The sequence below is a fragment of the Lepisma saccharinum genome, unplaced genomic scaffold (genome assembly GCF_977018435.1).
Source record: "Lepisma saccharinum unplaced genomic scaffold, izLepSacc3.1 HAP1_SCAFFOLD_126, whole genome shotgun sequence".
Classification (NCBI taxonomy): Eukaryota; Metazoa; Arthropoda; class Insecta; order Zygentoma; family Lepismatidae; genus Lepisma; species Lepisma saccharinum.
In genome coordinates, this window is record NW_028142942.1 from 785,612 (window position 1) to 857,700 (window position 72,089).

General features: G+C 37.3%; 1 protein-coding gene across 1 annotated transcript; it reads right to left on the reverse strand.

Moving 5' to 3' along the window:
* Positions 1-41,334: 41,334 nt before the first annotated feature.
* On the reverse strand, positions 41,335-44,172 carry LOC145982330 (cytochrome P450 9e2-like). Its single transcript, XM_083115891.1, has 2 exons — positions 44,046-44,172; positions 41,335-42,265 (listed from the first exon to the last, which is right to left on the reverse strand). The coding sequence occupies exon 2, from the start codon at positions 42,232-42,234 to the stop codon at positions 41,335-41,337; it is 900 nt and encodes a 299-aa protein (XP_082972017.1). The 5' UTR covers positions 42,235-42,265; positions 44,046-44,172.
* Between the last annotated feature and the right edge of the window lie 27,917 nt (positions 44,173-72,089).

The following is a 72,089-nucleotide window of genomic DNA, read 5'->3' on the forward strand; positions in this document are numbered from 1 at the left end:
GCTAATTGGGACTTGACCTACAGTTTAGAGTGGAATCCGTACTACTGTACAATGTCTCTCCACTGGGTATCAAACCCGGGACACCTTGATTACAAAGCAGAGCGCATTAGAAATCATGTTCAAAACACTACCTTACAGTGCACGTGCTTTGCTCAAATCAAGGAATCCTGATGTAAGTATTGGATATTCAACTTTTTCTCCTTAGTGACGAATAGATATGAATTCAAGCTGTAATCTTGCAACGTGACATATAACAAAGCAATACTGTTGATTTTGTCATGAACTGATACAATTAGCGATTATGTTGGCCTATTTAGCAGAAGTCATTGAACACCTCGATACAAGAGGTTTGTTACTGCGAGGATATAGAGTCAAACTGTCAAGCTAATGGCTCGGCAATCGCTTGTTGATGTCCCCCCAAAACACTGCGTTTAAGGTACTAACCTGACCAGATGAAATAATCAAAACGAAACATGTTTGAGGCCCATAACCATCGGGATTGAGAATGGCAGACACAAGGGAAGATGGAACTTACCCTGTTCGGGCACGCAAAGTCTCGAACCCTGCCCCACTCCTCCCGTCTCTCTCTCAAGACTTCCAGCTCTACTTTCAATTAGATCTGACACCTTTCCGATCTCTGCCGCCTCTTTCTGTGCTGTGCGTAATTCACAATTGCACCACGTTCACCCCGGCAGTGACCGGACATTTACCCGCGAGAGTCCTTTCTCATCATCTTTGAGTTGCGAGAGGCTACCTGCACTGACCGACATTCTACGCTGTGATTGTCAAAGTAGTGCACGCGATATTGAATCTTCAGTCATCATCTGCTACAAAATGCATTTCAATTTCAAATAATTCACCAGTCGCTTTCCTGCTGTAAACAAGATGAAGAAAGGAAATGTGGACACCATGTGTTGCACAAGTGTGTGCAGTGAAAAGATCTGATATTAGTATAGTTTACGTTAAGAAACAGTTCGAATGTAACTTCATAGATATCAAGAAAATGGTGTAGGCACCATTCAAGTGAATGATATAATTCAAAGATTCCCTGATTACCGTCGAATTATGGTATTTCCATTCTCAGTTAAATAAAATTAATATCAAGAGTTTGCCAGGTAACCAAAATCCATGTTACTATGTCACAAACCTGATTGCCTGTCACATACATGACCGGCACAATTTTACTATATTAAAAAACTGTAAATAGAAATATGTTAATTTTGCAAAGTGATATTATTATTTTTAGTCCTTACGAAATTTGTAATACATTCAAAATGCATATTGTTTTGTATAATTCGCAGAATTTTGATGAAGGAGGAATGTATGTGAAATATAACTTATATTTTTTCTCACATACATGACCATTATAAAAAAGCAATTTAAACTGTCAAACATTCAATGTATTATTTTATCTGATATTATTTACTGTTAATGACATTCTAATGTATTGTAGACGGTAGGGTGCAAGCGACGAACGAACCTTGCTTAATGCCCACATAGGCTCAACGTCAAATGTCCAGAGCGACAGGGATGTCATACACTTACCTCCTATATAAGCACAGGAGCAATTACGTGGAGCTCTCTTTTGTCTCCGTTATCATCGAAGTGTAAGCCTAAGCTATTGGGCTGGTAATCCTAGGATACGCTGTGTTCAAGGAAGCGTCGCCGGATTAGGCAAGGTGAGTGAGTGAGTGTGCCTTCCGTTTACAATCCCTACCTCCAATCACATCAATAAACCTAATGTGGAGAGAGTATTGGTCATCGCAATTTTCAGTCTGCCTTATCCCGGTACGTTCGTTCTCTACTCTCTCGAAGGATACACGGTTAGTAGAGCTGTGGGATGCGACGATCCAGTGTCGTCTTGTCCTATACCGGATGCCATTCCCTTGGAGAGAGCAGAGGCTAAACTATAGAATAAAATAGGTTTCGTCTCAATACTTCATTTGTGAGCCAGATTAAAATTATTCGTGTCGGTATTCGAAGGTGTGTATGTCACATACGTGATTCTGGAATGAGCCTTATATGATCTTGATTGTGTTGGGCAGTGTTATATCTTTGAGTTTCCGTTTCATATACACAAACACTTAAACAAAACGATAAGATATTAGGCGAACATCAAACCTCAAAAACAGTAATCGGGTACTGATTTCGTAACAGTAACCACGGAACGATTTTATATGTGCTAAACGTGTTAGATATGTAAATAATTTAGTTATTCTCACGAAAATATGGAATTAAATACGGACTTAAAACTGTGATAATGGTATTGTCATGAAGCAAATGGTTCACCTAGCTAAGTGAAATGTGTCCTCCTCCGTAGCCGAGCGGGTTAAGGCGTTCACTCGTCTTGAGATCGTTCGCTGCGGGACGGCGTAGGTTCGAATCTGGCTCTGGTCGGAATTTATTCGGCCTACGTATAGGGCCGGTGGCAACCCACCATCGTGAGGAAATTGGGGAGCTCCGAGTGAGTGAGCGTAATCCGGTCGAGAAGACCTACTATAACGGCTGGGGATACGTCGGGCTGGCCCCCCGACTATTCCAATACTGGTTGAAGATCTCCATGCTTAGAGGTGACGAAGGAAAGTGTGGGAGGGAGACCGGCAGTCGGTAGGTATGCCTAGGCCCTTCATGGGCTGTTGCGCAACGGATTATTATTATTATTATTAAGTGAAATGTATTAGGCTTACATGACATCAACTCTAATGCGAAATTCAAATTTAAAATATTCTTTATTTTTTGTTTCCAAAGCAATGAATTACCAAACTTTGTTTTAAGTGCTCCTGTCGTATGGAAAGACATTTACATTGACAGAAACTGTATTCAATATTACATGAAATAATGAAAGCATATTTAAAATTCTACAATGGATTTCACCGTGATAGCTTGGGCATACTTTCTTTATTGTTGACAAGAATCTTAGAATGACAAATTGCCAGTGTCTATTGTGTAGTTTTTAAATAAATAGAGAGTACACAATGGTCAGAATATAGACAATGGAAAACTTTTGGTATTTAAGAAAGAATGGAAATGCAGTTTGGAGATTGCTTACTAAACGTAAACATTTTAAGGAGAACAGTCCCACCAGAACAGGGTGAGGCAAACGTTACGATCGAAATACTATTTAAATTTCAAGAACGTATTATTGTCAAGTGAAATTGACGTAAAAAGTGGGTTGAGAGGTATGCTTATCCTCCTCACATTGTGTGGTTGTACTTCGTCTGTTTTCCAATAGAGGTCAGTCAATACCAATACTGTAGCTATGAGTCAGGTTTTCCGATTGAGGTCCAGAATTCACATGAATTAGCGTACTAGTGGAATTCACATGAATTTCGTTGAGGAGTTAAGAATTTACCCGTCTCTTCAAATTAATAACTCACTACCGAAATGCTGCAGAGGCCCGCCAACGTACATGGTGGTGAATCCAGTTGTGCAGCGGTAATGATGGTTAACATGCAGAGAAATGTGAGCACTGAGAGCTGCACTGATATTATAGCCCAGTAAATAAAGGGTTCTGATCTCAAATAATTTATATAAAGCTAAAAATTTCAGGATTTGTTTCTCAAGTTATTTGGAATAACTTACTAAAAGTCGCGGAGAATCGCATGTGTACGTCATCCTCAAAATGGCGGACAAAGGTGGCGGCCAGTCGATATGAGTACAGTTCGGAATTTTGGTCATAGTTCGGAAATGATATGTCGTAGTTCACTTGTGTAAAATTATTTGAACTCTAAAAACACCTACCTAACTTTAACTCGTGTAACAGTTTTGGATCCAACCAGTTTTAAAGAATTTACATCCATTTAAACCTGAAAAATGTAGGAATTTTGGCCCTTACTCTGGCAGTTTATGCAAAAATCTCCTTATTAATTAAGAAATAGACTGTAAAGGCTGTAATATTTTTAATGAGCTAATCATTACCTACAATTTTTAAAAAGCTTGTTCAGATCGAATAAAAATTATCTCTGATATTTAATTTTGAAACAGACAGGCTTGTCCAGACTCGAAATCAAAAAAATCTCATCTCTCTCCACCAGATGGGACACTAATTTCTGGACTCAGACTGGCAGAGTTCTCAAGCAACATTTGGATAGCCATGCATCTTGTGAAAGGTACACCACAACCATTGTGGAGTGGTGCCATGCACGCTATGTACAAGGATAAAGACTCTCCCTTTCATATAAGCAGTGTAGTTCCTTTGCCTTTCTTCAATAATGTAACGTCAGATATCAATACTATCTACTCTACTCTGCTGTATGCAGTGAAAGAGTGCAAGAAAATTGGGCAGAGCACCTGTGTTGCTACATGCGACCAGCCTTTATACTGGAAAGCTGTTGAAATTGTATCTGCAGCTGAAGAAACTTCTGAATTGTCCAAAGTTGTAGTGCGCTTAGGAGGTTTCCATTTACTTATGTCATTTCTGGGCAGATCGGGTACATTATGTCGGGAAGTGGTATAGAGAAACTTTGGGGTATGCTGTACGTCAAGACAACAGTAGTTAAAATGCTGAATGGCCATGCCTACTCAAGATCATTGAGAGCTCCCTTCTTGACCCTCTTCGCCCTATACCAGCAGTTGCATAGACATTTTCAACCCTTTGACGATATCACAAAATCTGAGATCCGCGATCTTTTTCAACAATGTCTGGATGGAGAAAACAATATCCAATATTTGCCGGAAAATGAAACTATTCGACATGTGACAAACGATACCGAGGAAATCGAAGAAGGTGACTTTTCCCGAACTGAGATTTCATTGATGATTTAGTTTATTTTACTTTGCGCATTTACTTGGCTAATTTGCGAAGATGAGGATGAGTGATGGAATGATGAAATTGATGAATGGACATTCACAATCAACTAAGCCCGAGCGGGATTTGAACACAGGGCCCTTGGCGTCACAGCGCGATGTGCTAGCCACTCGGCCACAGTGTCCGACTGAACTGGGAAACTCTTTATACAGTACATTGAGCAGGTCAGTATCGTACTGCTGTTCATTCATGCAGATCGGACAGGAGATTGCAAACTTCATTTGCATGCTATTAAATCAATGCTTCCGTATTATCACGCAGCTGGCCATCATTTCTATGCAAAATGTTCCCATCACTATATTCAGCAGATGGAAGCTTTAGAGGCAACTATGACACCAGAGGATTACAATAAATTAACAACCCAAGGATACTTCACAATTCGCAGAAAATAAACTTTCTGGAGCGGAGTTCCAACTGATCTGGTTATCGAACAATCTTTAATGAAACCCATGAAAATTTCTGGGGGGTTAACTCAAGGCCGTGGATAAACAGACTCTACATTAGCGAGATGGATTCTGTCATTCCCAATCAATGTTAAGGTAACAGAAGTTCTAGAGGACTTTTGTGGGAAACAGTTCGTGTCATCTGAACAGCACGTCAAGCTAAGCCCCTCCTGTTCATCTCGAGACGATAGAGACTTGGAGAAATTCTCAGAATGGTTGTCCGTTCATGACCCATTTGAAAACACAACTCAAAAGAAATTACTCAAGAACATTGCCACAGGACTAGTTGCAGACAATAAAACAAATTGTGATCAAGCGAGGAGTGTTGGGAAACATTAGTTCAGAGAATGATTGGAGGCTTCTACGGTTCAGTAAAATTTGAAAGAAATAAGATAGTCATCGCTATCTCGGCCAACTACAGCACCGTCAAAATCAAAGAAGAACAGATTGTTATCAACCCATTGCAGCTCTTCGGCAGAATCGCAGCTGTAATTAAGCGAGGTGAAAATCTTCGTGAGTATCTGAAGTATGAATTAGCTCCAATGCCACCTTCCCTGTATGATGTCACCTCCATGCTAAAGAATGCCAAATCAACTATGGTAACTATTGTTGAGTGTCTCCTGCCTTGTGTTAAAACACCAGAAGACATTACGTATGTTGTGGATGGAGGATTCCTTCTTCACGCAATGGTGTGGACTAAAAATGACACTTACCAACAAATCTGCATTAAGTATGTGAGTTATATCAAGCGACAGTTTTCACCTTGTAGTGTTGTTGTATTTGATGGATACAAATTACAATCAGACACAAAGAATGCTGAAAGACAGGGAAGAGCTTTGGGGAAAATGTCTGCAACGATCGCATTTGACTCTGCCGTGGAAGCAACGACAGATCAAGCACAGTTCTTGAGAACCTCAGAGAACAAATCTAGACTGATTCTAATGATGAAAACATACTTCGAAGCAGCCAGGATAACCATATACCAAGCAGAATACATTAATCTGTTTAACAGCAAAGAAGAAATTACGAACAGCAAATCTGTAGCTGCTGTTGGATCTGATTCTGACCTTTTAACAATCTTAACAGCTAGAATACTTCCTGAGCAGTCGCTCTTTCTGTTAAGGCCCCAGACAAGCAAAACTGAGGGAAAATGCTACGATATCGCTAAAATTAAAGAAACTCTTGGGCCACTCAAACACTGCTTCCGCTTCTTTCATGCTGCTACAGGCTGTGACACCACCTCGGCTATATTCAGAAGAGGAAAGTCGACAGTGTTCAAGATGCTCCAAAAGAATAAAGAATTGTGCAAGTTAGTCTTCAACCAACCAAACCTCAACTGTGACCGAGTGATCAAAATTGGAGAAACGTTTCATATTCGCCTCTATGGAGGAGGAGACGTGACTCCCTGGACAGCCTGAGACATATCAGGTATAGCAAGGAAGTCGTTAAAAAGCTGTCCTCACATTTCAACTTGGCCAATTTGCCCCCTACCAGCGCGGCAGCCGCTCTGCACTCACTTCGAGTGTATCTCCAAGTTCAGGAGTGGAACGGACGAAGCATGAACCCAATCGAATGGGGTTGGTGTGTAAAAGAGGGTATGCTGAATCCAGTACCCACAGAGCTACCACCAGCTCCAGCCGAAATACTAAACTCACTTGCAAAGTGACTGCGAGAAAGGATTGTGAACGAGCAACATGTGAGTGTAAGAAAGCTGATCTCAAGTGTTCAAAGTTCTGTGCATTCTGCCAACGAAGTTCCTGTACAAACGTTCAACTGGAAGATGAATCTGATTTAAATTATGATGAACAACAGCCCTAGAAAATCCATATGTCAATCACAATGCCAATGGCCTATTTGCTGATGCATTCCGTAAGGTAACTGGTGAACCCTTAGAATTTCATCTTTACTAATCTGTTTCAAAATTAAATATCTGAGATAAATTTTATCTGATCTAAACGAACTTTTTTTTAAATGTAGGTAATGATTAGCTCATTAAAAATATTACAACCTTTACCGTCTATTTCTTAATCGATAAAGAGATATTTGCCAGAGTAAGGGCTAAAATTCCTACATTTTTCAGGTTTAAATGGATGTAAATTCTTTAAAACTGGTTGGATCCAAAACTGTTACACGAGTTAAAGTTAGGTAGGTGTTTTTAGAGTTCAAATAATTTTACACAAGTGAACTACAACTTATCATTTCCGAACTATGACCAAAATTCCGAACTGTACTCATATCAACTGACCGCCATCTTTGTCCGCCATTTTGAGGATGACGCACACATGCGATTCTCCACGACTTTTAGTAAGTTATTCCAAATAACTTGAAAAAGAAATCCTGAAATTTTTAGCTTTATATAAATTATTTGAGCTCCACCTTATTTATAGCCCTTTATTTACTGGGCTATTATCTTACAAATGTTATTGTCCTATTTCAGTTCTCAATGTACGTATCGTATTCAGTTCAATACATTGATTAAACCATTTTTATAAAAATATTATATCAATATCCGATTGTGACACATTGCTCACCCTATATAATAACTAACAACAAAATTACATTGCCCTTTGATCTAATTATTCAATTATACATATATACGATGTAAGCAGAAAGAAATTCTTTTCATGGTAATCTCCAGCGATGGATATATGCACGACAACAATATGAAATGTTCACAAACTATGATCAATTGAAATTATTGTTCATTTTGCCTCCATTTCTTCATCCAATACTCCTTAAAAGTGAGGGATCAAATTTAGACGTGAAGCACCTCGGTGAAACTCCTCAATTCAAATAAAAAACCTTAAGAATGTATGACGAATACAATCTCCATACATATGACAAAAGGTTAGAATCTATCAGAGTGCACAGTACACACAACAACAAGGCAAAAGATAATACACAGACCCATCTTTTCTATAGCTCTTTGCGCCAGAACCTAGTTAGACTAGAAAACGCTGTTTGTCGAGTGTGTAAGCGCAAGTTTCATAACAGGGCTTTTGCTGAGAAGAGGAGAACTGAAAATCAAAGGAAATATAATGACACACACTTGTCTTATCCTCGGTGCGTGTGATTCAATTAAAAGTCATTACCTTCCCCCTGACTATTTTAGTATTATTATATATATAGTTTTAAATAAATGTCTGTGACCTACTTATTGACTTACCTATGTACTTCTATGGCGAATTGATGAAAGAATAAACTTCTAGGGAAGTAAAACAAATATATCTCTTCCAGGGCCGGGCTGGAACTGCCAATAGGGGGTTGGCAATTTTCTTTAAAAGGGCGCTCCCAAATATCGTTGATTGTAATGGCCTAGCATTACAGTAATGGCTGAATTGAGGTTCACATTTGAAGGGCTCGGTGCAATAAGGAGCTAACCCTCACTTCTGTCAAAATTGAGATTCACCGTGCAGTACGTGCGGCATGAACGTCTGCTGCATTCACCAAGAGGTGGTGCTGGTGCTGTGTCACATTCGCACGCAATCACATGGTACCCTTCTTCGAAAGGAACGTACGAACGGAAAGTTCTGTGCAACAAGGTGTCAAGCCACAGAAAATGTCGGATAACGAGGGAGGTCTGCAGAGCACCTCCTCATATATTTGTGATTCTGATGAGGAAAATGGCCCTCTGTGCGGTGACAACAGCTTTGGTGACCCAGACTATGTATGTGGAGTGTCGAGCAGTGAAAGCACCGACTCTGAGGTAAGAAAGAAGTTTTTATTTTTGGTATTTTTTGAAAATGTTGGTTAACATCTTATTGTCTCAGACTTGGGCACGGTGAAAACGGTTGGTAAGTGTGCATCGTGACGTGCATGTTAATGCGCAAATTAGCTCACTATGCATTCATTAGGCCTCTTACAAGTTGGTACAGTAAAATCATGAACTTATTCTGATGACAACTGCTGCTAACATAATGAATGTAGGTTAGCACCATATTGCTGAAATGATTAATCACAAAGAAATTGACATGACACACGTACATGGTTCCCTAATAATGACAAATTCTGACAATGTACCATCAAGGACATTGCGATAAATCGTATAGAATAGGAAAGGTGGCCTCCCGGATGGCGCAGTGGTAGCGTCGTCGCCTTGTAATCAAGGGGTCCCGGGTGCAATTCCTGGTGGAGGCACATAGTGGTTCGGATTCCACTTTAAACTGTAGGTCCAGTCCCAATTAGCCTTACTGTGCATAAACTAGACTTAAAACAACAAATCAATCAGTCAATCAACAGGAAAGGTATTGTAGAAATAATGTAAAGATAAATAATCAGAATTGTTTTGTCATTTGCAAAAATGATGTTTCGAAAATTTCTGTTTGTCGAGTGGATTGGACTGTTATTGCTTAGTGCTAGTTTACATTTTCAAATACATTTGTTACTCTGATCCATTTCAGAATGACCTTCACATCACAAGGACGACAGAGCGATCTTCTGTGAAACATCCTCCAACCAGAAAGAGACGATGCGAGCAAGATAACTGGGAGAGAGTGAAACGTAAGAGAAGAAGAAATAAAGGGAGCAGTACATATCTGGGCACACAAAGGATGTTGTTCCAGCTAGGAAGATAGGTGAGCCATGTACTTGTCCAAAGAAATGCTGGAACAAAATTAAGGGGGATGCAGAGTTCATTTTTCACACTTTCTAGGACTTGGCTGATTATGCAACACAGAACACATACCTCATGCAAAATATTAGAATTCAGAATACGAAACGTTCCTACACAAAGGGACAATCTTCCAGGAGGTCATTCACATTTTCCTATAATATACAATATACAACAGATAAATGGGCATATGTGATTAGCAGTGCAAACAGAAAGAAGAAATTTCATGTAACACGCATGCAGCAAACCGACTTCAAGGATCTCACACCACTTGTGGTATCAATTACCAAGAAAACCACCACAGATGGTAAGGAGCCGCTCAAGTTTAAAGAGGCTGCGGTGTTCATGATGGAATCCGCTACTCGCCATATTCTGCATGAGAGTTATTCATACCAGAAAGAAGCGCCAGTATGGACTAGGTGCACCCTAAAGAAAAGAGGCCGTCCACTGCCAGAGGTACCCCTAAGTGATTTGCCATGCAAGTACAAGGAACAGATTTCCATAGATGTCCGGAAATATTCAGACATAATGTCCCTGTTGGAATGGATCCCTCCAATATACCATAATTTTTATCTCAGCCTTGTTCCGACAGAAGTAGCTGCCGAGGAGAGTGCAGAAATTCTGGATGGACTGATACAATAGGAGGGCCTGGATCAGTTGAATTCAGAATAGTTTGTGCGACCTGCATTCATATGCCACTATTTGGTGTCAGTGCTGAGAATATTTCGGCTGACACTGCATATGAATTAAACTTGTATGTCATTTTTTTCCTCCCTACAAAATTAACTTTGACTTTTCATTCTTATGCATATTTTTTTGTTCACAATATAATGGTCATGCATTCCTGTTTGTTGTTATTCCACAGAACTGACACCGAAGATTGTGATGCAATAAGGATCTAACCAACAATGGGAAACAATGAACTGAAAAAAAAAAAAACTAATTGAATCATCTTTGCAATAATTGTACCACATTTGAATGTGTTCATGTAAACTTGAAACTTCAGACATGCTTTTGAAATCAACTATACAATAATACAAACAAAATTCAGATTTATGGATTTTTTCAAACTTTCAAATGCTAATATCTCGAAAACAACTTTTTGAGGGTTAGCTCCTTCTTGCACCGAGCCCTTGATTTTTTATGTAGGGTCTATTAAAGTAGCCGAAAGAAATTCAATAGATTGTTATCATACCAACAGATGACAAAGGAACAAACGTCAGATTGTTTCACTTCAATGCACTTCAATTTAATGCCAATAATAAAATTTAAATATTGAGTGGAGTCTTTTTAATTTGAACTTGTATTATTCTAATTATTCGGTAATTCGAATACATGATTATTCCCCTTGAAATAACCTTTAATGACACACGTGTTTGTTAATTCAAATTTTCGAAATTTCAATTTTTTCTCGTATCCCCTTGGAATTCGGATTAAAAATAATTCACTATATAGTAATATCGTGATGCATAAAAGTACTGTGCAAAATTCATAACGTGCATTATCACATAAAAAGTAATTTTATGGGATCATCTTTTATCTTAAAATAAATTACACTATTGTTAAGTACAGTTTTTTTTCTATTAAAACGAACCAGGAGTAAAATGATATTTTACAGGGAAAGAAAGCGTTTTTCATTTCAGAACTTTCACAACAAAATCTGCTGAAAATATTGTCATCATCAATAGCAATGAGAATGTCTTTTTCACACAGCATGAGAAAGAGTGCTTCGAGATTATCACTGAATAGATCATTAGCTAAGCTCATGTCATACCCATGAAAGGGGCCATGGGGGCCATGCACCCCTCGAACGATGAAATATTTAAATGTGAACCTATAAGAAGCGACGAAAATAACATTGACGAATATTCAAATTTGTAAAAATTTTAATTTTGCCCTTGCATAAATGAATGTGTTTGTAATGTAGAGAGGAAGGCTCCAGACATTTTCATGCGCCCCTCGAACGATGAAATATTTAAATGTGAACCTATAAGAAGTGATGAAAATAACATTGACGAACATTCAAATTTGTAAAAATTTCAATTTTGCCCTTGCATAAATGAATGTGTTTGTAATGTAGAGAGGCAGGCTCCAGACATTTTCAGTACACAATATTGGGTAGTTTTAGTTTTATAACTGTTGATGCAAGTTTACTAGCAGCATCGGCGATTAGGGACTTGGGGGCAGTTGACCCCGCCCCCCAATTTTCTCTCACTTTTGCCCCTGCACTAGGCCTGTTAAAGCTAAGCCTTGTCTACCTTGACCCAGTGGAGGCACATTGTGGTTTGGTTCCCACTTTCAACTGTAGTTCCAGTCTCGATTAGCCTATCTGTGCATAAAGGGGACTTAAAACAAAAACTCAAACTTTTCTGGCAAGAGAAAGTAGATTGTCCTCCCCCACCAACAGTTTTGGCACCCAAAAGGTACAACCCTCCACTCCTTCTTTTAGTTTTGTACGAGAGAGGGAAGAATGTTTCTTGCAATATATTTTAGATGCTCTAAGACATTGGCATTGTTATGCTATTTTTTATTCACATAAAATATTTATACATCTCTTGAAAAGCATTTTTTTTTTTTAGAGTGGCGAACTTTGGGTGACCTACCTTATACATATAAACATATTCGGGTCTGGTTCCTCCCTAAAAAAAATCCTGGGTACGTCTGTCTTGTTTTTATTATATTTAATTTGGAAAGAAAGCTCTCTTGCAGCATTTTTGCATAGTGGAATTATAAGGATATAGTTATGCACTTTATATAATTCCATGCACTGCAGGTAATACACATTGTATACTTACGAATAACACTGTATGCATGTTGAATCCTTTATTTGCACACTTCCTCTCTCCTTCAGTTATAACTTTTATCTGATCGATTTATTCAAATTTCTTCTCAATTTCCATAATTGTCTCGAAAGCTGTGAACTCGTTCAGAACTGCTGTGGCATCATTTCGCTCTTTTTTTGTTGAATTTATTCTAATGGTCAATGAGAAAAAGCATTGTAACCAGTTGACAGAACACAAGTTCGTGTATCCTCTCTCGATTTTGGTGATCTTTAGTCTAGCAAGTAATGCAGACGACCAAATATTTTTATTGTGGCATCACTTTGCTTTTTGTTGTGGTTTATCTTGCTGCAAGTCTAACGCTGGGATTCTGCAGCAAGTAAACTTCCAGGAGTTTGCGAGACTCAGAAACACTAGAGTTTCGTGCAACAAGCCTACATTCAGGTACTGTAAGCACTAAATTGAGTACATGAGCAAATCATTATGTGTGACTGTGTTCTGGAATAATTTAAGTAAGTTTTTAAATTCACGAAAAATAATATTTGCTTTTTCGTACTTATAGGCAGGGTAGGGTGGTATTTGTATGGGGGAATTCCTCCTTCTCATTACTACATCCCCCTCATATGTTGTAAATCTTTGCTCCTTAGGGCTGCTATGTGTCGTGTATTGATTCAAAGAAATTATTCAATGAAACACTTGGGTTCGAACATTTTTATATTAACTTCAATACACATGTATATAAAATCAACAACAAGTAACCATAACAACAATATATATTATCATTTGCAATTTATGGCTGTTTCAGCCCATGGCTTCATAACTTAACTTCCACTAATATATAACAATATTCCCCTTGGTTGCAAAATGAAACATAATAACAACAACAATCATAACCATTCTAAACTGGTTCATATCTGCAAGGTGGTTTATGTATCCTTGCAGACCTTCGTGGAAATGCTGCTGCTGCAGTGGACTCTTGTTTCGAACATCCTGGCTTCTCCAGGCCGTGCATATCTCCTTGTCTCTGCTGCTCCATTTCTTCATTGTGAGCCACAGGAGGTAATTCCATATAGTCCAAGTTATCAAATTGATTATGCTCACCACCAAACTCTTCTGTACATCGTTTCGAGCGTTCACCATTTCCATATCTGTCACTCTCGTTCCTTCTGGAAAACTCTGGCTTCAAAAACGAAAAATGAACATTTCTTGTGTAATTGTCCCTCTTAACTTTGAAAATTGAGTGTGATAATTGTCCTACTATCTCGCCTTTTACATACTGCTTTTTTTCTGGACAATAATAATATACTCCAGATCCTTTCTTATAATGTTCTGCCTCATAAATAACTCTTGTTCTATCATTATGAATGAATTTATTGGCGTTTACTTTGTATGAAAATAAAATTTCATTTGGTGATTTCCCCATAATTACATTTACTGTATTGTTGTGATAGAACAACATTCTTTTTAAGAATTTCTCCACATAAGCATTGCAAGTGTTGACGTTGCCTTTTGGTATCTCTCCTGTTAAAGTCATGTACCTTTTGATGATTTGTACGTGCCTTTCAACTTCTCCATTTGCACATGGTCTATACGGTGGACTGTGAATTAATTTTATTGCATGATTGTTACGAAATCCCTGCTGGCAAATGGAGGGCCACCATCAGAACATATGGTATTTGGTATACCAAATATGGAAAAATGATTTGTCAACTTCTCAACAGTTTCTTCAGCCGTTAAATGAACAACTTGCCAAACATTTACGTATTTACTAAATGCATCCACTAAAATAAGAAATTTATATCCATGAAAGAAAAAATGATCTATGTGTACTCTGTGAAATGGTTCATTTTCAGGCTTCCATGAAACACTCTTGTTTATTTGGTGCTCTTGAATGTCTTCTGCACACATCACACGACAGAACATAATTCTCTATATCCTGGTTCATGCTTGGCCACCAAAAGTACTTTCTTGCAACATGTTTAGACTTCACAACTCCAGAATGAAATTTGTGCAAGTCTTGTAGAACCTTATTTCTCAATAATTTTGGCACTACAATTCGCTCACCATGGCATAACATTCCATTATTGCAATTTAAGACATTTTTATTCTGAGAATAATTTTTCAATTCTCCATCAGCTATATTCCTCCAATCCTTCACTGTGTATTCATATGCTAGTAACAATGTTTCATCCTGTTTCATTGCTTCAATTACTTCCTCAACTCTTAAAGGATCTTCACTCATCAATGTCTCATTATCCAAAAAATAAATACGTAAATCCTCCTCTTCATTCACTAAACATGACACAGGTAATCTGGACAGGACATCAGCCATCCCTACATTCTTCATGTAATGAATGGAATAATCATAATTTGCTAGAAGTAACCTCCATCTTTGCCATCTCATAGATACTGTAGGAGAAATTGCTTTGTCTGGATCTAATATCGATTTACCTGTTGAAGAATCTGTTAGAATTTTAAATTTGTTACCTGCCAAATATATATGAAAATGTTTTATACCTTCCACCAATGCCAAACTTTCCTTGTCCTTTATTTCGTTCTTGTATCTACAAACATTTGAAAAATGATTTATCTTGCCACAGAATCTGCAAGCTTTTCCCATAGCTGGACAACCTTCAGCTCCGTGTTTTTGTTTCGAACCACATCTATAGCAAATCCAGTTAACATTCCTCGTACTGTCATGTTGCAATTGTCCTTTATAACATTTCTTTACCTCTAATTTGCCCTTGTACATATTTCTTGGAGTGTACATGTTAACTTTGAGGATGTTTGCGTCTTGCTGAATATGGCTACCAAATCTGTTTAGTACTTCATGATTCCTAATGTAGTCACAAACATCTTTGTAAGTCTTTGGAGTCTCCATAATTAACTTCCTTTTTAATGTACCTTCTTCAAGTCCAAAAATGGTTTGCTGCTTTAATTCTTCATCAAAATCTTCTGGCTTAAACCCACATGTTAACGACAACTTTTTAATTTGTGCTATATTATCATCCATTGATTCACCATGCTCTTTTTTTTAGCATTTTTAAATTTATATATCTCAAGCAACTTGTTTGTTTTAGGTTCATAAATATCAACGAGTTCTGTCAGCAAAACCTCGACAGGAAAACTACTAGGATCATTTGGAGCTAATTTAATATACAATGCCTCATACGCATTATTTCCATTCACTGATAACAATAAATGAACCTTTTTTTTTTCGAACATTTTTATATTAACTTCAATACACATGTATATAAAATCAACAAGTAACCATAACAACAATACAGGGTGTTTCTAAAGGTCGTTTACAACGCTTGGGAGGTGATTCCTCACACGAAAACAAGCAAAAAGTCTAAGTTCCATTTTTACGACTGAGGCTTCGTTTCCGAGATAGGAGCCTCGCAAAAGGTGACAAAGTGAACGTCACACCTAACTGGGACGAATACTATCACAGATAGAGAGGCGGTTCCAAGGGAATCATAAAGGAATCGTATGTGCTCAGTCCGGAAGTCACTATGAAAAGTTCACTGCACGCATGCGCAATGGAGTCCTCAAAGGAATTGGGGATTTCCAGCAACAACAATGCATGGAAAAGGTATGTAACGCAGCAAGAAGGACCGTGACAATGAGAAATGCGTTCAAGACAACACATCCCGACCTCAAACATCAAAACATGACCACCGAACACAAAATCCGAAAAGTTGAGCACGGTTGCATACCCCAGTTACACGCGAGGAATGAACGAATCATGTCATGTGGCATACGAGAGACAGGAGGAGGGAAAGAAAAACACAATATCAGATGATTGCGACAACGTGTATTTTTACACGCGACAACTGCGTAATATCCCCCCCCACACACACACACAACAAACAACAAATGCTACAATATCTTACGCACAGACAGTCCGTGTCACTGTACACCAACTGAAGATGTCACTTTCACCACACAAAGGGGGTGGGGAGCAATACCAAGAGTGTTCTCACTGAGATTTGCCGAGGGCAATAATCACAGACGGTTTTCAAAATGTCTGCCGTATACTTCTACGCAGAGATGACAGCGACGAATCAAGGATTGTCGAGTACGAGCAAACAAGCCAGGTGTATCTGCTACCGTCGCGGCGGCGACGTTGATGCGAGCAACGAGGTCCTCAGCTGATGTGACAGGTGTGTCGTATACGAGGGTTTTCATTTCTCCCCAGAAGAAAAAATCGAGAGGGTTGAGATCTGGCGACCTCGGTGGCCAAGGCACAGGCTCATCCCTACCAATGAACCTATTGCGAAACACGTCATGCAGGAAATGTCGTACATTACGATCGAAATGAGCTGGTGCACCATCGTGTTGGTACCACATTTCTTGCCGCAGTGCCAAAGGTACGGTCTCCAACAGTTCAGGCAGAACCTCACTAAGAAATGCATGATACGTGCGACCATTCAGGCGAACAGGGAGAATGTATGGTCCAATTAAATGATCATGTACTATCCCGCACCACACATTCACTGAAAACCTGTGCTGGTGATGGGCCACAAAAAGTGCATGTGGGTTGTCAAAGTCCCATACATGACTGTTTCTACTATTGAAGACATCCATCCTGGTGAAAATGGCTTCATCTGTCCACAATACGTTTGCCCCGAAGTGAGGGTTTGTGTCCAGCTGATGCAACAACCATTGGCAAAACTCCATACGAGGGCGAAAGTCACGAGGTAACAGTTCTTGTACATTCTGCAGTTTAAAAGGGTGCATTCCTTCATCTGACAACACTAGCCAAACATTCACATGAGACGTGTTTCGTGCCCGAGCGAGCACTCGCGTACTGGTGCCAGGATGTTCTGCGACCGCTGTTAACACATCTTCTGCAAACTGATGTGTGCGTACACTTCGGGGTCTTCCAACTTCTTGTCGCGGTGGTAACACTGACCCTGTTTCACGCAGTCGACTGTCCACTACCTGAAAGAAGGTGTGAGACGGTAAACGTCTATGTGGAAAGCGTTCTCCATAAAGACGCCTTGCCTCGCGGCTATTACCACGTGCCTCCCCATACATGAGATGCATGTCTGCTAGCTGCTGGGTCGTATACGCAGCCATCTGTGTAATAGGGAGCTGGAACTGCAAAGTATTGTTTTTGTTTAACACTGGCACACTGCACAAATTGGCCGTATCACCGTACGAACACCACAGACCAATTGTTGCGATACTTGACTTGCCCACTCCACCACGTCAACTTCTTTCAATGCAACATACTAGTACTCTTCAATGCGTATGACAACCTAGAGCGAACTGCTGATCATATCCCAGCACCTGCAACACGATTGGGACGACTGCCGGAGAGAACCAACCCTTCGAGCTCCTCTCGCGGGAACAGCAGTCATGAAGGTCAAACGTAGACTACGAGAGCCAGACTTGCCTGTGCAGCGCTTCCAAAACTGGTCTCTTTTACGTCACAATGATCGCGTGCGAACACTTTTGGTATTGCTCCCCACCCCCTTTGTGTGGTGAAAGTGACATCTTCAGTTGGTGTACAGTGACACGGACTGTCTGTGCGTAAGATATTGTAGCATTTGTTGTTTGTTGTGTGTGTGTGTGGGGGGGGGGGGATATTACGTAGTTGTCGCGTGTAAGAATACACGTTGTCGCAATCATCTGATATTGTGTTTTTCTTTCCCTCCTCCTGTCTCTCGTATGCCACATGACATGATTCGTTCATTCCTCGCGTGTAACTGGGGTATGCAACCGTGCTCAACTTTTCGGATTTTGTGTTCGGTGGTCATGTTTTGATGTTTGAGGTCGGGATGTGTTGTCTTGAACGCATTTCTCATTGTCACGGTCCTTCTTGCTGCGTTACATACCTTTTCCATGCATTGTTGTTGCTGGAAATCCCCAATTCCTTTGAGGACTCCATTGCGCATGCGTGCAGTGAACTTTTCATAGTGACTTCCGGACTGAGCACATACGATTCCTTTATGATTCCCTTGGAACCGCCTCTCTATCTGTGATAGTATTCGTCCCAGTTAGGTGTGACGTTCACTTTGTCACCTTTTGCGAGGCTCCTATCTCGGAAACGAAGCCTCAGTCGTAAAAATGGAACTTAGACTTTTTGCTTGTTTTCGTGTGAGGAATCACCTCCCAAGCGTTGTAAACGACCTTTAGAAACACCCTGTATATATTGTCATTTGAAATTTATGGCTGTTTCAGTCCATGGCTTCATAACTTAACTTCCACTAATATATAACACTATGTAACTATTATATTCAATAACTTATATAACACCTGAATGCTGCAATTCTCATACACTGCAAATTCTTCAAATACCACACTGCTTATAGGAAGTGTTTTGCCGCTGTTAGCATTTTTAGAAAGTAGTGAAATATAATAAAATAAAAAAATATTCACACGAATAATAATTCCACATACAAAGTGAATATTATATTCTCGACCTTAGCTTATTTGCAGCCTGCGAAAAGGTAAACCAATGACGGCACCAGAGGAAGAGCATAAAGAGGATGCTTTTGGTTCAATTTCGGAAATTTTCTCGCTCCAAACTTTTTTTTCGCTCCCTCGCTGAGGCAAATCTTGTCTTGTTGACTGTTCAAGGTGTCTTTTGTCGTGTGAAGGAGACACACTCACCTAGTGAAATCATGATGATGCCAGTTTAGTCTTAATGTTGCGAGCTGACAGAGCAATATTTTTTTTTTCATTTTCAACATCACACGAAGGTATTTTCTAACAGTGTGAGATACAAAATTAAATAACGTTGATTATAATTTTCATAAGCAGAATGGAATTGACAACTAGAGTGATTCCTCCATTCGCCTGACACACTGCCAACAAATAAAGTAAACAGAGCACACAGCACCAACTCCGGTAAGTAGGATCATAAGGGGCGCCAACTTCACATAAATATTGAGGGGTCAAGATTAACAATAACTTTTTTATACTTCTTGAAGAATTGGAGGGGGGGAGGCAGAAAATGCCTTGCCTCCCTAAAGTTGACACCTATGAAGTGGTGGCGAGTAAAAATGAAATAAAAACATCAGTGCTTAAGACAGCAATAAAGAAAAGGTTTATTCAGCACTGCTATGTCTGCGAGATTGTAAGCAGTAGATAAAAAAGGCACCGAGACGAGAGGGCGCACAGGGATTTTGTCCAGTGTCCCGATGGGCCAGGCCAACCCTGAGCTCTTCTATTGTGCCAATTTTATTCTAAACTAAGCAGCAAATACAATACATCATGCATCATTTTGATATTTTTCACAAAGGAATGCAAATTTGTAAGAGCATTTAGCATCTGCTAATGTTGTCTCTAGATTTATGGCTCCACAGTTTTGGACAGTTGTATTTTCTGGTTGTAAAGGATACCAATTATTGTACATAAAACGGAGGTCATCACCTGCAAATTATATCACATATTAAATTCCATCAACATGTAAAAAATGTGTACAGCACACACACTGAATTGAAGTAAATAAATTATCGTACTTGTTCTTTGAGAAGCGTTATTTTTCATATATAATCAAATGGATGGCGATTTTCTGTTGAGCAAGATATAATGTTTATTGTAAACAGAAGACGATAATAGAATTATACAATTTTACAATATGACAGTGTCTCATTGAGCGAGAAATATGGTAAGAAGTTAAATTTTTATAAAACTTTTTGGTAAATTAACCCAATTAGTATATGTTACTTTTTATTTATAATTTTTTAAAACATTTCAATAATAGGGTTTACAAATAGGAATAATGGCACTATTAGAACAGTCAGCAATTGGGAGAATTTGGGTCTCGAGGTCTAAATTGTGTTGAATTCTAAAATTGAAAATATACACAAGTCCCTGTTTCAAATTTAAGTTTACATTAACTTCCATGGCAAGGTTATTGTCTTATTATATGTAAGTTATGGTAGTATATTATAACTGCATTTACTAACTGTCATGGTAAATTAGCTCAACATCCATCACTAACAAAATACTTCTTGAAACGGACATTGAAATTAAGTTACACCACGGACACTACCATCTAATAATACATAATTACCAAGAACTGTTTCAGACATTCCTTCAGTGTTTAACTAACTAACTAACTCTCTAGCCTTCTTAAACCCGAAGGTTCATGGCTGCAGCAACATAGGCCTTCCATCTGTCCCTATCTTGAGCAAGATCTATATAATCTTTTCCATCCCTACAGATTTCCTTTAGGTCCATCTCAACGTTGTCCGTCCATCTTCATCTTGGCCTTCCTACAGGTCTCTTACCATCAGGTTTCCCAACAATAATCCTGTAAACTCCTCTTTCCTCTCCCATTTGTGCCACATGGCCTGCCCACCTAAGTCTTCTTGATTTAATCATTCTAATAATATCTGGACATGAATACAAATTATGTAGTTCTAAATTATGTAACCTTCTCCACTCACCTGACTCCTCATCCCTTTTAGGTCCAAATATTTTCCTAAGGATCTTATTTTCAAATAATCTCAATTTATGTTCCTCTTTCAATGTAAGGGACCAAGTTTCACATCCATATAATACTGCAGGCAAAATTACTGTTTTGTATATTTTAACTTTTAGTTTCTTAGATATTAAACGAGAAGACAAAAGTTTATGAAGAGAGAAGTAACATGCATTTCCTGAATTAAGCCTACTTTTTATTTCCTCTTTAATATAATTTTCATTTGTTAATATTACTCCTAAGTATTTGAATTTGGAAACTGGTTCAAACGAGTTATCAATAATTAGATTTTGATTATTACCTAACACTTGGTTTCTGCCTGTAAGCATATATTTAGTTTTCTCTTTGTTAACTTCCAAACCTCTCTCTTTAGCAGTTTTGTAAAATATTTTAGCATTATTCTTAATTGTATTTATATCATCCCCTAATAAGTCTACATCATCTGCATATTCTAACAACTGAGTCATACCATTTAATTTTAGTCCTTCTTTAGTTTCTTTTACCTTCCTAACAGCATATTCTAAGGCAAAATTAAAGAGCAATGGAGATAATGCATCTCCTTGTTTTAACCCATCATGAATTGTAAATTTGTCAGACACCTTAATACCCACATGAATTTTATTCTCTGTTGCACTGGTGCATACTTTTATCATATTAGCAAGTTTCTTAGGTATTCCAAACTCTACTAATATATTATATAATTTATCTCTTTTGACCGAATCATATGCTTTTTTGAAATCAATGAATAGCTGATGGACATTTTGATTATATTCCCACTTTTTTTCAAGTGTCTGTCTGATGTGAAAAATTTGATCTGTAGTTGGTCTGTTACATTTAAATCCACATTGATAATCACCTATAATTTCATTAGCATATGGGGTTAGTCTTGTTAAAAGAATGTTAGATAATATTTTATATGTTGTTGAGAGTAGAGAAATTCCACGGTAATTATTGCAGTTCATTTTATCACTTTTTTTAAACACAGGAACAATTATGGATTCTTTCCACTGTTGAGGGATTTCTTCTTTATTCCATATTAAACAAATTAATTTATGAATTTGACATATTAACGAATTCCAACCATATTTAATTAACTCAGCTGGTATTAAATCAATGCCAGGTGCTTTGTTATTCTTTAGCCTTTTATAGCATCTTTAACTTCAGTCAAGTTAGGTTCTGAAACTAAAGGCCTTCATTTACTTCTGATTTATCTCCTACATGAACATTTAAAAGGTCATTAAAGTAGTTCTTCCATCTATTTAGAATATTGCTTGGGTCAGCTAAAAAATCACCGTATTTATCTTTTATCAAGTTTACATTAGCTTGCCACCCCTTTCTAAATTCATTTACACCTTTATATAAATCTCTGATATTTTTGTTTTTGCTGTTTGTTTCAATTTCGTTAATTTTGCTTTTCAAGTAATCTATTTTTTTTTTTACTTCTAAACGTGCGGTTAACTTCTCGCTTTATTATACCTAGGTATTATAATTGCTTTGATTTGTATCATCAGAGTTATTTAACCACCTAAGTCTAGCCTGATTTCTTATTTCTATTAGATTATGACATTCATTATCAAACCATGGCTTACTTTTTCTTGGTTTATGGTATCCTATACTTTCTTTAGCTGCTGATTCTATTGCATTACGTATGTGCTCCCAATTCTTATAATTACGTCTGTTTCATTTATATTTTCATCATCATTTAAATCCTGCAAAACATCAAATCTATTTGACAGTTTAATTTGGTAATCTTTCTTAATTCTTTCATCAGCAAATTTTCCTGTATTAAATTTTAGAACTTTTTGATTTTGTTGCTTATGATTTATCACTGCAAGTCTTTCTCTTAATTTAGCAATTACTAAATAATGGTCACTGGCACAGTCAGCACCTCTATGTGTACAAACGCCAATTATACTAGTATGCCTTCTCTTATCAATGAGAATATGATCTATCTGATTATGAGTTTTACCATCTGGAGAAGACCAGGTATATTTATGGATATCTTTATGTTTAAAAGTGGTACTTTTCACAATTAAATTCTTTGAGGTTGCAAAAGTAATCAATTTTATACCATTATCATTACTTAATTCATGAAGACTTTCCTTACCAATCGTGGGTTTAAATGTCTCTTCTTTGCCAATCTGTGCATTACAGTCACCTAACAGAATTTTCATATCATACTGAGAAAATTTATCAAAGACCTGTTCTAACTCTGCATAAAAATCATCTTTAGTATTATCATCTTTATCTTCCGTTGGTGCATGTATGTTTATTAAAATAATTTTACACCACCTACCCTGTAAAACTGTATATGATATCCTATCATTAATAAATTCTACTGTTTTAAGAGCCGAGATAATTCTATTATTTATGAAAAAGCCTGTTCCAAAATTATGATTTTCAGTGCCACCATAGAAAAAAGTTTAATTTTTAGTTTTACAATTCCCTTCTCCTGGCCACCTAACTTCCTGGACAGCTACTACATCTAATTTATACTTAACTATCTCATTAACTGTACACTGAAATGCCCCAGGCCAGTAAAGGCTCAGAACATTCCAGGTGCCTAATTTAATATCCTTATTCCTAATGTAGATCTTATCCTTAGTCCAGGGACCTCCCAAAGTAGTCCCTACCCGGAGATCGGAATGGGGGACTATTTTACCTCCGGAATATTTTACCTTGGGAATATCCATGGCCTCTTATTGCTGTTTCTTGACACATCTTTTTACAGTGCAGAGTTGTCAGCTCTACGCCTAACCCCCAATATGAATGGAGGTCAGCGGATCCCTCGCATCTAGCTGGGAGGATCACATTGTAGTCCACCAACCGTACCCCACTTCTGCTGATTGTGGGACGCTCATAGAGCCATGACAGGACAGCTCTGTAAATCCCAACAGAGCAAAATGTTGATCATTTCACTCTGTTGGTTGACTAACTTCAGTGAACAAGTCACTAGGCGATGAGGTCGTCACATCCCTATGATCTTTTAACTTAACCTAATTTAAATCTAACACAACTCCGGATCCGATTGGCATTCCATTTTAAAGAATTGTACTGTTACTCAGCTAAAAGGTTAATGCATACAATATCAAAACATCAGAACAAGATACTCAGTGGCTAATGTCTATAGCGTAAAAGACTCAAGCAAGTTCCTCAGTACTGTGTATCAAAGATTTACGTCTACACAAAATTTAAGTAGATTTATGTCTAAACAAAATTTAAGTAGCATGGAAGCATTTAACAAAAGCAGTCACACACGTTTAAAGAGTCTTATTTATTATTTCATCTTAAATAATTTCTCTAATCTATTACACAAGCGACATCTTACCTAAAAAAATGTGGAATTAAGGACCTACGTTAAATAATTAACTATGGAGTACACAGTACATAAAATGTAAATGATTACTTATGTTCACTACATATAATAATAATTCAAACCAACAAAACTGAAATCAAAATAATAATAATAATAATAATAATAATAATAGAGGCGCATCAAGTGCCGACTTTCGATCTCCCCACCGAATTTCCTGGGTTCTTATCCCAGCCTAGGCATGAGTGTTATTAAAATGAGGGTCCATTCATCAATTTCACCTTATCGTCACGCCTAACCAAAAGTGGTACGAAAAGCGACACTAAATAACAAAGATACAAATACGAACTCAGCGAGTTAGTTTTGAGCATTTATTTTGCCCTCAAAGTTTTCTTCAGTGTTTCTGTCATGAAATCCAATATGGATGTGGTTTTTATAGGTGGCATTTTCTCCAGGTTCGTAGGTATTTACAATGACTTTAATCTCTTCTTCCTCTTCCTTGGTATCCATTACAGCAAGATGAGCGCCCTGCAATAAGCATATCACTGCTGCTTCGTCCCATGTCTTTGGATTACTGAGGTATACATATCGGTTAATCTTATATCTAGGGTCATACTCGATTTCTCTATCATCTGTTCCTGTAAAATGTGGAATTAATAAAATTTAGATCTACGTACATAATATTAAGTAATATCCTCTACGAATTTAAGAACTCATTACATGTTTCAAGCTGTAGAAAGGGTATGCAGTTTCATTAAAAATTTCTTGTGCAGTTTTAATTGTCAATAATTCCTATGATTTAAGACATAAATAAATAAGGAGAACTGTAATCGAGCACTAACTATCTTGTGTTAGGAATATCCATTCTTTTATTTGTATTTCTTTCATCGGTTTCCTTCCATTTTGAGTACTCATGCTGATGAGGATGAAGTGACACACACAAAATACATATGGCCAGGACTCGTACCCAGAACTTAACTCGTTAATAAAAATGTTAAACTACCCTATGCATAGTACATTAATATGAGAGCTCAGAGTAAATTTGAGGCCTCCCGTGAAATTTAAAAAGGCATTCTGGGTTCGATGCCTGGTAGAGGTACATATTAGTTTTGATCCTAGTTTAAGCAATAGGTCCTGTGCTGATTATCTTATCTGTACATAAAGTGTACCTTCAACACTCAAACTCAGTAAGTGTGCCTGCATCTCAGTCATAGTGAAGATGAAGGTGATGTGATCAGAACCACGCTTCGGCCAACTTTATCTCCTGTCAGAGCGTCTTCTCAAGTTTATGTTATTGACATGCGAAAATATGTATCTTACATCATTCATCGGAGAATTTTATCTAGCTATCTACATAACATAATTTTTCTACCTCGCTAAGTTAATTACCAAGATGAAGAGTGGATTGATGAAATAGATGAGGGAACACGCACATTGAAAGAGCAATGATTTACGTGGGAATCGAACCTACTATCGGATTAAAAATTATAGTTTGGACTCTAATTATAAATTAACCAGTAGACCTATACAAACATGAGTTGCATCAGAATTTTTCTTATTCAATTCTGCGATAAGCTATGGTAACAAAATGTTTTTTTCGATTATACTTTCGATTATTTATCGTCGTGAGAACAAAAAAGGTGGCATGGAAGAGGGAGGATAGATAAACCCAAATACACAATGTTATACATACAGTGGAACATGGGACAAAGTAGGGTTATATGATTGATTGATTGATTTAGTTTATTTTACTTCGCGTTTTGTGCCTCTTGGCTAATTTGCGAAGATGGGGATGAGTGATGAAATGATAAAATGGACATTCACAAACAACCATACCCGACCGGGATTCAAACCCGGGACCCTTGGCGTCACAGTGCGATGTAGGGTTATATGAAACTGGATTCATAATAATCAAACAAATCAGGAGAAACCTCTTGCAGTTTGAACCAATTAATGACGTATATAAAAATTGAGACTTAAGGGTATGTTCAGAAACATTACCATGATATCGGTGCATGCCCCAACGAACAAGAAAGAAGATAATGAGAAAGATCAATTTTACGATATATTAGAAGAAACTGTAGATAGAGTACCAAAAATATTATATGTTAGTAGTGATGGGAGACTTTAATGTTAAAGTAGGTAAAGAAAATTTAATGAAGGAATTAGCTGGAAAGCACACTCTACATGAAGAAACCAATGAAAATCGAATGCTCATTAGTCAAAATAGTGATAAAATGCACATTTAAGGCACATGGAAGTCACCTGACAATACGGTTAACCAAATTGACCATGTTTTGGTAAATGAAAGGCACTTTTCACAAATACTAGATGTCAGAAGCTGTAGAGGTCCAAACTGAGACTCAGATCATTTTCATGTAAAAGGAAAAATCAGAGAGAAGTTAAATAAAATATACAACAGGAAAGGAAAAAATGGAACTCAGATAAATTTAAAGATAAATAGATTAAAAGAAAGTACTATAAGAAAGTATTGAGAAGAAGATACTAGAAAGAAGAGTAATAGCACAAGGAAAATAATCAATTGAAGATATATGAGAAGTAAAGGACAGAGACAACCCTAGAAATAATAGAAGAGCAATAGACCAGATGGAATGAAGAGTGGGTTGATGAAGAGTGCAGAAATGAAATAAAGAAGAAAAATGCAGCAAGAGAAAAAATGTTACGGAAATCAGGGATAACTATGAAAAATACAGAGATTTGAGAAAACAAGCAAATAAAATGTGCAAGAGAGAGAAGAAGCAGATGATACAGAGTAAGATAGTAAAAATTGAACACTTGAAAAAACAGAATGAAACCAGAAAACTCTATGCTGCCATTAACAAAATGACGAAAGCATACCAACCGAGAAAAATAGGATGCAGAAATAAAGAATACGAAATAATAACAGAAGAAAATGAATTATTGCAAATCGTGAGACAATTAAATTACCCAGATAAAGTAGTGAGACTAATAAGAATGATCACTGAGCATACAATAGCAAAAGTATATCTGGCTCTACATTATTCTCTCGAAGGAAGAGGAAAACCACCTGAGAGTTCTTGAAAGAACAGGAAAATCTATGGAACCGTAAGGACGAATGATGAATGGAGAATCAGAAATAATAAAGAAATAGATGGAATACTCCATGGAAAATATATAGTTACATTCATAAAATCACAAAGAATCAGATTGATGGGGCACGTTGAAGGAATGGGAGAGGAAAGATTGCCAAAGAAAATAATGAGAGAAAGAATGTATACAAATAGAAGAAGTGGGAGACCAAAATCAAGATGGAGGGATGAAGTCATCCAGGACCTGAATAAGATGGAAATGACAGAATGGGAGAGAAGAATACAAAATAGAGAAGACTGGAGGCACGTCGTGGAAGAGGCCAAGGCCAACCAGGAGCTGTAGAGCCAGATGGTAAGGTAAGGAAAACAAAAAAGGTGCCTTTTTTCGTGTTTTTTTTAAAAACGACTGCTCTGTTTGAAGTTCTATGAATAAAAAAACGTCTGGTCCAATCATGATGAAATTTAAATACAGTGCAGGTATAAAGGTTTGAAACACAATTCATAATTTTCAAGTATTTTAAAGGGGCCCAAGAAAGGTTCTTATCAATTTTATGAAACGAATTTTTCTAAATATTGGTCAGTCCTACAAATAATGTAGTGTTGAAGCTCTTTGTAGCTGTTTTTAAAACACATTATAATTGTCAATTCCCATTGTGAAATTTGTCTTCAAGTCCTGTCCATGTGTGTTTGTGATTGAATTTTCATCAATTCATCGACCCAACTGGGATGTTACATGTTACAATTACTGTACACTCGTACCTGTTAAAGAAGGTGTTCAAAGTGTGGTCCTTGCATCTAGTTTGCAATACTGTACGCGATTCCACGTTGAGTTTCGAATTCTTTCGAACACCCCAGGTTCATTTTGGAATTGGTCACAAGCATGTATAATCCATTCTGTTTGATTACAACGCCACCTCCCGGAAATGTTCTGTTTTGTAAACAAAGAGCAAACCTCGGAACGCGCAAGGAGTAAAGCACTCGGTGTTTACAAAATGCAATCAGTGACGGCTTGTAACCACACATTCGCACACATTATTAGCATTTTACCAACTAGGATGGTGTTTACAAACAATGAAGGCAGTGGATTGTAACCACACATTTGCAAATATATCGAAAACGGCTCGTTTGGAGACCCATATTACTGAGACTTTTATGCTTCTATTATCGTACTTTCAACTGTGTCAGTTTGCGCTATTACTTATGATACACCCTGTATGTGTGTGTGTGTGTGGTTGTGTGTGTATACACACACACACATACAGAGTGTATCGTAAGTAATAGCGCAAACTGACACAGTCAGGGAGTCGTATATATATATATATATGAGAGAGGAGGGCATTGAAGAAACTACATTATATATTTTAAAAAAATTCAATTTAGTCATCCAAACTTACTCCAATATGTATGTATGTACATATGTAAATTAATAAATACATATGAATCTATATTTTAAAGTTGTGTACTAAACAATTCATAAAATATTTAGAAGCCTTATGTGTTTATTAGTTTTTGTGTTCTGGACCTTATTATTATAAAATTATTGTAAAATGTTCACTAGACCAACGGGAGGTGTTTAGACCTCCCAACATTTGTACAAGGCCATGACAAAGGGTTGGAAACTTTATTCAGGCAAGGGCGATTTTATTTTCATCAACAAGCAATTCATGGAACTCAATGATAGAAATCTCAACTAAAGAAATATACGATATTTGTTTCATTAGGACAGTAGGGAGATGCTACCTGCATAGTACCATATCTTTGTTCACCGGAATAGGCGTGATCACCGGGGCAAAGATGGAGCAGTTGTCCACTCTAATATTTTCACTTACAAATTTAGTATAGAGTAGGGATGGGACCGATTAATCGGAAATCTATCGGTATGGGCCAATATAGGCATATCAGTGTATCGGTAAAATTACCGATTATTTTACTGATCCAATATAAAAGGTAAAAAAGGTAAAGTGTTCCCCTGTGCATAGCACCACGCCATGAAGGCGTATAGGGGTGTGGGGGTAACGCCCCACACTTTCTTGATCCGGTCGTGAGTGGGGGTGATGTGATCAGCATCACGCCCCTGACCGCCTTTACCCCCCAGGGTTTCCCCCAGGTACCCATGTTATTCGACGCTGGGTGGGCGCCGGGGCCGCTTCCATAGTTAGAAAAGTTCCCGGATTTGAACCGGCCGGGGATCGAACCCGGGACCTTTAGCATGGTAGTCAGACGCGTTACCGACTGAGCCACCGCGGCCACTGATCCAATATATTGATAAATATCTGATAATTTAGTGCAAAATTCTGCCATTTTGTTGTAATTTTTATGGATAATAGTCATGCCTTAGTTTCTAAAAAGTAAATGTCTAAATATGCAACTTCTTTTGCACTGCAGTTGCCTTGAAATACACATATATTAAGGAGGGCAATGAACCTTTCAGGTTCTTCAAGGACCATTTCTAATTTTATATCGGATCGGTAGGTTATCGGTATAGGTAAATTTTATATCGGTACTTTATCGGTATCGGCCAAAATTTGATATCGGCTCATCCCTAGTATAGAGGGATCTTAATGCATTACTGAGCAATATTAATCTCTTAAGACAAAGATGATTTTTTTTTTTTCAATCCGATGGAAGTTCCAAGCATCCGAAGGCTGGGGAGCTATTTCTTGTGTAATTGGACTGTCCCACTTTGTTGACTAGCAAATTCCTTGTTGCTAACATGAGCCATACTTATACTAACTGAACGCGAAGACTAACATTGTAGAATACTTTCGTAAGACTGCAGAAGTTCATTCTAATGTCCCAAAAGCATTTCATATGCTATCCAATAAATGTATGGCCTAAATATCGGGTGTTTCAGAAATAGTAGGGGGATTACAAAAATGTATTGCAAGTAAAGCATTGAACTTACGTTAATGAAACTAGTCCAGAACGATCGAGGAACGCAAGGAGTATATTCTAACACCTACAAATGTGCACCACGGCTGACACGGCACACACAAGCACAATAGTCTAGTTCTTGCCACACTCGCATCAACATGAGTTCTTCGATAGTGTCTATCGCTGCGATGATACACTCCCTTAGGGCTGCAATATCACGTGGCATCGGTGAGGCGAAATCCCTGTCTTTGATGAAACCCCACAAAAAGAAGTTGCACAGTGTAAGGTCTGGTGATTTTGACGACCAAAATAGTGCACAAAACACTGAGTGATAAGGCTGATTTGAGTGTTGCCTAGCAGCAGGGATGTGAACTCTGAGGTTAACAAAACATACACGCACAAGCTGTTTGCGTTCCTCGTTCGTTCTGGTCTGGTTCCATTAATGTTTACTTGCAATAATTTTTTGTAACCACTCAATTATTTCTGAAACACCAGGTATATTGCATTCAATATGCAAGGGTGTGTGTAGTTTTAGTTTGAGAAGAACCGTGAATTTTGTTTAGATTTAGCTTTCCTTTACTTGGAATGCATATGAGTTCCATTTCCGCGTGTGAGGTATGACGTGAGGTATATAATTACAACTAAAATTACACTAAATGTACACACAAATTGGATTTTCGGGTCCTCCGGACCTCTCCAGGTAACCCTTGTTTCGCACGCATTGATAGATTTCACAGCAGTGAGGTAGTTTTTCTTGTAGGAACAGACGTTTATTAATAATGAGAACTATGTTCAATAAATTCTTTGAGTCAATGAGTACAATGCCATATCTGTTGTTTCCGATAAACTTTTTACAGTAAAGATGTTTTGATGTGTTATGGGGTGAATTATTTATGGACACTCTGCACATTAGACACAAGATTTCTGCAGAGGTACAAAATTTGTCTTCTGTTCAAACTCAATACGTAACTAGAAGCATTGAATTTACTTTCAAGATGTAAGTATATATGTGTACATGGACATGATTCCTGCATTGTTTACAGAAACCCTAAGGAAGCATCCTCCAGTACCAAAACTCGACAGGGAGTTGTGATTCCAGGGACAAATGTGACAATAGAAAAGGGCGATTCTGTTTGGATTCCAGTGGTAGGTTTCCATTACGACGAGAAGTTTTATCCAGAACCACATCGATTCGATCCCGACAGATTTCTTCCTGAAAATAAAGCCAAGAGGCACCCATACGCTTACATCCCATTCGGAAGTGGTCCCAGGAAGTGCATAGGTAACCATGTTTCTTTTATTCTGATAGAATAATCATTTCTTTCTAACTAACTTACTAACTCTTTATGTATGCTGGTGCAGAAGTTGTTAACAGCTTGTTTTGAGTTTTATTTTATTTCTTGAAGCTCTAGTTGGGTCAAATTAAGTGCACGAACATGGTGATGGACAATTGCACAGTAATACTCATGGATCCCACTATGTAGATTCATAAATCTGATAGGTCCCGGGTTCGATACCCGGTGGAGGCACATAGTGGTTCGGATCCCACTTTAAACTGTAGGTCCAGTCTCGATTAGCCTTATTGTGCATAAAGTGAACTTAAAACACCACCAGTAAAAGGCAATGTGTGTGTTGCGGGAAACAGAATCTCCTGACGCCCCTAGATTTCTTTATGTGGGTTTACGTGAAGGACATCGTCTACAGAAAGAAAGTTATAGCCTTGGTGGAATTGAAGTCCAGGATCGAGGAGGCTGTGGCATCAATCACAGTGGAGTGAATTCATCAATAGACTTGATATTGTGAAAGGCACTCAGGGTAGCCTGTTTTGACCCCTCAATTCTAATAAATGAGCGTTTGCACGGCTGTGCCCTCAAAACATAATTTAAAATTTATGATCGATTGACTTTAACCTCTGGCCTCTTCCTTGATTGTAATTGTTTACACCTGTTTACAATGCTGGCGATCAAGGAAGCCTGGCAATGTCTGACAAGACATTCCTTACTTGGTTGTAACAATTTCCTGATATGAAAAGGTGATGGCTAAATGTCTGGAATTTTAGAGTTCCTTGTACTTATCATATGCAATGATTTCATGGACTATTACGATACCATTGTCTTGATTACAAGGCAATGGCATTAACCACGATGGTATGCTATTATTGATAACAACTCATTTGAATCAGTTTCCAAAGTCAAGTACTTAGGAGTAATACTAAATTTGTAAGTGAAAATATTAGAGTGGACAACTGCTCCATCTTTGCCCCGGTGATCACGCCTATTCTGGTGAACAAAGATATGGCACTATAAACTTCTATCTTCTCGTATAATATTTAAGAAACTAAAAGTTAAAATATACAAAACAGTAATTTTGCCCATAGTATTATATAGTTGCGAAACTTGTATTCGTTTTCGGACCCCAAACTCCGCAATAAGTTGTTGCTGGCATGCCTTTATGGACTCTGCTTTTCAGTAGCCTACGTGTGAATGAGAAACACCTGCTTTTCCACTGAGTACTAATTCACCTGTACTGTTTTGTTACTGTACTGTAATGACAAACCACTCCTTGCAAGCACGAACTTTCAACCGAACACGAACAAACACGAAGCGCTAACAGGTAAGTCAAAACAGCAGCGCCAAGAACTCAGACTCAAAGCACACACCCCTACGATTGCCATTTAATGACAGAATCGCCCAGACGCACGCGCATGGCTGCGCAAGGACTAGAGAGACTGTGGCAGCATCTCCAATGACGTCACCAAGCTTCTCATACACCATTGTATGGCTGCAGCAAATTTCATTACATTATGACAAATAGTTTGATTTTTATAAGCGAAAATCAGGGATCGAAAGTGAGTGAAACACAATATATTACAGCCGTGTACCGGTGTATGAACACACACATAATCTTTTAGACTTAATATACCTGACTTGACAAACTAAAAATTTATCTGGTTTTATTAGGTAGAAGTGGAGGAAACTCATGATATTTCATTTGTACCATTTTCTACAGATTGCATCAGGTAAAATCCTATCCCCCAAGCACCCTCCTGACGATAAATTGAAATTGCAATCTCTGCACCAGTGTTTGGAAGTAAGTGTTACCTTTTCCAGAATTTTTAAATCTAAGTACATTTTGTAATGGAAGTAACATTTTCAATAGTTAATTTTACAGTTTCTTTATGATACATATATTGATAACTTAAAAAATTGTAATGTGGGGATGAGATAAATTTGGCAACTCTGTTTCTAACTATTTTTCTTCTCTGGATGCTAAGGTGAAAGGGGCTTGGACTCCAATTAAAATTTTATCAGTAGACTTACCTAAAAGAGAGTTACATCAAAATTTAATTAATTCAATTCTACGTTAATCTATGATAACCAATTTTTTTACGAGTGTACCTTCAATTTTCTACATGAGAAGAAAAAATATTTGTTTTTTGTTTCTTCCAAACGACCGCTCTCTTTGAAACTTTATAATCAAAAAATTTTCATTCGACCATGATGAAATATAAATGTGGTGCAGGTAGAAAGGTTTTAAATACAGTTCTTAGTTTTCAGATTTCTAAATCGGCCAAAAAATGCCAATTTTGTGAAACTAATTTTTCTTTGTTAGGTAGTTCTACAAATACGATCTTGGTCTTGTTTCGAAGCTTCTGGCAGCTATTTTTAAATTCCATTAACACTGAAAACTCACATTGCAAAACTGATTTTATACAGATTAATATGCAATTAGCATTGAACGTGGCAGCACCGCACGCACCATCGCTACCCGACAGTTACAGCTCATTTTCCACGCTTAAACTCACGTAGCTGTATTCACCTTAGCTCTCCCGGAAATCAAGATAAATCTATGCCTATGACCTAATATGCATTATCGGTAGCTGTTATCGGGAGATAACCATACAACATCATAAAACGATGAAAGAATCCTATGAATGGAAGGATTGTATGAAATTGTCATCGCCTCAAGTAGAACTTCTAATTTGGCGATTGTTTGCTGTGGGTAGGGTGCAATCTTAACTTCAAGATTCTGAAGAATTATTGCACTAAACCGATACGAAAATGTCCATCAATAGAAAATTTGTTTCTAGCTTCAAAATAAAAAGATTTAGACAGCTAAGATATGGAGTCACTATAATATATATATAATATATATATATAAAATTAAAATAAAAAAACTCTTCGAGCGAAAAAGATTAAAATGTTCTTTCTCGCTTTGCTCGCAATATCTGCTTTTCTTCCAGTCTCATCAAGTTCAGAGCGGCCAGAGGGAGAAGTAATACCAAATATGTACTTCAGACTCTTGCTGCTATACAGTTTTGTCTTAATGCATGAACAATTTTGTGGAGGAAAAGGAACGTGCACATTTGAGAGACAATTTATATAATTTTATCTGTTGGTTTGTTATAAGGCGGATAAATTGATTAATATGTTAATACGTACCTCCCTCTCTCTCTCTCTCTCTCTCTCTCTCTCTCTCTCTCTGTGTGTATGTATGTATGTATGTATTAAAGAAACTTTGAATATGTACACAATATAATGTTAACATATTGCATGTGTATTTTTATTTTACGTCACTCCATGTTCCATATGTGTAAAGTACCTATATGTTGCACATGAAAATGTCATATGTATAAAAATAATTATATTCGGAACGCATTTATCATGCATTTTCTGTCTTTCAAATTTACAGTTTGTTTGCTTCTTTTACATTATTAGGGGTTAGGTGGGAGAACAGCCACAGGCTGAATCTCGCCATTCAATAAAGAAAATTTGAATAGAATTGAATTGAATTGAATGTGAAATTGAACGTGTTGAAAAATTATTTTAAATCGTTTGTTCCAACACAAATGCTTTAGCACCGACTTCTACCTACTTTTTGCGTAATTTAGAAGGATAATAACATCTTCGATACTACTACTACTACCATCACCACTACCACTACTACTACTACTACTAATAATGATAATAATGTCATTATTATTATTATTATTATTATTTTTATTGACATGTTTATCCTGGTACTCTTCCCTCTCAGACAAAAAATCATGGTTGAGCCTCTGCTATACAGTGTGTCCAGTGTACCCGTATTTCCATACGTGCACACTATAATCAATATCTACATGTATCATTTTTCTTCTACATTTATTATTATTATCGAACATTCAGCACGTCTCCAAATCCCCGTCAGTTTCAGAGAAGCCAAGCAAAGGTAATTTGCCTTGCCCAGAAAAGGCTATATTTACGCTTTCTCTCCCAGAAGCCCCTTTGTCTCCCCAACCATGCGCGCCGACTACATGGGTGCTCCAGGGCTCAAGCACCCACATAAATAATCTTGTGGGTGCGCCGCACCCACAAGATTTTTAGTTTGATATAAACAAAATAAAATAAATATTTCTCACTTGCCATTATCTATAAAATAATAAGCAATTAAAACATTGAGATGGAAGTTAAGATTTCTAACCTCTAAAACATAATTGTTTCAAATGTGTTTGTGCAAAAACAACCAAGCAACACATTCCCCCCTTCCTTGCCTGTTTCTGGCCAAGTCAAATGCAGTCCCTACAATAACAATGGAAGTATGTTGTATTGTGAATAGAATCCCATCTTTTCGGCTTGCTTTGATGTTTCCTTACAAGTGACACACTACAATACGCCCACTCCATTCGTCAACAATTGTTTTAAAATAACTATTTGCCGATATTGAGCACTAATAAAGAATAAACCGAAACACAAGGAAGCCGATTGTGACAGACTACCTCAATAGTTGATTTTTTCTTCTTTTGTTTGTTTCAATCAGATAAGAGCGGAGTGGTTTACGATTTCAGTGAAGTTGTTTTCACGTAATCTGGATTGTTATCGTTTTGTTTGTTCTCCGAGAGACAATGGCTTGGAAGGACGCGGGAGTTTAGATTGTAGACTGGGAAGTTCTCATTTTCAGAAAAAAAAAAAAAAAAAAAGGGTGTTACCGTGTTAATAGTTAGTGCAAAGAAGAGGGTCTACTGACCAGATGCGTGGAGCAAAAGCTCTTCGCCGTGCAAAACTTTTTGCAATTTCCAAACGTGGCACGAGACGCTTGTGAAAAGCTGAAACACAATATTGAGTAGTGCTTCTTTACATACTTTCGAATTCAAACAGTAGGTTTGCTAGTCGCTATGGATAAATTCATCATACGTTTGTCGTCGTCATCACAGGTGGATATTACTGACAATGAACATAGTGAAAAGCATGTTCAGTCAAAAAATAAGGAACCCGAGAATGTGTCTTCTGCCCGTTTCTGTAGTACATTAGAAACAAGTGTCAAGAAATCGTCAGGCAGGTCATACCATGAAGGATGGAAAAAGACATTTCCTTGGATTTATTACGACAAAGAATTGGACAAAGTGTTCTGTAGTGTGTGTAAAAACGCTTTTGATTCCAGTATAGTGTTTCCGTCGGCAACTGTTACTTCTGCAGACAGGGATTAGTGTAATGCATTTGTTCGAAATGGATTTTCCCAGTGGCAAAAGGCAATTGAACGTTTCAGGGTTCGCAAGAAATGTACACTTCATCGTTCGTCCATGACTGCTCTGGCAACTACGAAACAAGGAACCAATGTGTCATCTCTTATCTCAACACATAAATTAGGAGATAGGAAAAATGCACGCAAGGCCATTTTAAAGATAATAACGTCCCTCCAATTTTTAAGTCAGCAAGGAATAGCAATTTGGGGTCACACCGATGAAGCATCAAATATTCATCAGTTGCTGCTGCTTAGAGCAGAAGATGCTCCTGAGTTGAAATCTTGGCTGCAGCGAACTACACATAAGTGGGTTTCTATCAGTGAAGGAACAAATATCCATATGCTTCAGATTTGTCGATGAAAATCTGCAAGCTCAAGAAGTGTTTATGAGCTTCTATAAAGTAGCTTCAACAAGTTCTAGGACATTGTTTGAAGTCATCCAGGATGTCATAAGACGTTTGTTTATCTCTCGACATAAAATACTGTCGTGGTCAATGTTATGACAGTGCGAGTAATGTCAGTGGACATTCAACAGGATTACAAAGTAGGATTACTCAGTTGGAGCCGAGAGCTATATTTGTACATTGTTCAGCGCATAATTTGAATTTGGTAGTGCAAGATGCGATGCAAGGTATCAGTTATGTGCGAGACTTTCTGGTGATTCTTCGTGAATTAATATCATTTGTAAGACATTCGCCAAAGAGGCTAGCAGTGTTTCAATCGCTACAAGAAGACAACGGAGATGGTGTTGTAAAAAAGATTCCCAGACTGATTTTGCGACCATTCTGTCCCACAAGGTGGTCTGGGAGGGTAAAATCACTACAATCGTTGGAAAGTAATTATGACGTTCTCTTGAAATTTTTGGAAGATCTGTCAGAAGAAAAAAGTGAAGTCTGTGGGAAGGCTAGTGGATATTTTTCAAACCTACATCAATTCAGATTTCATATTTTCCTGAAAATGTTAATTTCAATTTTCGGCAAGATTGAACAACTTCATTCTTCTTTTCAGAAGAAATCATTGTCATACCGAGAAATGAAAACTTTGGTGGAAACTTTGTCTGCAAGTTTAGCTTCACAAAGGGATATATATTTTTTGAGTTGTGGAATGAAACCATGAGGAAAGCTGAGGAATTGAACATTGATGAACCAGTTTTGCCTTGAAAAAGGAAGATGCCAAAACGCTATGACGAAGGTAGTGATCCTCATACGTATCAAATGCCGGAGGAAATGTACAGACAAATGTTTTCTGAAATAATTGATGTGGCTGTGGATTCGCTAAATCGTAGAATTCAAACAAAGGTTTTGGAACTTATTTCACAACTTGAAGCTTTTGCTATCGGTCAAATTGGTGCTGATCGAATTCTGCAGTTCTATGAGACAGACTTTGATAAAGACAAGCTAACATTGCACAGAGACATGTTTCTAGATATGTGCAGAACGAAACAAAGAACAAGTGGCCAACTTGTCAGACATTACAAATATTTTAAGTAGAGAAAACAGTCGTCCCATGCGTGAAATGCTCACAGAATTTGTGAAGTTTGTACGGGTGATTTTAACTATACCTGTTACTTCTTGTACCTCTGAGCGGTCATTTTCAGCACTTGGACGATTGAAAACGTTTTTGCTGTCAACAATGACCCAAAAAAGATTGAATGACTTGGCAATTTTGCATGTTCATAAAGAAATGACTAAAAATATTGACATTACCAAAATTGCAAACAAATTCATAAGTGCAAATGACGTAAGAAGGAATGTGTTTTATATTGAAAGTTAACATATTATTATTATTATTATTATTTGGTACATAAAGTTAGTCATTTTGTGGTTTCTGTTCACAACAAAATCCTTGCATAGTTCTTTCTGCAATACAATTAAAATTATTTGCATTTATGAAGATTTTTTCATTTTAATTTGTATGAATGTGGTATTTTCTTTTAGTAACGTGTTGATAATATCATTGCCTCTTGTAATCATTGTGCATGTAAGTTGTTTAAAGTAAACAATACTTGATAATTACAGATCTAACCGCCATTGATATGCACCCACAGAAATTTTGGAAAGTCGGCGCCCTTGTCCCCAACGTGAAATATTTCCATTCTTCCCTGCAACCAACCCCCTCCTCCACGTCAGCCAATAGAAAGTGGACTTTGACCAAAAAAAAAAAACCCTAACCCAACGGTGAATTTTGGCGGTTGCGGTTCAGCGTGCGTCTATAAGCTAGACAGAAGAGTCGGTGTTGAGAATTCAAGTGACGAGTCAGTGTTGAGAATTTAGGTGACAAGTGTGTGTCTACTGTCTAAAGGCTGTACCGAAAGTCTTTGTCAAGAGGTTGCGCCGAGAGCCCGTGTTAAAAAGGTTATACTGAACATCACGTGCCTAGAAGTCAGTGTCCGTCAATGCTCAGAGCATAACATTTAACACTTGATTTACGATGAACGGGACAGTTTTCGCTACGAACGAGACATATAACTTTTGCATATAAAAGTATGCATGTAAGTGGTCAGTGTACAGAACTTTGGTGAGAAGAAAGTGTGTCCCTACGTCGTCCAAGGGCAGTGCGTTTGACACATCAGGAAGCAGCCGCTGGTGTAACGGTGCCAGTGGAAGAAGAAGAATTCGGTCTGAATTCCATGCTGCAGTGCAACTGACACCACGGACACTTGGGACAACCATGTTCCCTAACGGCAGACAATAGATACATCAGTGGACAGTAAGTGTGACCGGAAACAAAATTAAGGTGGACTTGCAATTCTCATATCATGTAGAGATTTTTAACATAATACATATTCACATATCACAGTCCATCAATCAAATCGCTATAATTTCATATGCAATCCCATCCTTTTCCCCCATCTCAATAATATTTTCTATTTGTTTATGTGCACAGTGCAGGTACAGCCGGGCATCGAACCCTGGACGGCTTGGTCCCCAACTGCTTATTGTTCGGCTTCAACCAAGCTGCCCAGGGGGGAAAGAGCTAGCCTGTACGGACACACCGGACTAGAGGTATACAAAAATACACACATATATTTTAGCATCTGTAAAGTTTATTAACTTTCTTGTCCTGCTTCTGTACAAATTAACTCATAAGGTTTTTATGTATGTACGTTGGTACAACTCAATGTTAGCACAATTTGTAGCTTGACACATATCCAAAAGAATAGTGAAGCTCGTGACAAGTGTTGACCAGTATTTAAGGCGTTATTATCGCAACGATACACTGTCTCAAATCACCAAAATCGTGAACTTTCCATTGTGCACAACATCTTTGAAGAAGCCCCATCCAAAAAAGTCTAAAGGATGTCAAATCTTGGGATCTCTGTGGCCAGGCAGTTTCTGCGCATGCGTGACTCAACAGCACGATTGATCGTCCAAGTGGACTACTGAAATCTTGGATCGATGGTCAATCGACTGAGCTTCACTACGACACAATACAAAGAGCAGTTTTCGCATTAAAAGCAGTTATTTATGTATACCTCTAACGTGGATACCCTGTATTATGATAAAAATGAATCCAGAAACGAGGATACGTGAACTTACTAACAAAATTCGAGTCGCCGTGTGAGAGGTGGCATTCACTTTCTCGTACACATAAAAAGGTGAGTACGCAATTTGTTATGCAAGTGAAATTCTCAAGAATATTCAAATGAACTTATTAACTTTCTGGCGTTTCTAAACCAAAAAATTTATTGCTGTAGTAACAGAAGTTTCGCCTTCTCTCTCTATCCTGGGCAGGATAAATCCATTTTGACGAACCATACCAGTATCCTTCAAGTCCATCTTCGTCTCTGAGTGATTTAATTTTACTTTGCATTTCTGTCACTTTTGCCTAATGAAGAAGATGAGGATGACTGATTAAGATGAAGAAGAGATACTCAAAAGAACACCCATGCCCAGGCCGAGCTTCAGAGCCGGAACCTTGGGCATCTTAGCGCACTATGCTAACCACTCCTCCACGGAGGTTGGCCCATCTTCGTCTTGGAGTTCCTCGTCAGGTTTCCCAACAAGTATCCTAAAATCATACTAATTCTCTGCAATGTGTGCTACATGACCTGCTCAACAAGGTCTTCTTGAATCATTTATTCTAATAAGATATTGTAACCTTCATCACTCGCCTGTTGTTTGATCTCATTCAAGTCAAAATAGCTCTAAGAAAAGCTTCAATTTATGCTCCATTCCATTACTCCTTCACACGGAACGGAAGCCCTTTAATGTACTTCGGTTTGTAATTTTATGCATCAAAAACGTCACTAGAGGGTTGTGTACTTTCATGTGTTGTGGCAATTGTTTTTTTTCTGTGTAACCTCGGGTCTATTGAGGTTAGTCCTATCTGACCCTGTGTGAAACATAATAATTTGTTATGTCGTGCGTATCATAGTCAGGAGGAACATTTTTAGAACCCTCTGTAGCTATATTCCTAATTAGAATAAAATTGGAAAAGGAAAAAAGAAACTTATCTTTCGACAGCTCGTCCTTGCTTTCTTTAATCTGCAACTATGCATCCTTGTCAAAACTATCCTGTAATTTTTCATTGCCATCCAATTCCAAAATCCCTTTCCTGGAGTCCAGTAGACGCTGGAAGAAATCATCTCTCCTCTCATTGTGTTGGTCGCGATACGCCCTTGTCGATGTGAGAACTTCATCCAGAAACTCCTCAGTCTTTTTATTCAGAAACTTGACTGGCAAACCCCAAACGCGTTTCACTCTTAGGTACGCCAGAAGGAATATTAGCAGCCTGTTAATTTTGCTAGAATCTAAGAAGTTGATGGCAATCTTAAGAAATTCTGCTTCAGGGTTCTTCAACGAGTCACACTGAACCCCGAAAGCACAAGTGGCTATGACATCAAGGGTGTATCGGGTGAAGAAAGACTTCATCTCATGCTCGCTCTTGTGGGAAATGTTCTGGAGATAATTCACCATTTGTTCACCGCACACGGTCACTAAGCCGCTCATCATCTTCATCTTCTTCGATGTGAAGGTTGGCGTCAATAAAGTTCTCACACTTTTCCACATTTCACCCTTCAGCCTCAGAAGATTATTGTCGAAATATTTACTAGTGTTGGCCAGACGTACTTCGCGGTCAACGAAATACTCAAAATGCTTCACCATGATGTGTTTGATTAAGTCAGGGTCTCTAACAAACAAAACTGGAGTCAAACCGCTATAAATTCCTATGTATGTTTTTCCAGCATGTTCTTGATACAACCTTTTCGAAAATTCATTCTCAGATACATGAAGCAAAATTCTGGGTTTCAAATTTCCGAAGAAGAATTGCGGTTCCAAATAAGGTACTCCCTTCTTTTTCCAGTATCCGTACGTCCTTGTAAGGTACTTGTAAATTACAAAAACAAGGAATGTCGACACAAGAAGACAGGTAGAAAATGGTACTTCCATGATTTCGACCGTTTCGAGATCACCGTTCTACCTGAAATTAAGTTCAAAGTGTAAATTTTTCTTAAAGTTATTACTTTTGGAAACACTAAACATAAACAGCAAACAAATGTTCAGTGAAACGAGATACTAATGATTGAAAAGGTCTTGATTATACGCCATTATCACATTCAATCAGGTCTCATAATTAGGCAATGCAGTCATGTTTCTTAAAGGTAATCATATTTACTCAAAACTAAATTCGTCTAGTAAAGGTTTACTTTCAAACATTTTGATCAATTTATCCCACTTGTCAATTTTATTTGCTAACAATACGTGTTTACATTTTTCTTGAGCCAACTTTATCAGTGTTCAAATATGGTATTAAATGGCCTGTACAAAACTCAAACACAACATCCAATCACAGAATTATGGCTAACGTAGACATTTGACGGATTAAAATTATTGGAACATGAAAAGCTTCCAAATTCATAGATTAGTTAGTTACTGCCAGTTATTGATCGTGATAGAAACGTAAATCTTAAACAAAATGAAATAAAAATAAATTATCGTTACTACAGTAGCTGCATGTTATATTAGTTAAAAAATTGTAACTTTAAATTAAATTAGAAAAATTTGATGCCCCCTTCCCTTGTCCCATGGAAACACACAGTGGGCGTGAAGATATAGATCATTAATTAGCTTAATAATTGGGTTATTAAATTTATCTGAGTAAAGAATGATCATTACTATAAAGCAAGTTTTAAATGGAAAATAAACAATTAAAAATAAACATAAATGATAATGACATCAATAATGTCGAGGGTGTTCGAAGAAGGACTCATGATCTTTTCAGCGAAGATTCCAGGGTCGAGCCTGGTGTATTTCTTTTTCAATGTCACTCCCTTAACTTCATCTGTTTGCCATTCATCCTCACAGTCCCAACTAGCATAAGGAGGCAGAGAAGTGACAAATATAAGAATACAAAACAAAACTATTGATAATGCCGGCATCCAGGAAATGATGACTATATGCGTTGCCAAGCCTAATTTGAGTCCTAAGTATTTTTCTTTTTTAATATTCACATTTCATATCATTATCATTAGGAAACGGATTTTAAGGTGCAACGCCTTTTCAAAAATATATCTGTTTTCATAGCGATCGTTTGAGATATGTATTTTAGGACATGAAATCAAGTAAAATGAACACACTTTGTTGCACCTTTTCGTGAGATTAGCACATTTATCCCCTTTTTTTACCCCCTCATTGATGCTTCACCACCCTTTTCCTTCCTTTCCTTCCATGTTTTGTTAAAAAAAATTGGACAGAAAAATAAATGATTTTCACTCTTCTTGAGCAGCTACATAAAATCCTATAGTCTCAATCTTTAGAGCAGAACAAGAGCTATGAAATGGTATTGAAGCCCCAATAGTTCCCAAGATAATGTAGCAAAACCCACGAGAGAAAACACAAACTTCAACAAAACCTATTCGGTAGAACCACAGTTCTCTATGCGGTCCGCGTGCATTATATACAGAAGGTGCAGAAAAATAGAGCATTGAATAAAGGCATTTTATCAACACCTTTTTCGAAACATTTTCAGAACCATTTTTTCCCTTTCGCGACCATAATTTTGCACCTTAAAATCCCTTCCCTAATTATCATCTTTTTGATTCACCTAAAGATCTAGAACAAAGACATAAGATAACACATGCACAAGATATAGCAATGATGATTCAAATTGAAATTTATAAAATCTCTAGACTGTTCTTAGAAAACAATGGCTTGATTAAGTTAAATACTACTGTCAATATTATCAATCAATATTATCGTACCTTGGATGAAGTCAGTTTCTGGCTTAGAATATTCTTCAGTTAACCAAAGAAACAAGTATCAACATCGTCACAGCAAAATAATTCTCAGTAAACTTGGCCTACTCGCCTTGAAATAATCACAAGGAGATTTACCTAATAATTCAGTCTTTATATGCACTAATGATGTACATAAAAAATTCAAGCAACTAAAAAGCACGAGTCACGATCACTGAGCAAACTTATGTAATATTTGCATGACACAGTTCCAGGAAACACACTTCTTATCTACTTATTTTCTTCTGATACCCAATGTTATCGCCAACAAAACAATGGCGCTCACTGTTAAATCAGTGAAAAGTAAAATTAAAAGCTAGAACAATTACAATGCAGATTTTTTCAAAACAGCACATAAGCATCTGACGTGCTGCCTATTCGCATTGCCGCAACCACAGGGGGGAAGAAGGCATTGCCCCCCGTCCCCCAACTTTCAACGGAAATTGCCTCCCTCGATTTCAAATTTTATACAAATAATTTTCTTGCAGTGCCTGCTTTTTTGCTCTCATCAAGTTCAGAACTGTAGCTAAGGGGCAGTGGGAGTCGGCCTAGGGAGCCGAACGATCTAGATGATAAAAGTTGTAAAAGAGAGAATGCCATGGCTGCCTGTGAAATAATTGCATCCTATTAAATCAATATTGTTTTCAGTTTGCAAAATATTGTATCTAAATATGCTCTTGCTCTCTTCGCTCGCAATGTGATTATTTTGTGTAATGCATTGTAAATTACCACAGTAATAGCCTTCTACAATTAATTGATTTTGTCCTAAATGTAGGAACAATTGTTTGGAGGAAAAGGAACGTGCACATTTGAGAGACAATTTACATAATTTTTGCTGTTGGTTTATTATGAGGTGAATGAATTGATTGTCTAAAGTATTTAAATAATATACGTATGTTGTATATATAGGTATGTATTAAAGAAACTTTGAATAAGTAAGTGAGCGTGATTGATTTGGTGTTTTAAGTCCACTTTATGCACAGTAAGGCTATTTGGGAGTGGACCTACAGTTTAAAGTGGAATCCGAACCACTATGTTCCTCCGCCAGGTATCGAAACCGGGACCCCTTGATTAGAAGGCAACGACGCTACCACTGCGCCATTAGGGAGGCCCAAAATTTTGAATAAGTACACAATTCGGGTTAACAGGTTGTATATCTACATGTATTTTCTTATCTTTTACGTCCCTCCATGTTACATGTGTGTAAAACATAATATTTTGTATGTACATGAAAGTTATACATGTGTTCAGAAATAATTGTACTCGGAATGCATTTGTCATGCATTTTCTGCCTTTCAAAAATACAGTTTGTGTGCTTCTTTTCCATTACTAGCTAATGTGAAATTGAACGTGTTGAAAAATATTTGAAATCGTTTGTTCCAACACAAATGCTTTATCACCGACTTCTATCTACTACTATTACTACCGCTGCTGCTACTACTACTACTACTACTAATAATAATAATAATAATAATAATGTTATTATTATTATTATATTGATATCGATAGATTGGCATATTGGTGCAAGATTAATGAAATGTAAATTAACTTGGAAAAGTGTAAAGTTTTAAGATGCACGTACTAAGGAAGTTCATTATATAGTCTCCAACTATTATATTTATCAAAATAAAATCCAAGGGTGCAGCAGATATAAAGACTTAGGAATATTAATAGACTCCTCTCTCATATTTGATGAGCACATTTCAGAAATTTCCAAAAGAGCAAAGAAGATGCTTGGTAATATATGAAGACCCAGGGGGAAAAACGATGAATGTCGATTTTTCGCCCATTTTGAGATTGCAGCGCCATCTGATAGCTCAGAAGCTGTACTATAAGAATGAGAATGGCCTTGGTTGGGAACTGGTGAGAAGTGCCTGAAAAACGCATTATTATTTTGGCATATATTGACGTATTTATGAATAGAAAAATCTTGTTTTTCATTTCCTGGCAAATCGTCTCGAATGAACATTCATCGTTTTTCCCCCTGGCCCTTCATATGTTTTCTCATGGAAAGTTTGTAAAAAAGAAGATACCTTAATATTCGTGTATAAAACGATAGTGACACTATTCTTGAATATGCTAACCAATTATGGCTTCTGACAGCTACCGGTCACCTTCAAAAACTTGAATCAGTTCAAAAACTTTTTATCAGGTTATTATGCACAAAGTATAAAAAAAATTACTATGACCAACATTACTCTGAATGGTTAACACAGTTGAATAAGTTTACCTTAGAAGAAAGAAGAAACCACAAAAGGATACATTCTGTACAGAAGATCTTAACTTTCCAAGTTGAATGTTTTTTGAATATATCTTATAAAATTCCAAGATATTCCCACAGGTATATCTCAATTTTTACATGTCTAAATAAGGCCAGAGGTTTAGTAGCTGATCTTGATGAAACCTACAATTTGAATTTATGATGATGTATAAGATTGTAGGATCCACTGTTTTATTTTATAATTATGTATTCAATTTTTTAATTTTGTATAACCAATTTGGACATAGTGATGTACCTGGTTGTTTAATCGTGATCATCACTTAAATAAATATTATTATTATTAGAATAATACACAGTTAATTGCACAATGATGAACAATTATTAGTATCAGAGATATAATAGATCTCGTTTGAAACTGTAACTTGAAGTGTTAATATGCTTCTCTCACTATGTTATTCTACAGCTTATGTATTTTATCCATGTAACTTTGTACTTTTTTACTTGATTTAGTGCTGTATTAGGTTTTATACTGTGTTCAACACTTAAAATATACGATTATTATTATTGACACTTCCCCCCCCACAAAAATTAATGGTTCGAATGCGAGGCCTCGATCCATTCTATAAATTTGAAATCTCAATGTGAATCGGTACAAAATGTTCCCACAGAAATGCCAGGGAAAGTATTATCAAATTTAAATAATAATAATAATATAATAACAATTACAAAGGACATATTTGGGGGATCCAAGGGGTCGGGATCCTCCCCAAAACACTTACCAAGTACTAAAATTAAATAATCAAAATATATTTTGTGTAGCATTTGTTATATAATCGATGATTATTTATTTCCGCCGAACTTATTGGAAGGCAAGGAATTTGGCTCATGCGGCTTTAAAGGAGAGTTCCAAAGATTTATGCACACTAATATGCATAAAATATTAATCAAGAACTTTACTTTTCGTCAGTTGGATCTAATTCCTTTTTTGCTATTCAATAAATATTCAATTTGTAAAAACACTAAGTTGCTGACCAAGGCAGTTTATTAAGATAAAAAACACTTAACAGGTAATGTTTCAACCCTGTATCAGGGTCTTCCTCAGACGAAGAACTAAACTAAAATGATGAAATATACTAAACACAGAAAGATTACATACACATAGCAGGGTCACTAGCCACACAACAACAAATCAAGTTGACAGTCCTCATCTAGGAAGATTTCTCCAAAGGAATTAAACATATCACCTCCTGACAGTTGTTGACTAATGGGTCTACTACACTGACAGGTGATTGACAGGTCAAGATTAGCAAGAGTCTAGAACCACCTGCTTACCACTCACCCACCCCTCCTGCCTTTTTGGATATGGATGAATACCTCCTCCTCCGGTCTTCTTCTTTTCTCTTCTTTCTTCCAGGTTCATACTTCTTTTTTCCTCATTCCTTTTCTTCATCCTTTCAACTTTCTCTAACACACTCTTCCATTCCTTGTTTATCTTGAGTCCTCCATTCCTATTCATGATGTCTTCTCCTTTCTTTTCTATTTCTTTGGCCTCCTTCCATTTTCTCACTAGTTCTCTCTTCTCTTTTCCTATTTGCCTGGCCGAATCCCATTCAACTTCATGTCCTGTTTCTCTAGTGTGTTTGAAAATGGCATTCCTGTCTCTCTTCAATCTCACATCATCCATGTGTTGCTTTAACCTGTCTTTAAGTCTCTTCATCGTTTCCCCTATATATACACTTTCACATCCTCTGCACTTCACCTCGTAGATAACCCCTTCCTCTTCTTCCTCTCTCTTTTCTTCCTTCTTCTTGCTGGCTATACTTAAAATAGTGCATCCTCCCTTCCTGTAAGTTCTTATACCCACTTTCCTCAGCACTTTGCATATCTTCTCTGTGGCATCGCCCATACTTCTTATACCAAACCATCTCACTTTTTCTTTTTCTTCCTTCTCTTCCAGTCCTCTCTCTTTCCTTCTTCTGTTGATGTTGTGTCTGTCTTTCTTTTCATAGCCATTCTCTTCCAGTTGTTCCCATAGGCTATTAATCTTTGTTTCTTCTTCCCCTTTCTCCGTGCATATCTTCTATATTCGGTCTTCCATGTTCCTTATAAAATTACGTTTAGTTCCATCACCCACATCACTTCTTTTGTGGCAGAACACTACTGCCGAACACTTCTTTTGATACCATGTAGCCACAATACCCATTCCTCTCTTCTTTTTCATCTCAATATCCAATAAATTTAACGTTCCTTCCTGTTCCGTTTCGAGCTCAAGGAATATCCCTGCTCTCTTATCTTCTACATCTTTAACAAACTTACTCAGCTGCCTTTTCGTTCCCTTCCATATCCCAAAACAATCATCCACATATCTACAAAACAGACTTAAATTATCTCCTCCTTTCACTATCACTTCCTTCTCCCATTCATTCATAACTAATTCCGCCAGCACAGGGCTCAAGCAAGAGCCTATATTCAGACCTTCACTAATCTTGATGATTTTACTCCCCACTCTGCTGTAGCCATTGTCCCAAATGGTTTCCAGTGCTTGTACCACTCTCTCACAATCCCATTCTCCTATAATGCTTTTCCCCACTTTCTTCCTCACTATATCCACGTGTCCCCTTTTGATGCTCGGGAACCTGCTTCTCACGTCTAAAGTAAGAATCACGAACCTTCAGACCTTCTGTAAACAACCGTCTCACTTCAAGTAACGTATCACGCCACGTCAGCTGTTCGTGAATGGTGAGGCCATCATATGCTGCTCACTCGCAACCTTTAATTTTACGTAACATGGAAAAACATATTCTTATTTTAACTGATAATCTACACATTGAAGTATAATAAATTTTCTACAAGTGATTAAAAAAGCGTTCTTTTTCAAGAATGAATATATTTTTCTACGCCAAAAGTTCCATTTATCTGACACTGGGTTAACAGATCCCCCTTCCCCCCTTCTCTCTCAGTATGGAAGGGCCAAAGTTATACAAGAGTGTGAGAGATTAATTTCAGTAAATTCAAGCCTTTTGGTTTTATTGCTTCCTCTCCCACCAAATTATTGCCCAACATTGTTGACATGTAGAGTATTGTTTTCTCCTTTGTGCAACAAATATGCCGCCAGTTTTAGCAGAAGCTAAACAAAGATAAGCCGGGGAATAAAAAGAGATTGCTTATCTTTCTCTCGGTTTCTCGTGCACTATATAGAAAACAAGAAGACGATAATAAGCACATTATTTACGCACGTCTCATGCAAGTAATGTATTTTCTTACCTTGATTCAGCAGTTCATTTTTGAACTTGAGGCATTTTCAGCACCAGACATCATCCTGTTAGAGTACGGTCTGTCCAATTTGCTTCCCAAAAAGGAACTCAACGTGGCACAAGAGGCAATTTAACGTCGACTGCTAAAATTGGGGAGATCGTCATCAATCATCACTATCAACATCTTCCCCACAGATGACAGGACGGCTCTTTGATTGAAAGAATATGAAAGCACCTCGCGTTGTATTGCGCTTATCTCAAAATTGGTGTACTTGTTTATACGAGCAACAACGTATTTTTTTTCGCGGGACTCACAACTTGACCGGTCGTTTTCCTTTCTTTCACCACACCGAAAACACAAAGATGCAGACACACAATTACACTTGGACACCAACTGCACTGCTTGCTCAGGATAGCACTGACACAACGTCACATAAACGTTAAGAACAACCTGCTTCTTGCCACTTTTCAAATGGCTATATTTCCGAAAGACTACTCTGAAAACACGGGAGACCTTCCTGCATGCATGGAAGTCGCCATGTTCGAAACTGGCGATATTTTCTTGCTGTTCACGTGATCGATAGTAATTTATACAATAATCACGTATTATTATTATAAACAGAAACCTTTAATGAAAATATATTTTAAAATGTATAATCCAATGTAATTTACATGTTTTCTTCCATTAGCGTACTTTCATAGAACGGACTACATGATGCGGAAGAAATCTGTTATTAGGCTGTTGCCAACCTCAATACTTCTCACTAAGTCAAGTACAGAAACGGAAGTGGTATGTCGAATGTCGGCATATGATAGTGTGATTTCAATTGTCAGTGACGATCCTCCGGGGATGGGATGCAGGAGTCGATCTATAATCCAGAGGTGTTCACCATCCGGATGGTGACATCCTCACACTCCGGAGGACATGCCATAGGGTGAGGGAGGTTGATTTAAAATGAACACCTCTCAACAAGAGAGAACAAAAATTTGACAATATTTAAAAATTCACCCCCAGATATGCATTTTATTTTATATGTAGCGTACAATAAAATGTCACTGCCTCAAAATATTTCTGTATTCTACTGTCTTCTTTCCCCACTTTCATGCTTCTCTAAGTTTCCGTTTTAGATTCCCTTGGTGTCTTTTCTGCATAATCCAGCATTTTTGAACGGGATGACAAGGACATAGAGTGTGTTTTTGGACGAAGTAATTTTAGAGATGTTGAAGTACACTCTGGAGGATTCTGGAATGTGTGACATTGAGGTGTAGATCGACCACGTTGTGACACGCACATTTGTCAATAGTTACAAGACGATGAGGGATAGGTGATATTTGAATTTCAAATTAGTTAGCCGCCCCCGTGACGGAGTGGTTAGCATATCGCGCTACGACGCCAGGGGTCTCGGGTTCGAATTGTGGCCTGGGCATGGATGTTTGTGAATATCCATTCATCAATTTTATCATATCATCATCATCATTCATCCCCATCTTCGCAAATTAGCCATAAGTGACACAAGAGGGGAAGTAAAATAAGCAAATCAATCAAACCAAATGACTTATTTCCATTCTTTTATCTAATTAATAATTATTAATTTAGTCAATCAAATCATATAGATTAGCTTACTTTCATTATATATAATAATAAATCATAACACTTTCAAACATCAAATAAATTTAATGAAGAAACCCCGGTTTCAAAACGTAATTTATCTCAATGTGTCACATTCTTCTAGCAAGTTTTTTTAGTAAAATATGAGAGAAAATTAATTCTTTGGTACGGAACCATCTTACTCCTGGGGGATAAGATGTAAATTTTGTATTTGATTTTTTTTTTTTAATTTAGCGTTGCTTTTCTTCCACTTTTGGCTAATCCCGACGATGAGAATGAGTGATCGTCAGTTGAAATTGATGAATAGACACTCACGAATAACACCCATGCCGGGATTTGAGCCAGGAAACTTCAGTGATGAGTCTGAAAGTCGGCCACCTGACAAGATGTACATTTTGCATTATTTTTTTTACACACATTCAATAACTTTCAACAGGTCATCAGTGATACACTGCTTATTCCGCATCTGATGACAAATGGAATGTTTTTACACCTTGTAGACTATGTGGATTATTTTTTTTTTCATAAGTTTGCAACACTGTTAGGGTACACGTGCTTTTGTTTACAGAAGGTCTTAAGTTCTATGATTCTCACTTTAGGCTAAACATTGTGATTTTATCCCCATAAACATTGTGATTTTATCCCCAGACTCCTTCAGACCTTTTATAAGGTCCACCACCTGCTCACTGTTTTTCACGGCTCTGCTTTCTTGTTCTCTCACTAACACTTCAATTACCTTTTTTAACTTCTTCTCCAATGGTTCCAAAATATTGTCCCTGCAATTCATCACTGGTCTCAACTTTATCTCTTCTTTATGTATTTTGGGAAAGCCTTTTAAACTGGGCAGTCTTCCTGCCTCCTTCGAAAGCTTTTTAAACCCCCTCCTTCCACAATCTTTTATGATATTTTCTCTAATATTGTGTTCCTCTTCCATTCCACAAATCTCCTCATACGTGTCCCCTTTCAGGTCTTCAAACTTCTTCTCGTACCATTCTTTTTCCATCACGACTGTGGCCCCTCCCTTATCTGCCTGTTCCACCACCACATCATTCCTTGTCTGATTCTTTTCATACCCTCCCTTTCCTTCTGGCTCAAATTATCTAATCTTCTCTGTTTATCCATTTTTTTCTTCAAAATGGCTGCTGTTCTTCTTCTAATCTTATCCCTTTCTGCCTCTTCTTCAATCTGTAGCACCGCTTCCTCAATATCATATACAATCCCTTCATAGTCCACATTTCTCTCCATCACTTTGAAACCTCGGCCTAATTTCAAAAGAGCTTCCTCTTCTTCTGATATTTGAACGTCTCTGAACGTCTTCCTCTTCTCTTCTTTCGTCTCTCCATCCCAGTCTTTCCCCTTTCCTCTTCATCTTCAGTTTCACCTTCTCTCTAAAGTTGTGTTGCCAGCTTCTCATTTCATGGAATGTGAATTCTCTAGTAAAAATGGTGAGTCCATCTTCTATGGTTTATTCCATTTTTTCCAGTTCCTCCTTTATTGTCCTGATTTCATTCTTCCTCTTTCTTATTTCGATCCATATCATTTCTTTTTCAAGTTTCTGTGCTAACCTCTTCCATCTTCATGGAAAAAGAATGGTACGAGAAGAAGTTTGAAGACCTGAATGGGGACACGTATGAGGAGATTTGTGGAATGGAAGAGGAACACAATATTAGAGAAAACATCATAAAATATTGTGGAAGGAGGGGGTTTAAAAAGCTCACGAAGGAGGCAGGAAGACTGCCCAGTTTAAAAGGCTTTCCCAAAATACATAAAGAGATAAAGTTGAGACCAGTGATGAATTGCAGGGACAATATTTTGGAACCATTGGAGAAGAAGTTAAAAAAGGTAATTGAAGTGTTAGTGAGAGAACAAGAAAGCAGAGCCGTGAAAAACAGTGAGCAGGTGGTAGACCTTATAAAAGGTCTGAAGGAGTCTGGGGATAAAATCACAATGTTTAGCCTAGACGTGAGAAGCATGTTCCCGAGCATCAAAAGGTGACACGTAGTGGACTCTGCTGTAGCCACTTATGCCTTAAGCCAAGCAAGTTGTTGGCACGGACGGGTTCTAATACGATTTTTTGGTAAGGTTTGGATGCCTACAGATGAAAAATAGGTGATAGCATGTCATTACTCTTTGCCTTCTGTGTGTTAATACTCCATTTCCCAGATAACTTGATGTAAATAGAAAGTTGTGATAATTTTTAATATTTTGACTTATACGATTAGAAATGGCAATTACAGTAATTCTGATCTAAATAAATAATGATGATGATAATAATTAAGATTATTTACACTAATTAAAATATGTGAATATTTTAATAATTTAATTGACAAGTTGGATGGGATTTAACACCATTACTGGATTAAATTGGCTATTTGCCCATCATTAATGCCGATATATCTGAATTGACAACTGAAATGGCCAACTGTGAGAATAACAGTAGCAGTCCAAGAACAGTGTAAGAGTTCAATGAGGAACGTCGGCAAGTTGTACAATGCCTCTAAAGTGCGATTTCCCTGAATCAATGGCATGGAGAGCCATAGGAAGGATGGAAGCTGGACAGACAGAGAGAGCTGTCAGTAGCCTTTGGAGTGTCTCAAAGTGCCATTTCTCGGCTGTAGATTCGGTTACAAACAACTGGAAATGCACGATGAATGTAAGGTCAAGTTCATATGCGAGCAACAACAGGAAGAGACAACGGGTACCTCTTGTAAATAACCGATTGGAACAGACTACAGAATGCAACGAAACTACAACATGCCATTCTCACAGCAATAGGGTGCAGGTGTCATCTCAAACTGTCTGCAATCGCCTTATTAAAGATGGGCTCTATGCATATAGACCGTACAGCTTTCAGTCCGTAGAAACTTGGCTGAGGAACATCGCAATTGGGGCTACAATGAATGGTATTGAGTGCTGTAATCCGATGAGTTGCGGTTCAGCCTCCACCCTTACAATAGACGTACTTTATCTGGAGGGAATGTGAAACACGATATAACCCTGCTTTTGTGAAAGGAACATTCTAAAAATGGAGATGGTGGACTGATGGTGTGGACTGGAATCAAAATTGTGGGATGTACAGACATCCACGTCATCGAAAATTGTAGTTCGACAGCCCTTCTATATGAGGACGGGAACCTCAGACCTCTTGCCATGCCGTGCGCAGATGCAATAGGTGATCGTTTCCTATTCATTGGTGATAATGCTCGTCCTCACAGCGTTCTGTCAGTGCACAACCTGCCCGAGGACGAGGGAATAGAGAGTATGGAGTGGCCAGCATGATTACTGGACTTAAATCCCATAGAGAATGTCTGGGATGCACGTGGCAGATGCATTCTAGGCAGGATGCCACCTCCCTGAACTCTTCCAGAGATGAAATTGCCAAAGTGAAGAGTTTCGAGGAATCCTCCAAGCTTTCATCGAGCCCATGCCACACAGATGTGCAGCGGTGTTAGCCCTTCGATATCACACACCATACTAGGGGTGAGTTACTGCTGTGACCCTGTCCATTTCTGAGCCGTTGTATTGATACATACATTGCTTTATAGTGGCGCACATCATGTGAGCATTGGTTCAAGCGACTATAGGATCTTTCTGTTACCTGCACTAATCCATACTCTACTATATCTTCTCTCTGAATATTCTTTCAGCAGCACAAACATCGGCTGTACAGGGTTTTCGTTCTTTCTGTTCCTCTTTTGAGCCAAGAAGGCAGTGGATAGTAATGGCAGGTCAATTATCAGACAAGGCACTATGTGGTCGAATTATTGTGACAGCACAGAATCGGAATCTTCAAATGGGCTCTCTCTTAGAACCATTATCATGGTCATTAGAGACATACTTGCAGAAAAATGTTATCCCCCCCTGAGGAAATATCTGGAAATTTAGCCACGACGATTGATGGTATGGCTCATATTCAGAGAGTAAATGAAGAGGAGTCAAACTTTGGTGAGGTCTATCTGCCTTGTGCCTTGCTTTGTGGAAGGAAATAGGAGTCCAAGAATCGATGTCTGATACGTACAATGAGCCGTCTGTAAAGTACACCGAAAGAACAAACACGTGGGAAGAACTCGAGCATGGTGGAGGCACCTAGTGGTTCGGACTCCACTTTAAACTATAGGTCCAGTCCCAATTAGCCTTACTGTGCATAAAGTGGACTTGAAACACCAAATTAATCAACCAACCAATCCATTAGAAACTACAAACTGCGTCTTCTGGCTAAATAACATCAGGTGCACTGAAAAGTACAGACTACCCACATGTGAAACTCAATGAGTGATTACACTTATTCAGAAGATGATGATGATGAATGTAAATAAGAAAATTTTGTTTATGTTAAATTATAACATACATGCGTATTTAATATTTAGCCACTATTATTATTGAAAATTGTAAGTAAAACTTATGACTTTCATCTATGTCAGTATATAAGCAACATAATAAAGTTTTATTATTATTGTACGGATTATTAATATTATTACACTTAATAATTATAATTATTATAAAGTAATATTGAATTTAATAAGTCTGTTGAAATTACATTTATTTATTCAAATATTGCCATGAATTTATATGCCATTTATAAAAAATATGAAAAACCATTATTTTTCGGTTATTGTTACTAATTAAATAATATTATATAAAAAGCAAAGAGTTATGACATGCTATCACACATTTTCCAGCTCCAGACATCCAGACCTTGCAAGAAAATCATATGAGAACTCCAATTTATGGCAATTTAAAAACTAAGCACTTTATTTCACCTCATTTTGCATCATTGTTTAAAAATGGTCTTGAGATATTGAATTTGGTACGAAACTTCCATAGATTGCAGCACTGAAACTCTGTTAATTTGTAACTTTCACACGTTTTGAAACTTCTTATACTACTGCGTTTGCTGCTGCTGCTGCTACTAATGTTCGAAGTAACTATTATGTAGGTTGTAACAAGTACTATATTATTCATATAATAAACTTATTGGATGCTAAAATAAACTAAACTAAAACAGCAACTACTACTACTAGTAGTAGTAATAATAATAAAAATAATAATAACGTATTTTAAAATACCGATAATGCAATAATTATAAAAATGAACCCCTCTTTGACAAACTTCTGCATATGCCACTGGTCTATATCAGAATATTTTTGAGGGGAGGGGGTCCCCATGACATCTTTGGTTCAACCCCCTAGGAAAATTTCTGGCGACGCCCATTGTGTTTGTGATTGTCCTTTAATCGATCTCATTGTGCAGTCACAGACACTTCCTAGTGCAGTCAAAATAGGAAAAATAAAGGAACTAACTCATATCAATCTGAAATTTGGTATATAACTTCTTTATAAGATTAGTAATAACATATCAAAAGTCCTCGGCGATCACCCGTACGCTAAGTCCGCCATATTGAAAAATGGCGGAAAATGAAAGTTTTCATGAAATAAAGGAACTATAATTCATAACAAGATGAAATTTAGTACATAACTTCTTAGTAGTAACACTAATAACAACATATCAAAAGTCCTCGGCTATCACCCGTATGCTAAGTTCGTCATATTAAAAAAATGGCGGACAAATTCAAGTTTCCACGAAATAAAGGAAATAATTGACATTAACTTGGTGTTCTATATACATCTTTCTTATAACACTAGTAACATCAATTACAACATACGTATTAACTGTTCTGCAGATCATTGACAAGGTAGGTAACGTCGCCATATTGGAAGAATGGCGGATAATTTCCATGTTTCTTATTAGAATGGAATTGACTTATAACAGAATGGAATTTGACAAATGGGTTTGGTATGTGGGGTATGACAACATTCTATAATATTTGCTGTCACATCAGGTGGGCTATTGTTTCCACGAGTTTCGTTCTGTTCATAAACTAAATCAGATTTTCACAACCGTAATGTACATCTGAGGTAACACACCACATCTGTGATCGGAAATCTGTTCCAAAAACTGTGGTGGAGAATGCAGTTCCATGCAAGCAGGCTTAAGATGCCCAGGTTATGTGTCCCTTGCCAAGGTGTTTCCTGCACGAGATCCATTCTTGTTTTCATGACAAATGAAAGCGGCGAACTCTGATTCAGGTATGTCCATTAATGTTACTAGTGTTATAAGAAATATTATATCAAACACCAAGCTAATGTCATTTAGTTCCTTTATTTCGTGGAAACTTATATTTTTCCTCCATTTTTCAACATGGCGGACTTGGCGACATGGTGATCGCCGGGGACTTTAGATATGTTATTTATTATTAATGGTATAAAGAAGTTATATGCCAAATTTCAGCTTGTTATGGATTAGCTTCTATTTTGAAAAAAAATCGTCTAACGATTCCATTGACTTTTGATGGTATAGTTACAACTCAGAAGTCTCCGTGATTGTACCACCATTCATTCATTCATTGTAAAGATTAGCCAAAAGGGGAAGAAATGTGACGTAAAATAACCTAATTCAATCAATTAATCAATTTTAAAAATCCCATTATGAAGCCGTCAATAAAATCTTAAAGTATAACTTAAAACACTAATCATGCACTCATTTAAATATTTCAATAGAATAATCTGAAACAAAAACTACGTAAAAACTCTTATTGCATGTTATTTAATAATAATAATAATAATAATCCACGGTGCAACAGGATGTGAGAACCACGGCCTACTTACAGACTGCTTCAGCAAATGTGGGCAGTCATCCAACCAGTAACGAGGTGATGTGTGGTCAGCACGACAAACCCACATTCCTTGTAGTAGGTTTTATCCATAGCAGAGTTAACGCTATTCAATTTCCTTACGATTGTGGGTAGCCACCGGTCCCATATATAGGTCGAAATCTCAGGAGAAAAGTTTTTATGTCCCCCCACCCCTGGAGACTCGAACAAGCGTACCTCCCATAGCCCGAGCCGAAAGCTGACAACTTAAACCTCATGGTCACGGTGAGTGGCAAGATATTATAATTAGCCTGTATTATTTACAGATGCTTATTAGCTTTAAAACTATCACTGTGACAAATCCCTTTATCAGATAATAAATAACAAATTAAATTGTCACTTAAATCACTAATGAGGAACTATTTTAAAATTTTCAATTAAAGAACTGAAAATTAATTACATGTTAAATACTAAACTAACTGATATGTATCTGAGTGTGTTAGCGAACAATTATGACATAATTGACATAACTGAAACTTGGCTTACGGCTAATGTAACGGACTCTGAGTATAGCGATAATAGGTATGTAATTTTTCGTCAGGATAGAATGGATAAAAGGGGTGGAGGTGCTTTAATAGCTGTAAAAAGTAATTATTATATAAGAAACATAGATGTTAATATTGAAAATGTTGAGATTGTATGCATTAAGATTGGGTTTGAAATTTACTCTTTAATTTTCATTTATGTATACTTCCCGCCAAAGTCAAATGTTATAGCTTATCAAACATTTTATGCATTTGTAGAAGATATGTTTAATATATGTAGCTGTAAAATTATAATAATTGGAAACTTTAATATTCAGTCTATTATTGAGTCGACTCATGATTTGACACAGGAGAATCAAATTGAAATGGAATTGCATAATTTTGTGTCTCTGAGTGGTCTTGTTAGAATGTAATATTAAAAATATCAATAATAGAATGCATGATCTAGTATAAACGAAAGTAGATAATTTGCCGGAAGTTCGAATGTGTACGGATCCTCTTGTGAAGATTGTAACAGGTGACGAATCATGGATATATGCATATGAGCCAGAACGTAAACAGCAGTAGACTGTATGGGTGTTTCAAGATGAACCCAATCCAACAAAAGTTGTTCGCACTCGAAGCACATCAAAACAAATGGTCGCCTGTTTTTTCGGGAAAACTGGTCATGTGGCAACTGTGCCTTTAGAGGAACGTAGAACGGTCAACTCTGAACAATTTGTTTGCCAGAGGTCTTCGGTCAAATACGGAAAACAAACAAACGCCGTCGGATCATTCTTCATCAAGACAATGCCAGCTGTCACACATCTCGTCTAACAACCGACTTTATGAACAGTCAAAAAATCGAATTGATGGGTCATCCACCGTACAGTCCTGATTTGGCACCCAATGACTTCTTCTTGTTCCCGAATGTCAAGAATAAATTGCGTGGACAACGATTTTCGTCGGCGGAAGACACCATTGATGCGTTCAAAAACCATATTTTGGAGGTGTCTCAAGAAGATTGGAAAAACTGCTTTGACAAATGGTTCGAACGAATGCAAAAGTGTATTGACCATAAAGGAGAATACTTCGAAAAACAATAAAGCAGTTTTCAATGCCAAATTCCTGTTTTTTCATTGTTAGGCTCAAAATATAAATAGTGACCCTCGTATAATATGTATAAAGACATTAAGAAAGTGAACTGGGATGCATTAGGTAAATTTGATGATCCAGGTAAAGCTGTATCGTATTTTTACAAAATATTAAATGAAGTCATCGCGAGACGAGTACCTAAAAAGAAACATAAGAAACGGTCTTATCCATGCTGGTTCACTCAAAAAATTATAAATGTGTTAAAGTCAAAAGGAAAATTATAGAAAGCGAACAAAACATTCAGCTAAAAATCTATTAAGATTTAAGGAGCTTCGTAAAGAATCAAAGAAGGTGATTAATGCTGCATATAGAGCATACATTAGTAACTCCAAAGAAATTAAAACTAATCCGAAGTGCTTTTGGGACTTTATTAACAATAAGAAGAAAGGGAATACTCGAGTGAATACAATGACATATAAAGGTACGGTTCTTGATTCTTATCAGTCTATTGCAGACTCGTTTGCTGAATATTTTACTAAGTGTCTATGAAAAAGAGGATATAGAGCTGTTGGATATTGGTAATTTAACCATGGATGTGAGTCACTGTCTAGTTGTAATGGAGATCAATGAGGATGAATGTAAACAGTCCATTCGGAAATTAAAATCAAGTAAATCTTGTGGGCCAGATGGAATAGCCTCGTATGTATTTAAAGGTTGTGGTGAGTGGTTATGTTATCCTTTTTGTAAAATTTATAATCTGATTTTAAAATCTGGTAAGTTTCCTACTCTATTGAAGATAAGTAAAGTTTGTCCCATATTAAAATCTTGTAACTCTAGTGACATCACAAATTATAAACCGATTTCATTAATATCTTTACCTGCTAAAATATTCGAACAAATACTCTACAATAAAATATTTTTGCATGTTAAACCCTATTTATCTTCTTGTCAACATGGATTTATACCAAGAAGATCTACTGTAACTAATCTCGTTACCTTTACTCAATACATCGCTGAGGCAGTTAATCAAAATCAAGCAGTAGACGTAATTTGCACTGACTTTGCAAAAGCGTTCGATAAGCTAAATCACCGCATCCTTTTACAAAAATTGGTACAGTTCGGTTTCTCGGATGATTTAGTTGCTTTATTTCAGTTTTACATATCGAATAGAGAGCAAGCAGTATGTTCTTTATAATGCTTGTTCCTCAAGTACGTATATTAGTCATTCGGGTGTTCCTCAGGGATCCAATCTTAGTCCCTTATTGTTCTTATTATATATTAATGACTTACCTTCTGTTGTTAATTATACGCAGATGATTTAAAACTCTACAAGAATATTGTAAAATTTAAGGATCTTACAGAATTACAGTCCGATTTGAGTAAATGCCATCAATGGTGTATAAGAAATAAGCTCTATTTTAATGTTGATAAATGCTTTTCCATGACTTATACTATTGGTAATGTGGGTTTTCAGAGAGTCAATATAATTAAAGATTTAGGAATAATTCTTTATTCTAAACTCACTTACAAGAACCATGTTGATAAAATAGTAGTTAATGGTTTCAAAACTCTGGAATTTATATTTAGAAACACAAAGGAAATGCAGTGTAGTAAAGCCTTAACAGTTGTGTATAATGCTCTAGTAAGGAGTAAATTGGAATATGCTAATGTAATCTGGAGTCCTTACTTCCAATTATATATTGATAAACTCAAATGAATCCAGAATAAATTTTTAAGATATCTGTTCTTTAAAAAATATAAAAATCGTCTTATGTGTCAAGAATACCTTATAATATGCTACTAACTGAGTTTGAATTTTCCTCTTTGAAAACTAGATCTGATATTGCAAAGCATATTTTATTATATAAGTTAATGGTCTAACCGAAACAGAAGAAGTTTTGCAAAGATTAAACTTCTGTACTAAACGTCAATCATTAAGATTGCATCAACCATTTATGTACACTTTTTCCAAAAATTTGGTCCATCAGAATTCTGTGGTCATCAGTATGTGTAGACTACATAATAGTATTGTTAAGGATAAAATTGATGTAGATTTTCCATTCCCTTACGCAAAGTACATATCAGTAATAAAGGGCTAATATTCAAGACAAAGTTAAGATGTAACGATAAATGGTATTTAGTTTTCTTATTTTTATGTTGTGTATTGTATGTATTGAATTGCACTTAACATTATGGATTTGTATATTATCTTTTATCTATTATCTCTTATGTTTATATGTTCGATTATCTGAAAAATATCAAAATGCTAGTTGGGTGTTTATCTCTTTTGTTTGGTGCACATTTTAGTATGGAGTTTCGTTATACTGTTTGAAGTCTGAAGCCTTAGCTTCATGTATATTGGTACTATAGCATTATTCTAGTTTTATAATTTTTCTTTTGTTGTATTATGTTTGTCGGTGGGTATATTGTATTGTATTTTTTATCTTTTTATTTTTTCTTTGTGTTGCATAATGTGAGTATTGGGTTTGTGATATTTCATTGTAATTGGAGCATTGCTCTGTTTTGGGATTGCTTATAAATAAATAAATAAATAAAATCAGCGTATATATTAAGGATTATTCCCAAGGGATTCTTATTTCACTATTTTATTTACTACACTCGTTTCTAACCTGTCCACGTTAGAATGCAAAAACACAAGTATGAGACCCAACCCCCATTTTAATAACTTAGAAGGGACATACAAAATTCCGCAGGAATATGGCAGGGTGCATCTTAAAACTTCAGTAAATTTTTGTCATGCTACTCTCTCTGTGCCCCTCCTGAAATTCGATTGAAGTAAAAATGAAAGGCACAAATACTTTGGTTGTTGAAAAAGATGCCTGTATGCCTTCAGAAAGAGAGAATAAGAAATGAATAAATCAACGCATGTATATTCTTCATACGTTTGTTCAAAGCTTGGTAGCAAAGTTTCTTACTCTTCAAGGAAGTTTTTTTTTTCAACTGTTTGCTGGGGTGGACGAAATAGCTTATTCTCACAAACTGGAAGCTTGCTTCCAACCCCCACCCCCCCAACATTGGAAAACACAATTTTTTCAGTGAAAATATCGACTCAACTATCTTTCCAAGATGCTAGAATGGCTACTACAAGCTTGGTGACAACACTCAAAACCACCGAGCAACTTTCAGCAAGAGGGGAAAGGAGATTTTGTTTACTTTACACCACTATCACTTAGTTTCAGTTCAAGACTTCCCGGGTGTCCTGAACTTTTCGGCATTTTTATTTCTAACAGTCTAATAGCAAGCAGAAGAACTCGCTTTACAATATAAAAATCCCTCTCACTGTGTCGGGTTTTGCGAACATCACAACTGTGTTTGTGTCTGTACTGTGAGTCAAAAACGTAAAATATGTCAGGGGATGCGACCTCTTCTTACGTGATCCGAACTTCGAATAGAAACTTGCAAATATGCTTGCCGAGATTTCAAGTGACGTGTCAGATATTGAATTTTTCCGATACAGAGGACGAAGAATATATTCAAAGCAATCATGATACCGATTTATGTGTGTCAGTTGACAGCAATGAAGACAACCAAAGGAGTGGGCGTGATACCGTAAGTGACAAATATTTTTATGGTAAAAAATAGATTCAAGAGATCTTCAGTGGAGCCTACAAGGAATACCAGATTCCTGGAATATAATAAAATGAAAATTCTTGTGTTTCATCCTGAACTACAAAGAAGAAACAAAGTAGATCCAGTTGATACACGGGGCTACATTATCACGGATACTATGCTGGAGAACGTTCTAAAATGGACAAACAAAAAAAATTGAAAACGTGAGAAAGAAATATGTCAATCCTGACAGAGTTGAGCTCAAATCTTGTACCCTTACAGAACTGAAAAGCTCCCTCAGCCTCCTCATTTACAGTGTAATTTTAAATGAAACAACAAAGACCTTCGAACAGGTCGAGACATATTTCGAGCAACCGTGTCATCAGCTAGGTTTGCAGTACTTCTGAATTGTAAGAGATTTGTCAACCCTGAAAGCAGAGCAGAACGAAAGGTCCATGATCCTGCAGCAGCAATTTCATGACTTATGAGTGAATTCATTACCAATTCTCAAGCTTGCTATTTGCTTGGTGGTAATGTAACCGTCATGCTTGAATATATTATATTTACAACATACTACTTTTGTTGTTGTAAAGGAACAGATGGTCTAGAGTTATGTGAAGATGAGAAAAAGCTCCCTAGTAGTGTAATTGATACTAATATAAACTCGATAAAGTATGAGCCCCCCTCAGGCAGATTTGGCTACACTTAAACCTAGCTCAAGATGTGCAAATGAGCTTATTGCTCAAGTGTAGTACTCTGTCTAATCCAAGATTTTTGTAAAAATGCCCTCGGGAATTTCCCGTGAAAGTATGAGCCCCCCTCAGGCAGATTTGGCTACACTTATAAAAGGCACTTCTGTGAGATTGTTGTCCATAAGCTTGTTAAAAATATGGCCCTCTTGATATTGTTTTGGATACACTTAAAACTAAGCCAAGATGCTCATAAGAGCCACCCACACCCACCTACACCCACACATATTTACTTCTGGTCCACTTCCGGTTTAAGTTCAATTGGGCACCAGGCTCAACTCATATATGTAATATGCAGAGGCCTTCTAGAATTGCTCTGTGACTCTCTCATTTCTTACATCATAAACATATGATTTTTCACCTATGAGAATAACACTACATATGGTGTCATCAGGGAGTGTATCATGGAATTCACAGATAATTTTAATGTTTGTCCTGTCATTAACCACAACTTGTTTCCTTTTTGAGGTGTTGATAACAAACATGGGTCTCTGTGCTTTGAATTCATCTGGTGTGTAATACATGTCAGTATTGCCAGTAGTGACCCTTTTGTATGCTGTAAATGCTTCATATAATTTAAGGAAATTATCCTTGGACATGTCTAAATTATAATTTTCTCTAGGGAACACCTCATTTCTGCCATTTTTAAGATAAATGTTCTTGATGTTGCAGTTATCAAATTTACTTGAATTTTTTTCCTGATTATTGTGTCTCACAGTCTGAAACAGTACCACCACAAAACCTGGCATGTCATATTCTATACTGGAGAATGAGTTTGTAGCATCAAATTCATAATAGGTACCAGTGGCAGGCTTCTGTACACATTGATATGTATAAAATTGTAAAGGAATCTGTGGATTTTTTAGAATATCTGCTTTGTATTTAAGAGCATAACTGGCTTCATATTCAACTACTGGCATTCTTAGCTCCATAGTCTGAATAAGACATTTGCCATCATCAGGTAGGGTATTAGGCAGAGCTGCCCCTGTAGAGTTTAATGTACTGTACCTCATCAAAGCATTATTATCATTTGCAGCTCTTCTAAATGTAATTCTAAAACCACCCTTCCACATAATGTCTTTGTAATCTGAGAAGAATCCAGGTAACAGGCGCATAGGGAACAACACTGTGTGGCCCTTGCTTAATATTTTATCACCAGCCTCAAATCCACCTATTTTGTAGTATGATGACTCGGTTTTGGATAATTTTAGTGTGGCCAAAGCTGTGGAGGTAATGCCGGGGTAATCTACTCTGTTTATAACAACACCATGTTTTCTGATCTCAATTTCAGAGAACAGATGTGGCACAAAATTGTCCACCAATCTTATATTTGAATTTGCCGGATAATCTGTACCATCGAGCTTTACAACATCAAATTTGATGTATAGATCTGCTCTGTGGGGGTGTATAAAGCCATCCCCTACATCAAGATCAACCTCAATCTCTGTGTTGGGTTGATTTAAATTTGCAAAGGTCCTCCTCTTTGGAGGGAATGATTGTAGCTCATAACTCTCAATATTTTCCATTTTTTTTTGTTTGTATTTTTATTTAAATATTAATCTCTATGATTGCAGTTGTTGTGGCTCCAGCAAAATCAACTAATTCTTCTTTTTCATTAGTGACCATCAACTAAATATAATCTATTCTGTTATGGCACACAGGAAAATATAATGTTGGGGATGGAGTGTAGATGATTGGCTCCATAAATTCAGAGTTAGGTTTGAATGTTGCAATGATGCCAGTTTGTTTGTGAGTGCCTATGCCATTTGATTTGGTGATCATACCCTCGGCCACATTACAGTGAATATTCAGAGTTTCTATGGCTAAGAATTTGGGTATATTAATAGCAGTGTGTTTAATGGCTGGTTCAAGTTTTGTGTTGTTCTCAAAGCCTAACAGCTCTCCTATAGTACCCAGATCCACTGTTTCTGTAGCAGATACAATCTCTACTCTGTGAGTGACAGAATTTTGAGTTAACACTATACCTCTGGGTAATTGAGCATTTAGAGTAGATAGATTATATTGCCCTGGAGTGATAACAATTTTTTTATCACCAACTGCAATTGTGTTGTTGTGGTGTGTAATATTAGGGATCAAGTACATGCCATAAAATGCTCTGAGAGCTATTGTTTTGGGATAAACTATATCATCATGTAATCTGAGTTTCAATATTGAATTTTGGCTGGTGAGATGGAATACTCCCATGATGTTTTAAATACCACAAGGCCTTTTGAAAATTTTCAATTGATGGTTTATTTATTTGAGACAGATATCTAAGAACAGATAAACACAGATGTCCACAATTAACATCTTTGAAGATTTGAACACGGGCATTATTGTAATAAAGATTAGTTGATTTTAGATATTTTACTAAATTTTCAGGTGGAACACCTCCAAATGAATCAAACACAAATGCCTTATTGTTTAAATATTTAAGATAACAGATCCAGTGAGTGCCCTGATTTTTGTACTTATCCAAATTAACTATGCCACACTCTTTGTTGAGTGGTTGTTCTGGTAAAGAATCAGACATGTACACACCTCTAAAATTTTTGATCCCCAGTGGCTTGATTAAAGCTTCAATATCTTGGTTTGTAAGCAGCTCTTGTTTTTTTTAAACTTATTCATGGCTCTCTTAACACCTTTGCCTTGTTTCTCCATGGCCAGGTTATGGCGCTTCATTTCATCTAATTCTGCCTTATTCTTGTTGGCATCTATTACTGTTTTTGCTATAGCAGCTGATCCCCCAGCCAAGCTCCCAACAGCACCAAGTGCTGCTAAGATGGCCGGGATAGTAAATATGAAGCCACCTGTACGCAATTTTTTTCTAGATTGCTGTAATTTTTTTAATTGGGGGGTACTAAGCTACAATTTCATACCATGGCCCTTGGCAAGACAAGAATTTTTTTTCTTGCGCTGCTTTTTGGTTAAAAGACTATCAATAGTTTTAAGAGATTTAAGACCTGCATAAGGTATCTGATACATAACACCCTTGGCCTTCATTGTAGGTTAATTATATATATATTCACAACCCCCACCCCAATTTTTGTTTGGTGTTCATAGCTATGGTGGTCCCCAATGCTGCTATTCTTTCACTTAAAGAAGCATCTTTGCTTACAAATCTACCAAATGCAGCCTCTTCTAATTTCTTGTCTGCAACATGTCTCTTGTCAAGATCAGTATGTGTGTTGTATGCTATGTCATGGTCTCTACAAGCAGCATCTAGGGGATTAACACCAGGATCACCACTGTTTAATCTATGGTCCAATTTTGTGCCTGGACCACAATACTGATAGCCTGGAATATGTAGTTCAAATGGCAGCTTGTTTATGATGTCATTAACCAGCCCCCGACCCTCAGAGACATTCCAAAATTTAGGTGGTAGAGTATGTGACGTTTTTCCCCGCAAACTGTAATAGAAAAGTATTACGTTAATTTATTGCGAGGAAAAGCCCCACATTTCCCCTCATTCTTCCGTACGCCAGTGCGTCAGTTTGTTTTTGACGACTAGTTGGTCGATTCACCGCTAGAGGCGCTCAGTGCAATTTCCCTTTTGTGCGACTACGATCGACAAAAAAAAAAAACAAGGTTCGCCAGTTGCACGGAAGACAGGAAGCTACGACCTCGAATCGTGGGAGCGATGAGCAACTCGTCTCGCTAGACATGCCTCTGTTGGGCTCTCGATGATCTGCGGCGAAGGGGACCACATTTTCTTCACTCAAACACGTCGTGGAGTTTGTCCCTTGTTTTCGCACTTGAGTTACGAACGATATCTGGAAGTTTCAGTTGGTTCTTTTGGAGGAAATACAGTAAGCAGTGTATACGACCATGTGGATCAGTTTTGACAATTGGCCGTTTTGATCGTCGTTTTCTCCCGTGTTGGAAAAGGAACCCCGGATTTAGAAGTCGTAATTTGGCAATTACGAGAAGGAAGCACAGGGACGACAGGACAAGATACTGTGGATGATTGTGGATAGTACTATTGGGAGGTCCAGTTCGGTTCTCTAGTAATCGTCTCTGATGAGCCACGCAGTCCAATTGGTCCTGTTTTGAGGTATGTACTTTTGCAACCATTAACTCAGTGAACAGTGAAGTGTTTTTCTACGACAAATGAAAGTGTCGCTCAGCAGCTAATCACGAGTTGCGATATGTCTCGCCGAAACGTCAGAAAAGAAAAAAACTCAAATGAGAAGCTCATCGTCGTTTCCTCCCTTATTTGCATCGCGTCGTCGCGGTTGCTCTGATTGGTAGTGACGTGACCCTTGTCCCATTCATTTTTTACTCGCATGGCAAGCACTGACTGCAATTAAATTATAAAGAAAGGGGAATGCAATTAAATAATTTTTGTTGGCATTCGAGTAAATGAGTAAGCACCTTATGTATTTTGACGAAAAGAATAAGAGCATCAAAAGAATCGGGGGTTACTTTTCCCAAGAAAAGTTGTGGTCTTACAAGCCAAGAATTGATATTGTAAGTTTTAACGGTGTTTTTGTACCCGTGGTACGTTTATATACACGTGTTATTCGTTCAACTAATTTATTATATTGTTACGAGTGAATACTAACTTATGAACATTTGTCCAATTCATCAAAGAAAGAATTGTTGTAGTTTCATGGATGTATTTGTTATTTGAATGAAAAGAAATATTAACCATACTCCGTTGCGGGGTTAATATAATAAAAACTGACCTAGCGTCGCAAACTAATTTTTGTAGTACGTCTTTGTTTGCTATACTAAAAGAACTGTGCCTTACATTATAAATTGTACAAAAATGAACTTGTGGTTGTTCGAATATGGATTCGTGGCTAAATTTACGTTCTAATTTAAGGTTCAGGTGACCATAAGAGAAAAAAGGAGGAAGGGGGACAAGTTTTGTCGTCTGTACGAAGAAGTCCTTTGTTTAACGTGATTCATTGTACTAATTTAATTGGTTCTCACTTGAGACTGAGGTGGTCGTACAAAATACGTTCCATTAACCTCATAAAAAACAACAACGTTTGTAACTGTTAGGTTGGGTATGCGTAATTCGCATCCACGGCCTCCCAGCACGTTTTCTCGCATTTATTGCAAATTAATCGAGCACCCACCTAATTCGTTACAAAATTTTGGTAGCAGATCTGGTTCTTCATACTTCCATTTTTTTCGCGTTACGTTTTAAAAGAAAGAAAAGTAAGAAAAACTTGGATTCACATCTTTTTAATAATTTTTTTTTTCCTCCCCCCATTAGAAACTTTTTCTTTCTCCCCTTTCCGGGTCGTTTGGTTGTACCTTATCTATATTGTTTATTTTTTTGCAACAGGAAGAAATTATCGGGCTTAATTTTGGAAAAAAAATTTTCCCTCATTTTGCAATTTGGTTAGCACCGCAGCGGATTCCCCCCCCCCCCCATTTCACACACACCCGTTCCTGACCTTTTGTTATCATGGCTCCACCTGAATTTAGTAATGTTGGAGAATTGGTACCTATACAGCAGCAGTCCTCCCCATTTGTTATACCACCACCTCCGTCTTTAACTGGTCCTCATTCTTCACATCCAGTTAATGTTACCTCCCAGGCAACCATAATTTCAGAAAATGTGGCTACGACTTCTACGGCTTCCTTAACCTTTTCATCACCTTCGCCGGCCACAACCGCCGCGACGGTAACGGTCCCAACATCCCCGATTTCGGTTATGTCTTCTCACCATAGTAGTGATAATTCTATTTCTAATAAGATACAGTTGAGGAATTTAAATACCCATATTGATGCCCTTGTCATATGTGATGGCCAACGCCATACCGCCTTGTTTATATTTATGCTGGCATTACAACGTTTAGTGAGATCCCACCAATATCCTTTACATTGGCTCCTGCAAAATGCTACTCGCCGTACCGCGGGAGTTTCGCAAACTCTTTGGATGACCGCCATGGCTTCGATGATGTCCTGGCAGGACATGAAAGTTTATATTTGGCGCCATTCCGTTCCGATGTCCTTGTATACCGTTTTGGTAAATACACATGTTACACGCCCTCAAAAAGAACCTGAGACGATCCATACTTACGTGTCGTACGTCAGAGATTCGGCAGAGGCTTTGGAATTGGGATGGGATCCTGCCGTTTTGGTAACTTTCATTTTCCAACATCTCAATAACACCTCCACCAATTGCCTTTTATTCCAGGCTCGTCCGCAGTCAATGCATGAATTAGTGACATTGGCACAATCTATTACGCCGCTAGAAATGCAAAAAGCGTACACTCAACAACAATTAGGGCAGATTAATCAATGTGTACCCTTTCCTCCACCTAATGTCACGCCACGGGGACAGACTTATAATCGTCCACAGCGTCATCTTCCAGCGCTATACTGCAATTTTTGCTGGCGACCTGGACACTCCTCACAGCACTGCCGACGTCGTCCCTCTTCGAACAACTACAATCCTCGGGTCCCTTGAGTTATGAGCAGTGACAGATTCCTTTAGTAATAAGAATGTTGGACCGTATTAATAATGTAAATGTGTATCTTAGTATATTAAGGGTTTTCTTATGGATTTTTGATAATGTGTATCTTTCATTATGTAAATGTGTTCCCTTATGTTTATTGTTGGAACACTGTTTAACTTATAACCATTTGTTAAAACAGGCTTACTTCAAGATGGATTATACTTTGCATAACACATATTGAATTCATTTGGTAATTTTGATCTCACTTGTAGTATAGTCTTGAGGATATGTCTATCTTTGGCTGTTTAAACAAAACAAAATTGTAATTGATGCTCTTATTTCCTTTTCTATTCCTTCTTCTTATGTTTCCTCCTTTCTTTCCTATTTTTTTCTTCTATTTTTCCTTCTAATTTCTCGTTTTCTTTATTTTTCATGGTTTACGAGGAAAGCTACAAAATGTACGTACCATCTCGGAATTCTGGAATGAGGCATCTACTGGAATGGCCAACCTATCCTCCAAGTATAAAACTAGTGATTTTACGTGTTCTCTGGAATCCTTCTACATATTAGTGTACATCTCGAGTGCTTTTCTCAATTGTTAGTCCCCCCCCCCAAAAAAAAAAAACTAAGTGCAACGCAATCATCATGTATGTTCTCATCTTATTCAGTGTAATATGATTAATACGCACCAATCAAGGAATATTATCGACTCTTTATAAGCATATACGGGTAATTTTGGAAAGTACTGTTATGTATTTTCATATCTTATAATCGTTAAGTGTTTTCACATTTTCTTGTTCATTTCATTTCAGATTGCAATCGCTTCATTCATGTCCATTTTTTTAACTTCACATTAATTGTAATTATTAATTATTCCTATTTGCTATCTTTCCATTTTTATGGGATCTTTTATGTATATTTATTGGGATATTGGCTCTTAACTTATACGAGGTAACAGGTTTCTTGGGCGAAATATTTTTCATGTTGTTTAATTTCCAACATGACTTTGTGTGATATTTGGCTTATCTATTTCAATGTTTATCGAGTTCTCTAACACAACACTAAGGGGTCATGAAATGCTCTCATCCATTTATATCTATTACATTGTTACGGGTTCATTATAATTATGGTGTTACGGGTGCTTATACTATATTGATTGATTCAGTGCCTTGCGTGGGAGTTTTCCTTTTTTTTGTGCTAGAGGGGGGAGTTTGTGACGTTTTTCCCCGCAAACTGTAATAGAAAAGTAATACGTTAATTTATTGCGAGGAAAAGCCCCACATTTCCCCTCATTCTTCGGTACGCCAGTGCGTCAGTTTGTTTTTGATGACTAGTTGGTCGATTCACCGCTAGAGGCGCTCAGTGCAATTTCCCTTTTGTGCGACTACGATCGACAAAAAGAAAAACAAGGTTCGCCAGTTGCACGGAAGACAGGAAGCTACGACCTCGAATCGTGGGAGCGATGAGCAACTCGTCTCGCTAGACATGCCTCTGTTGGGCTCTCGATGATCTGCGGCGAAGGGGACCACATTTTCTTCACTCAAACACGTCGTGGAGTTTGTCCCTTGTTTTCGCACTTGAGTTACGAACGATATCTGGAAGTTTCAGTTGGTTCTTTTGGAGGAAATACAGTAAGCAGTGTATACGACCATGTGGATCAGTTTTGACAATTGGCCGTTTTGATCGTCGTTTTCTCCCGTGTTGGAAAAGGAACCCCGGATTTAGAAGTCGTAATTTGGCAATTACGAGAAGGAAGCACAGGGACGACAAGACAAGATACTGTGGATGATTGTGGATAGTACTATTGGGAGGTCCAGTTCGGTTCTCTAGTAATCGTCTCTGATGAGCCACGCAGTCCAATTGGTCCTGTTTTGAGGTATGTACTTTTGCAACCATTAACTCAGTGAACAGTGAAGTGTTT

Coding starts and splice junctions, on each gene's coding strand:
- LOC145982330 (XM_083115891.1), bottom strand. CDS start 42,234: ATGGAAGTACCATTTTCTACCTGTCTTCTTGTGTCGACATTCCTTGTT.